General features: G+C 35.8%; 1 protein-coding gene across 2 annotated transcripts; it reads left to right on the forward strand.

Moving 5' to 3' along the window:
* Positions 1 to 6,107: 6,107 nt before the first annotated feature.
* LOC131153253 (serine/threonine-protein phosphatase 2A 65 kDa regulatory subunit A beta isoform) lies at positions 6,108 to 43,438 on the forward strand. Of its 2 annotated transcripts, none has more exons than XM_058105441.1 (13): positions 6,108 to 6,270; positions 7,461 to 7,875; positions 15,195 to 15,441; positions 17,733 to 17,845; positions 21,224 to 21,303; positions 21,607 to 21,748; positions 21,891 to 21,971; positions 22,158 to 22,262; positions 40,746 to 40,928; positions 42,171 to 42,263; positions 42,575 to 42,714; positions 42,810 to 42,876; positions 43,022 to 43,438. In XM_058105441.1, the coding sequence occupies exons 2-13, from the start codon at positions 7,483 to 7,485 to the stop codon at positions 43,139 to 43,141; spliced, it is 1,764 nt and encodes a 587-aa protein (XP_057961424.1). In that variant the 5' UTR covers positions 6,108 to 6,270; positions 7,461 to 7,482; the 3' UTR covers positions 43,142 to 43,438. The 2 variants fall into 2 exon arrangements, with proteins under 2 accessions (XP_057961424.1, XP_057961423.1); XM_058105440.1 differs by having other exon boundaries at positions 6,114 to 6,270; positions 7,464 to 7,875.
* Positions 43,439 to 72,089: the final 28,651 nt, after the last annotated feature.

Below are 72,089 nucleotides of genomic sequence, written 5' to 3' on the forward strand. Positions count from 1 at the left end.
GACGGTACCCACACACTATCTGAGATATGTGGTTGTACTCTATCTGTATATAGCAACAGTACCGTGCTCTGTATTCTATATCTGTATTGTATCTGTCTGTAATCTTTCCACAGGGATCTGATAATATATACATATATACATATATACTCTTTTACTGTTTTCATCATGTTTCCAAAATTACCATAACGCTATCTTTCTGTACTGTAAATACTGTAATCTCTATATACTGTATCTGTAGCATTTTGATGCTACTTCTGTATATCTGTCTGTATACTTTGTCTATATACTCTGTCTGTATACTCTGTATGTTATGGTAATAAGAAACATGACATACTATAACTATGTATATACTGTTCTGTACAAAGCTGTGATATATATACTGATCTGAATAAAATTGTATATATATATATATTTGTTCCATGAAACTATTCGTATAAAAGCTGTATATGCATGTAAATTTCTTTGTATAATCTCTGTGAATATATAATGGGAAAAACTATATAAACTGTATATACTGTCTATATCTGTGTATTCAGTATAGTATGATATATTATAAAAGCTATATAAATTTCTTCATCTCATGAAAATCTACTCAGGCCATACAAGCATTTAAACTCATATTCTGTAAATACTGTATAATAAATTGGTATAAACATATGTCTATGAAATCTTTGATAGCATTATGAAAACTCCTAGCATAACATATTTCCCTTACCTTAACTTTGAAAAGCCCTTATAAAATTCTGGTTCTATACGCGCATGGTTCCTAACTCAACATCCTGAAAACAAAATTCCTCAGAACAAAATATTAGTATTTTCTTACCTACAACATTTTCTTATAACTAAGGGAAAGACAAATACTAAATAAAATGCTTTACCCTGAGATTGGGACGAAATCCAACCCAACTTTTCCAATGATCAACTCCGGCAGACTTGCAAAGAACTTTGCCAGGAGCGTTGTGGTAGCTTTAGATCTTCGATCCGGCGCAAAACGGGCCCAAAAACGAAGAGATAAGGAGAAAGGGACGTAGAGAGAGAAAGGGGAGAGTTTCTGGCAATATTTTCATCAAAAATCCAGGTTAAACACTATTTATATTGTGACCTTCCTCGACGAGACACGTCATCTCGTCGACGAATCTTTCAGTAATTTCGTTGACGAAGCCTACTGCCTCCTTCTGTTTTTGTTTTCATTTCCCTCTCTCTTAAATATTTAAATATCTTTATTTTTCGAGTCGTTAAAAGTTTGGTAGACCGAGGGAGTTTGTACTTGAGTAGTACGGTTGACCGAACATGCAACTTAAGTGTATTTCGGTTCTTTTTAAGCATGCAAACACCCTATTCAAATGACCATTCATGTATATGCACATGTGAGTGTCCTAGGGTCATTTTTAGGTCTTTTGAAGGCTCCGAAAAAATTCAGTGTCGATTGACCGGTTCCCTAAGGTCCATCTATGGTCTTGAGCTTATCCATCCTGCCATGCAGGTAAGACATTAATTATTGTTACATACCATTTTCCCTAATTACTATTATAGACCCAAATTGAATAATAATAAATTACAATACAAAAAGATCTTTAGGGTCTTTGTCTTCTTTAGGCCAATGTGCGTGCACCATATGATACTTTCGATCGGTTCTGCACACAAACTCATCAACCATTAAATATCAAAGTATTTGTCACAATCAAAACGGGATATGACCTATAAGGTCAATAGAAACCTCACCTTGCCCCCACTTGGACTTGCCCATTTCTCTTCCCCAATAGGTCCTTTTATAGACATCCAATGGAATGGAGGGAAATGCATATTTGAATTTGAATTTTGAAAATTCAAATTCATAAATAGTTTCCAATAATTACTAACCACCAATTGTTAATGTCCAAGGTTGACATGTGGCATTATTACGGTATGTCATAAGCCCAAATTCCCTAACCAATCATTTGAAGATAACTTAAAATTTTAAATTTCATGAAAGAGCTAATTGACCGCTTAAGAGAGTCGGTCGACCACCTATGGATAATGCCAAACAAAGGAAATGGAGGGAAGGCTAATCGACCTCCCAAAGTGGCCGAGTCGATCGCCTAGTAAAAAATTTTGTTTTTTGTTTTTTTTTTCTTACTTTTCTTTGTATTTTGGTATTTTTTTTGTTTGATAAAAAATTAGTATCGACACACACGACCTGAGAAGCAAACCTCCCCTGAGTAGGTCAATAAGCAGATATAAGAAGTAGTCCTCCTATAAGCAAGTTAGCCATGTGTAGATCACATGGAGGAGCATACCTGATCTAAGTAGGTTGGGCACATGACATGCACATGGAGAAGAAAACCTACTCGAGGTAGGATTGTTAAATGTAACCTAAAACAAAGTGAAGACCACACACCAATTTATGACCATAGCAGTTATTCAACACACACCAAATCATCATACATGGGCAATTACTAATCCACTTGTAACCACCCATGCCATTGGTGGAAGATCCGCATTCAATGGAGAAAAAGCGACATCAGGAAGTGGGGCTATAAGAACGAGTGGAACATCTTTATAAAGGGTAAGTACAAATAAGCTTTCTCTCTCTCTCTCTCTCTCTCTCCCCCGCCCCTAATCATTTTAATCCATTGACTTAAGTATCAGAGAGATTCCTAGAAGCCATTGGAACCTTCTAAAGTGCTATAATTTGTCTTGTAGATCCACAAGCATTCATCACTATCAACCTTACTGATTCTTGGAAAGGCGAATCCCTATTTAGCACCATAACCATCATTGAGTAATATTAGATATTGGAAAAGAATCGAAACTTGTAATTTGTATAATCATTTTATGTTATTAACCAAATATAGTAGTTACATTCCAAAAATAATTCGATTCCTGTCATAATTCCATCTCTCTCAATTCTTTCTCCATTTCAATTTTATTTTACAAATCAAACGAGAGGTAGGGTTTATTTGGCATCGTTATTATTTTTTATTTTCTGTTTTTTCTTTTTCTATAGTGAAAAAATAGATTATAAAAACGAGTTTGTTTTTGTTGTCAGTTTTCTATTTCTTTTATTGGTTTTCAACTATTCGCCAAAAAATTGAAAACCAGATTTTATGGTTTTAGTTGTTTTGGCGACCTATTGTTTGAAATTTTAATATCCAAAAATAGTTTTTTTTATAAAATTATTCATTTTATGAATGTTTAAATTAAAATCAAAATTAAATGATCATATGAATTTAAATATAATTAAAAGAAAAATATACACAAATTTCAAAATATAATAATAAAGCCAATTACAAAATACTTTTACTATTTTTTAATTGTCATGTTCAATAAAATTTTTATTGTAAAGAAAAATTTGAAAGTAGAAAAATTAAGTAAAATAATTATAATAAATATTATTTTTATTATAATAAATTTTTAATGTGTATTTGTAGACTTTGGTGTACTCCCGAGAGGGGGGTGAATTGGAATTTTAAAATTTATCTCTTAGGTTAAATGAGATAGCCGTGTAACACAATCTAGGGTCTTTCTAATCATACACCAATTGTGTAGATAATGATATGCGGAAATTAAATCATGCGCAACATTCACAATATAACATACATGTGCAGTAAATATAAAGTGCGAAAATATAAACAGACACGTGATATGTTTATCTGGGTTTGGCCAAAACTGCCTACGTTCCCACCTCTAGCTTGCAAGCTCGAGGATTCCACTAATGCACACTTAATGGGTGGAACGACACCAGTTACAATTAGGTCAATTCACAGGACTGACCTCAACCTATACCTTACCAGGATGGTGCACCTAACTTTCCTAAATGGATCTAAGCCAATTCAGAACTATTCAATAGGGTTAGTCTTTCTTTTTAGGTTTGTGCTTGGAATACAACAAATTTGTATAAAATTTTGCGTACACGTAAAATGCTTCTAACACTAAGCACATATGTACCAATAAGTTCAATATCACAAATCAATGCACATCAATATTATTGGAATTATTAGCTCAGTGCCAAATGTGTCCAACTACACTCTTACTAATGTCAATAGGCAATCAAAGCAATGAGTGTATTTTTCAAACAATCTTTGAAACAATCAATCATAATATCTCAATCACACGTAGGGTTTCAAAGATATCCAACAAATGAAATCAAACAATCTCTAAAAACATTTTCTTAAAATACTAGCACAAGAGATGTTTGAAAATAAGCTTAGGAAAAATATTTTTGCACACACAGAAAATCTAAGCTTTAGGTGTCTTGCAATGTGAGTGCAAAGACCCACAAGCTACAAAGTTTCTCACACACTAGATTTATTAAGTTAAACCGATGGAAAACTTTAGCCCAACTCTCAATCCAAAAATCACACAACAAAGAATATAATGAGAGTTTCAACCCAATGGAAGTGGAGTATAATTCCTCAAGGTACTCTCACAAGGTTTGAGTTTGCAAAAGGGAAGTAGTATGAGAGTGTATAGGCTTTGTGCTTGAAAAATAGGCTTGGAAAAAATCAAAGGATTTTTTGCTTAATTAATGTGCTAATCACCCACTAATTAAGCAAATGAGCTCATATATATAGACACAGGGGAAAATATAGCCGTTGGGGACACAAGGGGTATTTTTGAAAAAGATTAATCATGTTTAAAAAAAAATAATCTAGTTTAACTACGCTAAAAAATTCGCCAACCTGAGAGGTTCAGTCGACCGTGGAAAAATTGAATTGTAAGTATGGTCGACCATCTTGAGGGTTTCAAAAGCGATTTTCCAAATCTGCGCAGTTCGGTCGACTAGGTCAATTTGAACTACAAGGTTCGGTCGATCGGGCGGTTGGGGCTTCTTTTGAGGATGCTCGGTCGACTAGAGCGTTGGAGTTCATTTTCTGGTCGGTCGACCGAAGAGTCAATTGTTGATCCCAGGGAGGTTCGGTCGACCAGGGCTTGCCTATATGTTTCTAGTCGGTCGACTGAGCGGTCAACATGTTGACCCGGTTGGGGTTTAGTCGACTGAGTATCTCAGTATAATTGAGTTCGGTCAACCGAACATGCCATCCTTAGGTATTTCGGGTCTTTTTTCTCTATTCATATGATGATTAGTGTTAAGATTATAGGGCATATTTTTATGAAGTATAGGGAGTCCTAAGGTCAGTATAGGTCTTTTTTAGGATACCGAAAAAATTCAGCATCGGTCGACCTTCGTCTAAGGTCATTTGATTTTCAAGTGATGTGTAGGGACCTAGAAATGTTCTAAGATCTTTAAGCTTGTAGTTCCTACATGCATGATATGCATTAAATATTACATACCTTTTTCTCCTAATTACTATTACAGACCCGAATTGAATAATAATGAAATACAATAAAAATGATTATTAGGATCTTCATGCTTTACTTCATATGCCATCAGTGTATCTGTTAATATAAACCTGCACATGAACTTGATAGCCGTCAATTACCAGTATTTGTCATTATCGAAATCGGGTGTGACCCATAGGGTCAACAATATTATTTGTAATTTTATTACTTTAATCATATTTTTTAATACTCTGATTTAAAATGAGAATGAGCATTTTTAATTAAGTTTTCAATTTGTATTAATTTTATAAATGTTAACCAAACAGATTGTTAGTTTATGGAAGAAATTTATGTTTTCATCCTTTAAAAAATTCACTCCCAAATGATGTATTAAATATTTGTCATTTTACATTGTTCTAATTAATAACTATACATTATACCATGATGTGAAGCCGAACTGTGTACGTCGCCAATCGAATCCAAAAATAAAGTAATAGCCCTCATGAGCATAGTGCAATGGTAAAGTAGGAGGGTTCATACGAAGTATTGGAGATTCGATTCCTAGTGGAAACAAAGTCATGGTGTGCTCTGTCGCCCTTTTGGGTGTCCCATTCACACGTCGTAAAGGGGGGTCCATAGGGAGGAAAACCGCATCCCAAATGTCCGGCCCAAGTATGTATAAGGTGCTACCACATCTGATTTACCTGGATAATGAATCGGGGGGAAGGCCGCTACCCCTGAGGTTTGGTATTGCATCGAGGGTCCAGAGGGTTTGTTGGTGGCTGAAATTCCCACGGCATAAAATAAAAAATAAAAAAAAATAAATTTACCATGTTGGGCTCGTTGTTCATCCCAAAGCATGCCCACGGACACCCACTTTCTATCGAATTTGGTATCAACACAGATTACTTCCACTTTTATTTTTCTCTCCCGCTCCTCTCTCTCTCTCTCTCTCTCTCTCTCTGAGGCCTTCGAACCGTAGGCAGCCGGCGGGAAGGCACCTGCACGGTAAGACGCCCCTCACCACATCTCTCTCTCTCTCTCTGCACCTTGCACTGAATTAATTCGAACGATGTGGTCTTTTTCATGTGCTTTTCAAGAATTCATTGGAATGATGCTGAATTAATGCTTCGATTGGTTTTTTAGGAATTGCAGGAGAAAAACGTAATGTGAAGTTTGATCTAAATCTTTTAAGCATTTGAGACTGTTTGGCTCGATTGAAATTTTTTTTCCTCGTTCCTTTTTCATTTTATTGAAATTGATAACGAGGGAGAAAATGTGATTTAAACTGGTATTTTTTTTCTTTTTCTTTTCTTTGTGATCATAAAAGGGCAAATCTCAGGGTTTTAGGCTCGCGGATTGAGTTTCAGTCGCCTGATTTGTTTTTCTCGACATAACTGTCGGTTTATGGATTTGAAATCTGAGAGAATTTTTTTTTTCTTTTTCTTTTTCTAGATCTCTGAGTTTCGATGTACCCTAGGTCTGCAATTACGTTCTGTTTGGTTGCAAGAAATTATAGAAAGGATATGGAACCGTTGAATCTAAGTTAGCTTGAAGTTGACGTAGCTATATTAGGATTCTCACGTTTATTTTCCTTTCTTCCCGAGTTCTTAAAAACTCTACTAGTGTGTGAGAATTGAACGCGCACCTAGTTGTGGAGATAATTTTATATTTTAACATTCCTGTGTGAATATTATTAATTTTGCAGCAGTCTTATTTACTGATGCAAGATCTTGTCCTGCGGTTTTTCATCCAATTAAATTTATCTTTATTGTTAGATCCAAGCCACATAATCTGCTGATTTTTAGGCATGCATTTTTTTTAAAAATAATATATTGTAATTGTAGTTAGTTATGTATTTGATTTGTTCTCTTAATTTTTGTTTTTATGATATTCAGTTGATGTTGTAATTTCCATATCCTTAGGCTCCCTAGAGATAGAATTTGTAAATCTTCTTGAAATATCTGTCCCTTAGGTGACACCTGAGCGGCTTCTCCATGGGACTGTGATTAGAGGCCCTAGGTTAGAACCTTGGGATGGGTGGGGAGGAATTTCGGTAGGGGTATTGTTTATCCTTTTTGTGTAGCTCAAACCTGATGGTCTTCTTATTGGACCAAAGAAATATATATATATATTGTTTAAATTTCTGCAGGCTACAAGTTCCCATTGTTATAGTTACTCAACAGTGTGTGTTACAGCAGGGAAAACTTCAGCTGTTTGATGGCTATGGTTGACGAGCCACTGTATCCAATTGCCGTGCTGATAGATGAGCTGAAAAATGATGACATACAGCTGCGGCTGAACTCAATTCGTAGGTTATCAACCATTGCACGTGCTTTGGGTGAGGAGCGAACCAGAAAGGAGTTGATCCCATTTCTCAGCGAAAACAATGATGATGATGATGAGGTGCTTCTTGCAATGGCTGAAGAATTGGGGGTATTTATCCCATATGTTGGTGGAGTGGAGCATGCCTATGTTTTGTTGCCACCTTTGGAGACCCTTTGCACAGTTGAGGAAACCTGTGTAAGGGACAAAGCTGTGGAGTCTTTGTGCCGAATCGGATCTCAGATGAGAGAAGGTGATTTGGTTGATTGGTTTGTACCTCTGGTGAAGGTTAGACAGTTAGTTTCACTATTTTATTTTTTCAAATCTTTATTGGTGTAGTTTACTCGTGTTATTTGGTACCTCTGGTAGTTTTTCTCACGTTTTTTTTTATAGGGAGCTAGAAGACATCCAAAAAACTCTACCTCCTTGATGATATGAGCTCCCAAATTCTTTTTTTGTAGCCTATATTGAGCTTTTAAGCTTTGTTTGATGTCACTTAATGGTGTTAACAGTAAAGCACTGAATGAGGAAAAATATACTAAATTTCTTAGGTACTCTTTGTATGTCCTGTTGGCTGTAAAATTGGAGGTAAAAGTAGTGTTTGATAATGTTAGAAAACAAGTACTGAATTTGCTAATATTATTTTCTTAATAATAACATACTATAATATAATTCTAATATGTAATATAGCAATAAAATGTGGTTTTAATGTAATAAACTAATAATTTTATTATAATAAGATATAAGTATAATGTTATATCACAATTTTCTTTTGTGTGATGTTTATATTAGACCATAATACTATAATGTACAATATTATAACAAAAGATTGTGATACAAATATAAGTATAAATATAAATTAAAACAATATTAATATAATAGAAAACAATATTGTGATATAATATTGTACTTATGTACTCATATCATATTATAATATAATATTTCAATAGTAATATATATTATATTGCTACATCAAATATAAATATAAGAGTTTGAAAATTATTCTAATTCTAATAAGTTACAACAACTTAATATGGTGTTATTATGATATGATTTTACATTTTGGTATATTATTTGTTTTATAATATCATATAATTATATGTTTGATTTGTAGAAATGGAATGCAATTGAATTTATCACTTGATTTTTGCATCATTTTCATTCAAATTTTTATACCATTCCATTCTGCAAACCAGAGATGCTGTAAGTAGATATTGTTCAATCTCTTGTAAGAGCTCTTGTGCACTTCACAACTACTGTTGAGAAACCTTTCATTTACGATGTTTTTGATAAGAACATGGAACTTTAACTAGTTTTTCTATGAGAAACCAAGCACTAATTATTATTATTATTTTTGATAATAAAAGAAGAGATTTCATTAATAGATTAAGAATTTATACAAATGAGAATAGGACATCCCCCAATAAAATCTGGAACAAAGCATAAGGAAAATTTAAGTTTAACAAAATAAAGAAAAGAGAACAAATTGAAAGAAGAGATTTCATTAATAGCATAAGAATTAATATGAAGGAGACTAAGACATCTCCCAATAAAATTTGGAACAAACCAGAAGAAAAATCTAAGAATAACAAAAGAAAGAAAAGAGAACAAATAAACCTTGACTCCAAAACTAACCAGCATATTGCTCCAATCTCTTGGAACTTTCAAGAAGCCCACACCATTGAAATACCCAAACCCATTGCACCACAAAGATGCCAAATAATGAATCTGTTCCCAAACCCAGCAACCAATTCAACTTCTTCCCCAAAAAGATGCATGCATTACGCTCCAACCATATCCCCAAAGCACTGCAAGAATACCACATTTCAATAACGCTGCCTTATCCTTCCTCCTACCAAAACCCACAAATGAAATATCCAAAAATCCCTCCACCAATTCTCAAAAAACACCAAATAACTTGTTCCATATTATCCATGCAAAAACACAATGCCTAAAAAGGTGAGGTGCAGTCTCTGAATATTATAGCAATGCACACAAACATCTGGAGAAAGAGCCTTCAATGGTCTCCAGATCTGCAACAAGTTATTAGTATTGATTCTATTAAGCACAATCAACCAAATAAAAGCCTTAATTTTGGGGGTGCTTAGTAAAGAGGAAAAAACGAATTCGAATGGGTCAAGAACTCAAAAAGTAATTTACATGAATAACCCCCTAAATGATCTAAGGACTAAAAGCAAACATTTCTCCCTGAAGAAAGAGTACAATTATTTAATAAAGTCCAGGACAACTCAACCGACTCACTATCATTAAGAGGTCTCCCAAAGTGAAAATCCCAAGAAGCCAAAGGACTATTTGAGTCACTAGAAAAGAAAGAAATAATGATATTCTACTTTGAGCTCAAATAGAAGAGACGAGGAAAAAGTGTGGATATGATACCATTCCCCAACCAAGGGTCTTTCCAGAAATGAAGCTGAGATCCCCTACCCACCATAAATTTAGTGTGAGGAATGAGTAAGGGATAAATATGAGAGATAGAACTCATAGACTCTTTGAAGAATATTGAAAATGATAGAACTCATAGACTCTTTGAAGAATATTGAAAACTAGTATTGGTATCCCATGCATTCTCGCTCAACCCAAAATTGCTTCTAATGACTCCATGCCAAAGGGAAGAATCCTCTAGAGGAAAATGCCGCAGCCATTTAGCTAAGAGAGTGATGTTTTTAGACACCACCTTTCTAAGACCCAACCCCCCTTCAAATTTAGATCTACACACCACTTCCCAATTCACTAAATGATGCCTATGATCCCAGAATCCAGACGACAGAAAATATCTAGTGATCCTCTCAATCTTGCTAGCTATTTCCACAAGAATCTTAAAAATAAAAAAATAATATCGTAGGATATTGAACAGATAATACTGAATAAGAGTGATCTAATCCTAAGAGAGAAAAGGCCCCCTTTGCAACCATCTAAATGCCTCATCACCCTTTCCCCTACAAGGTTCCAAAAGTTCACAAATCTAGGGGATTACCCCTGGAAGGAACCCCTAAATAAGTCAAAGGTCAATCCAATAAACCACGATCCCATTAGACAACTAGTCCTTGGCATGCTGATATGACACGCTAGTAATTGCTAGACCACTTTTCCCCATATTAATCTTAAGCCCATAAACCCTCTAAAAGACATAGAGAAAACCTGAAATACTCCTAAAAGAAGAGCTATGATCATCTAGAAAGAAAATGGTGTCATCAACAAACTGAGGGTGAGAGATCACCACTCCCTTTCTCCCCTTTGCCAATCCTTTCCAGCCCCCCATCCACTGCCCTATCCACCATCCTACTTGAAACATCAGCTATTAAGACAAATAAAAAGGGGGACAGTGGGTCACCTTGTCTAGTACCCTCTGAGGTATTAAACCAAGACTTAGCTTCACCATTCACTATTACTGAGTAATACATGTTAGACAAACAACCCCTCATAACCCATCTTTCACCAAAACTCTTTTCTCATAAAAATTTTGCCTGGGAAGCTCCAACTAACTCTATCATAGGCTTTTGAAATCCAATTTAAAAATGAAGCCCCATCCTACAAACATCCTCAACCATCTCATTAGTCACCAAAATAACATCTACTATTTGTCTACCCCCATGAATGCACTATGAGCACTAGAAATGGTCTTATCAAGCGTTGCACTTAGTCTATTTAGCTAATACTTTAGTAATAATCTTGTACACACTATAAACTAGACTAATAGGTCTGAAGTCCTTTATCATAATAGATCTACACTTCTTAGGCACCAAAGCAATAAATGTGGAATTAATACTATTGCTCACAATCCCATTCCCATAAAATTCAAAATCAAATCTCACTTAATCACATCCCAACAATCTTGTAAGAAAGCCATATTAAATCTCCCTAAATCTCCCAACAATGCCATTCCAATAAAATCAAAAAAGACTCTAATCAAATCTCCCTTAATCACATCCCAAAAATCTTGAAAGAAATCTATATTAAATTTTTCAGGACCCGATGCCTTATCCCTCTCCATCCGAAAAATGAAACCCTCACTTCCTCCTCATTAAAAGGCTCCTCCAACTAACTCTTCCCATCTCTAGAAATGGGATTCCACTCCAACCCCTAAACAATTGATCGGCAAACATCCTCTTCAGAATGCATGTTAGGATAGAAATTGGTGATCTGATAGGCGACCTGACTAGGATCAGTAATAATCCTTCCTTTGCCCACATCCAACCCCCTAATACAATTCATTCTCATTTTCCCATTATTAAGTCTACGGAAGAAACTAGAGTTACATTCACCATCTTTGACCATTTGAAACTTGATCTTCTGCCTCCGGCTCTTCATTTCCTTAAAGATCACCTTTCCCAACTCATTCATAAAAGAATCCTCTTCACCTCTCCACATAGTGAGAGGTTGCCATCCTCTTCCTTTGTATCCAAAGATTGCAACTCACCTAGAATGTTGAATTTTCTAATTCTAACATCACCAAACACCTTCCTATTCCAAAATTTAAAAGTCTCCTTCAAACGCTTTAGTTTCCTCATAAATCTAAACCTTTCCCAACCCCTCTCCATGTCCATTTCCAAAGATATTCTCACCAACTGCTTAAAAGTCACATGACCTAACCACATATTTTCAAACTTGATTGGAGCAGGACCCAAGGAAACCTTACTTGATTCAAACATGATAGGGAAATGATTAGAAGTAGGCCTTGGGAGAATAGTTTGGGAGAGATTAGAGAATTTGTCCTCGCATTCACTACAAAACAAGAATCTATCAAGTCTACTAGTAACTGCCCTAGCCTCTCAGATAGATCAAGTATATGTAGTGTTCCCAAATAGATCCTTGTAAACCGTGCTCCCTAATAAGCGAGCCAAAATGTTGCATGCTAGCTTTTAATCTACTCCCCCTTTTTGTCACCCAAAAAAGTTGCCACCTTAAAATCACCACCCATGATCCACCTAGGGGAACAATAGCCGTGCCAAGACTTACTTTATCAAGCTCTTCTTCCTAATATCCCCTGGACCTCTCACATTCCAACTAAAATCCTCATACTTTAACATGTTTACCACCCTTCCCAACCTCATTAGCACCCCCATAATTTGATAGCTGATGCCAGCCTTTTTTCCTTTTTTTTTTTTTAAATTATTATTTTTAAACTCTTTTTGCACTTTCTAGGGCATAAAACCAACTTCGCCTCATTACCTATGGGATCTACTAATTTCAAACGCAGGTCATCAAGGAGTTTTTGCAATTCTTTACAGCCCACCCCACCCCTAACCCCCCCCCCCCCCCCCAAAAAAAAAACCATCCCTTAAAAAAAAATAAAAAGGCTAAGCCCCAAGCCATCACTCTTAAAAGATTCCTTCCTTTGGCATAAAGTATTGGAAGAAAGAAAATATTGAATAGGAAAGGGAAGAATATCTTCACTAGATTTAGAGGAGCTCGGATCCTCCATTGGAGAATCTGCCTTTACAGAGTTTACCCTCCCACCAACAGAAAATTGAACAGCCAAGTTGTCAACTGGGATGGAATGATGCTCAGAGACAAAACATGAAGACCCCTCACAAATTAAGGCTTTCCTCTGATCAGAACTGTGATTAAAAGAATCTTTACCTCGTGCAATTGCAGAGTTTGAGTGTAGACAATCTCTCTCCTGCTGCTGTGTATTGTTCGCTGGAGTTACATTTAGGCCCATAATTTCTACTCTTCTTTGGAGTTCCTGTCAAAAGGATGCAGCAAACCAACCTCTTCTAGAAGTTCAAAATCAGGTCTCAACTGATCTGCCAGCAATCCCTTCTCAGAATATTTGCACATGCTACTCAAATCGTCCTCCTACTCAAAGGTGAAGCATCCTCGATTTTCAAGTATGAATCATCCTCAATTTTCTTTTCTTGCGTAACCCTCTGCTTCTCCCTCAAAACTGACTGTAGGGGAGAGGAATGATTATTAAATGAACGATTAACTACATCTACTCCATTGCCATGAGTTTCTGCGATTCTCAGTACTTCCCCAAGATCAGCAATTGGGTTTGGCCGAAAGTCACTTCCTGTAAATGTGTTATCCTCCTTACCAGGCAATGATGATTCATTCAGCCCATCTTCCTTCAATTTCAACGTTTCCAAACACTGCGCTTCTCCTATCTTATTGATTTGAGATATTTGCCCCTCAGTTCAATCCTTCTCACTTTTTTTTTAAAGAGCAATCTGTCTACTGTCTGCAATAATGCCCAACACCTTCAGCCCTGATGGGCTTGATCCTTCAGCTACATTAGAAATAGGAGGCTTACTCTTAAATACCCATTTCAAATTAGATTTCTTTAACCCATTTGGAATTGGGTCCACAAGCTATATGCCCATGTTTGCCCAAGCCTGTTGGCCTAACTGATATTTTAAAATTTGAAGTCACCCCCTTTTTTGCCTGTGTATTGCGAGAGTCCTGGAGCTGGTTTAGGAAAGAATCCTCTCCAATCCCTGTGATTTCAGATGCCGCTCCTCTTGGCAAGTAGTGTCCCTGTTGCCATGGCATATTCGCGGAAAAGAGATGCCATTTGAGAGCCTATGCATGCCTTATACCTGTTCACCGCTGACCTTTGTATTTTCAAAGAGGCACCATTGTGGCATCGACATCCACGAAGCTGGTCATCCCTGTCTTCTTCTTGGCCATCGACAAGTCCAACATATTAGAGCGGAAGGCTTGTCACCTTGAAACTTGCATGCTTTCAAGGATTTGCACATTCTGGCTCCTTCATCCTTGGTTCGCTTTCTTCAAACACTGAAATCTTCTCCTCCCATTCGGCAATATCTTCAAACTAATGTCGCCTCCTGCTACTCTGAGATATCAACAATCCCCGAACCCACCTCAGTACCTCGATTACCTTTAACCCCCAACTTCTTTCAAACCCAAGAAATTCATCCTTCTTTAGCAGGATGAAAGATGTGTGCCTCCCTGCAAATTCCGAAATGTGAAAAGATGCTAAGTTAGTTCATGTTGATCACATTTCCACCTTAAAAGTAGACTGAACACCTATGGCACTCTGTAGGACCAAAGTCTGGGTTCGAACAATGGGAGAAGAACCAACATGGACAAAGAAAAATTGAAACAAAGCAAAAAAAAAAAAAAAAAAAAAAATGGAGATGGGGGAGAAAGACTAGAAACTCAATGAAAAAGTTCTAGCGGGCTACCAGGAACAACCTGCATCCCAGCTGTTATGGGCAGTTGTCACTGTTTTGCCTTCCATCTCTCTTATCCATGGATGCCATTATTTCCTCTTTCCTCCATCCAAAACACGAATTATTTCATGCAACTTCTTAGTACAAGCAATAAGTAATATATATACTTATTTCTTGTAGTGCCAACCAGCGATTTTAGACACATTATGTATCCCTCACTTTAATGGACATTTTTGAAATAAAATTTGGCTTAAATTTTGAAGTTGTATATTAGATTCGTGAAAGTTGAATGGTTGTGTTCCCCTTACTGAGGTCCTCTACATCCATTATGTGTTGCAGATGCACCATTTGTAACACTTATTTGCTCTGTTCATTATTTTTTTTGTCTGTTAGGCTGTTTTAGTTAATGTATAATTTTCTTTTACATGTTGTAATGTTTTTTACCTTCAGAGACTGGCAGCTGGTGAATGGTTTACAGCTCGAGTTTCTGCTTGTGGATTATTTCATATTGCTTATCCTAGTGCCCCTGAGATGCTAAAGACAGAGTTGCGCTCAATATACAGCCAATTGTGTCAAGATGACATGCCGATGGTGAGGAGGTCTGCTGCAACAAACCTGGGGAAGTTTGCTGCTACTGTTGAATCTGCTCATCTGAAAACTGACATCATGACAATGTTTGAGGATCTTACGCAAGATGGTAATTGGATTTCTTGTATGTGTTTGATAGGGGAAAACTAATCAATCGTTTGTGACTGGTTCTCATTTGACTTGACTGAATGGTTTTAAATAGTGGATGTGATTGTTAGATAATGGGTTTTTTGGGGCTGTTATGCATTGTTCTAGCAGTGGGAATAAAATTCAATACTGAAGATGGCATTATGCACCCCTGTTTTGGGGGCATTATGGGACGGTTACCATCCTTACACACTATAGGATTGTTATAATGCAAAATTATATTTTAATTTTTTTTCCTCTCATTTTCTCTATTTTTTCCTTTTGTGAATTTATCCTGATTAGCCATGTGAAGAAGAGGGAGGGGAGAAAATTATAACGGGGATGACAATGATACTTTTTTTTTTTCTTTTTTACAAAGAAAGATTAATAAATAACTTGATATTGACAAATTTTTGTTAAAAGAATTTATTTTATTTTGTTAAGATTAGTAAATTGGTATTCTTCTCTATGTTGTTCAACTTCAACCTTATTTTCTTTTCTAGTTTTTGTCTTGTTCAAGTTCTTAATAATTTATGAGGGAGGCCCTTGGATGAGCGATAAGGTTGCTCCTTTGTGACTGGTTGGTCATGGGTTCGAGTCCAAGGAAACAACAGGGGTAAGGTTGTGTATACTGTGATGACCCTCTCCCTACCCTTGCAAAATTGGGGAGCCTTGTGGCTTGGGGACGCCCTAGGTTATATGAACTTCTTGGGCTAAATTTATCATATTTGACTTTCATTTATACACATGATGACTTAGACATGAATGCTTAGATAAAAAATGTTGTTGTAAGTTTATTTTTTCATATAATTTCAAAATCCCTTGTAATAATCTTTTTGTTTCAATAAAAAAATAAAATAAAATTAATTAAGAGAGAAAATTTCACTTTGCTCCTAAATTTCTCATTTGAATTCCGAAGAAATTTTGTTCTATAGTTAAAATTTGGACAAGTTTCACTAAAATTTCAAATGATTCGTGGAAATTTTGACAAAAATTATGTAAAATGGAAATCAACTACCATTTTCATTTCGAGGGTGACAGAAATCAGAAATTTTGATGGAAATTTTGACAATTTTGTGGATGTTTAAGATCATGGTTTCATGTGCTGGATATATTAATGGGGAATGCTGTATATAGTACAAGAAGCCTATTTTTTATTTTTTCATTAATTTATTTATCATAGACATGTTTAATGAGTGATCCATTAATATTTTTATGCTCATAAAATAACAGAAAGTTTAAAATAATATAATTTTTTGTTGATAGTGTGGTAAAGCCAATATGAGTAAGTTTTATTGTATATTCCATGTGTTGGATATATTAATAATGTATACCATACATCATATAACAAGCCTAGTATATTTTTTCATTAATTTATTTATCATTTACATGTTTAATCAGTGATCTATTTATCTTAATGGTCATAAAATAATGAAAAGTAAAAAATTTGCTGAAAAAAGTAATAATAATTGAAAGTGCAAAATAAATATAATTTTTTGTGGATGGTGTTGAAAAACTATTTTTAGTAATATTAAATTGCTAAAGCATTGATATATACATTGTTGGCCCACAAGCAAACAGCTCAAGCTTTTAGTATTCGGTGAAGTGGTAATCTAACATGGTATCAGAGTTGGTTACAAGGAGGTCTTGGATTCTAATCTTGTTGCTCGTGTTTATTGTATTCTGTGTAGTGGGTGGTTATTGTCATGTGTTTATGTCTCCATGTGCTATCAGGCTGCTTGTGTAGGGGAGTGTTAAAGCTTGATATATATTTTTGGCTCACAACCTAACAGCTTAAGATTTTAGGTAAAGAGATAATCTAACAAGTTGAATTAAAGGATCCAAAATGCGTTAAAAATATTATTAAGAAAGGTTAGGAGCTTGAAGCTTGCAAAAAATCTACCAATGTAGACACGGATATGTCCTTGAAAAAATTCATGGCCATTATACTTGGTCCCTGTGATGTAACAACTGCTACTCCCGCTTCCCACTGCACCTGCTACCGTTATGTTACACTAACTGCTAGTATTTAAACCATGTTCCACTTTTAGAATTTCTGTGTCTATATTACATTTTGTTTCGCATTGACCCTACTATGTTTTTTGTTTAAAAAGATGAGATGAACTTTTGACAATAATGTTGCCTCCTTCATATAGTTCTGTGGTAAAATCATTAGCCAATAGTGTTTAAAATCTTTCAAAATGATGGTTTCCATTCTACCACTGCCATTATATTTTTATGTTAATTTTTCCTTCTGAATATTTTTCATTTTAGATCAAGATTCTGTTCGCTTATTGGCTGTTGAGGGATGTGCTGCCCTTGGCAAGCTGTTGGAGGCCCAGGATTGTGTTGCTCATATTCTTCCTGTCATTGTCAGTTTCTCCCAGGTACGCTTGCCATAGAGCTTATTTCTTCTCTTATAATTTTTTCCTTTTCTTCTGGCGTTGTATTTACTTATCCATTGTTTCTCACTTCTTAATTTTGTTGGCTTTGCAAGGCATGATTAAGAACTAATTAGTTTTAGATATTGATATCCAATTTTAGGTTTTCTTTTGTTGGGCCTGCACTCCATAGTCTTGTAGCCACATTTCTGCATGATTTTTTTTTTTGAATTTTGACCGTCATAATTGGATCATTCCATAGTAGAGATCAATGTTTTAAAGGCTTAAAATGCAAGAGCTTGAATTTTTTTTAAATAAAAAAGAAGAAGTTTTAGTTTTTTTTTTCTTGGGTTTTCTCCTTTTCAGTTTTTATTATTATTTTTTGTTTAAAATTTTTGTTTTTATTTTTATTTAAAATTTTTTGTGTATGTTTGAGGGCCTGTGAATTCTGTTCCTTCTTATCTTTGTACCCTTATCTTTCTCTTGTAATGATGGGTTTTTTCTTTCTTTCTAATATCTAGTGAAAAGTTTAATTGAGGCTCAACTCAAGAGGAGGCGTGCCCGAAATGCTTTGAAGTTGTAGTATTCAGTACAAAATTCTATAGAGGCAAACTCATTATATAGTGAGGCTTGCACATTTGAACTAAAGGTGTTCTCTGTGTCTTTTTGGTTCTGATTATGTGAATTTTAAGTAAGAGTTGGTTAGAAAAACCTATCTATATATTTATATGAAAGAAATGCCGTAATCTGAGTTGATCTTTAGATTATTGAAACTAAACCCTTTCTGCAACAAATAGGAGCTGGATTTTTTAATCATTTAGACAATTTGGACTTTGTAATGTTATTTTTATTTCTTGGAATGACCTACTTAATGAATTTAAGTTAGCATCTCAGACCTGGGCCAACAAGTACTTAACAATTTTTGAAAATAATAAATATATTTGTAATTTTCTTAATCTTTTCAATTCAGTTGCTTGTTTTTATAGAAACAAATAAAATTTCCAAAGGGCTTACGCCTTGTCTAATAATAGTTAAAACACATTTCCTTATGTGTTCACCTTTCAAAATATTGGTAGATATGGTTGATGGCCATGATGTAGAGTAGTTGATGATTCTTGGATTATTTCCTATGTATTCCATGGGAGGTTAGGGTTGCATCACAGAGTCATAAAGGAAACTGCTGGAAATTTCTATATACTTATTCTCCTTTAAATTAAACGTGTGCATGGATATTTATAGACTATTAGCACGCGTGCATTCTAATAGGATTGCAACTTATTAGTCACTAGACTAGAATATGAAGATCACAAGAGTTCACACATATAATTTAAAATTTATTTTTTAAAAACCTTTTAATCAATAAACTTTCTTTTGTCTTGAAGTTTTAGCAGTTTGTATCAGGCATGTTTGTCATTTTATTTATTTAATTTTTCTACGGTTAATATGATTTTGCTTTTTATTTTAAAAACACTTATTTTTAAGATAATAGTTGTATATGTGCATTTAACTAAAGTTGCTAATGCTGAAAGAGTGAGCAAGGCCAAACAAATGTGGGATGAAGTGGTTGTAATGAACGTAATCTTCCATTATTTATTGAAAACAAATTTTTTTTGGGATAGTGAAAAAGGCAAAAGATTATAAATTGAGGGTGAGAAATCTTCTAGACAATCAGAAGAAAAATTATGAATAAAAATGAAGAGAATCAGATGCAACAAGAAGAGATGTGTATCAGACTAATATGGCCCAATCAGTTGTGCTGAATTTCAGAGAAAACAACATTGCCAAAACACCCTGTACAGAAAATCCACATTGAAATGAAGAAAGCTATCTCATCTTGAATCAAATCAATAGATGAAGTACGCTCTTGAAAATATGGCTCCTTGATTGAGTAGAATTGCAACAAGCAAGGTTCATGTGGTCAATCCTAAGTAGTTGAGACCAATGTTTATTTGAGGTTGAGTAAACTTGTCTAGACTGGTGGACCTGTACTTTGTTGAGTTGATGGGTGGGGCCATGGATGGTGGTTTTGAATTTTGAACTCTGTGGTGTAGAACAGATAAGAAAAGAAGAGGTGGAGAAGTGGAGGAAGGAGGAGAAGAAAGGGTAGCAAGAGAAGGAGATTCAGAGAAGTCAAGGCCTTGAAGGTTGTATGTAAAAAGAAAGGAGAGGGAAAACAGAGGGGAATTTTTGAATTCAATCGATTTGTAAACTACTCAACGTCAACACATATAACGTCGAAGTACATATATACTTATGATTAACTAAAATACTTAATTCCACATTAAAACCCTAATGGACAAAAATACAAATCAAAAGGGTTTTTTATCATCCAATACATGAATTTAATCTTCCTAATACTACTAAAATTAGTGTGTTGAATACGCCGCCAAAGTAGTAGTTCAAGGTCCTCCACCACACTCCCTTGGCTGGAAGAAATTCGAGTTTTACAACTTGGGAGCACCCTCATGAACATCATCCTGAGAAATATATGTTGCACCATAAGCAAGGTGAACTCATTGCTGAATTAAATATCAATGAAAGAGCCCTAAAGAGAATCTTCAAATTTGTCATCCAAAACAATCTCGACTATTTGTGGTTGAGAAAGTTGAGGCTGAGAGACTGCAGAATCTGCATGAGAAAATGAGGCAGGAGGCTCATCAGGGCTTCAGTTGGGCAAGGTGTCATGTCTTTTGCATCGAATATAGGGGTTATGTTTATATGATCGGGCAAATCTCACAAGTATGCATTAGGCTCTAGTTTCTTAAGGATGGAGAATTGGAAATGGCATGGGTATGGAAAGAATTTCTTGTTTAGCATTCAAGTTTATGCAACCGTGACACCATCATCAACATTGAATTCTGTAGCCCTATGATGCACACCAGCAAAGTGATGTTTGTATAGAAGGGCAGCTGTTGAAATTCTGGTAATGTACAGTATTGCAATGACACTGCATTTTGTGTCATTTAGTGCCTGAACAAAGAGATATAGATGGAAATAATGACTTGCTGGAGAGAAGCCTCTGGAAGCTACTGGTGTGTGTGTGTGTGTGTGAGCGAGAGAGAGAGAGAGAGAGAGAGAGAGAGAGAGAGAGAGAGAGAGAGAGAGAATTATGGTGACAGCTCCTCGTGTATACAGTATAATTCCACATGTTGGGAGCAAGAAACATGTGTTTCTAGACATCTTTCATGTGGTCACCTTTTAAATAAATACAAGCCAACTTGTTCCTGAATGCATTTATTTTTTCTACTGACTGCTTAATCATTCGTAATTATGTTTATAAGTGCCTGTAACTTAATATTTTCTTTGTGATATTTGTATTCATTATTTGCCTACTTTAAAAGTTTCTATTTCTTAATATTTGTGTTACCATTTATTTTTGAGCAGGATAAATCTTGGCGTGTTCGTTATATGGTTGCAAATCAATTATATGAACTTTGTGAAGCTGTTGGACCTGAGCCAACCAGGTATAATTTTTTTATGTGAAACTGCCAGTGTTTATGTAAATATGCATTTTTTTGGGTGTTATTTTCAGTGTCTTTCCTTTCAATTTGCTGTGCATTGTTTAAGCATCATAAGCAATCATCAGAGAATATTTCTACTTTTACCTTATATCATTTCTCCAACATTTTTTCCGCTCTTAGATTGACCTGAATGTCTGTTTTTGTTTGTTTATGGTTCATTTCCATGTCTTTTGGTATACCGTTGATCATTCATCTTTGTTATCTCTTTGAATTGTTCAAGTGATGGTAATTGTACCATTGTTTAAGGACTGATCTGGTACCTGCATATGTTCGGTTACTCCGCGATAATGAGGCTGAAGTGCGTATAGCAGCTGCTGGTAAAGTAACAAAGTTTTGCCGGATTTTAAATCCAGAGCTTGCAGTTCAGCATATTCTTCCCTGTGTTAAGGTGTACAGCTCTATGAAAAATTAACACCCTCTCCTTCTCTATTCCTATCATGTTGGACAATCTATTCTAGTACTTCATCTTAGTATTTCTCTTGATTCATGGACTTACTATGCACATTTTAATTTGGCTATGACATTTTTAGGAATTGTCATCAGATTCTTCCCAGCATGTTCGTTCTGCTTTGGCCTCAGTCATAATGGGAATGGCTCCTGTTTTAGGAAAGGTATAAATATTGTTATGGAATTCTTTGCAGCTATTCTGATTATTCATGCATATTAGGCACAAGATTTTCAGAAGATTTGAAGTAGTTGTTTTACATGTGCAGCTAATCTTCCAAATTTTTGTTCTTGCTATGTTTGCCTGATCTGTGTTGCATTTTTATCAAACTTCTTTCTGGTGGTTCATGCAGGATGCTACAATTGAACAGCTTCTTCCAATTTTCCTTTCCCTTCTGAAGGATGAATTTCCTGACGTAAGACTAAATATTATTAGCAAGCTTGATCAAGTGAATCAGGTTTGTTACAATGGCAACAATTCTGCTGCTTCTTTCCAAATTTTCTATTTATTTTCTGAAAGATGAATTTCCTGACATACAACTAAATATTATTAGCAAGCTTGATGTGAGTCAAGTCACAATGGAAAAAATTCAGCTGCTTCTTTCCAATTTTTCATTTATTTTCTGAAAGATGAATTTCCTGATGTGTGCCTAAATATTATTAGCAACTTGATCAAGTGAAGCTGGTCTTTTTCACTTACATTCAGGGCATTTCACTCCTCTGTCTCTGTCTGTCTCTCTCTTTCTCTCTCTCTCTCTCTCTCTCTCACACACACACACACACACACACACACCCGATCTTTTCATTTTGATTCATTTTTCTTTCAAAACATGCATTTTTTTTTTTTAACGAAGTGAAAACAGTAAAGTGGTACTCTCTGAGTGAGAGGCAGAAAGAGTGCGTATCATGCAAAGCTAGGTGGAAGGGTTGCTTACATCTTCTTGGGAAAGCTTTGAAGCACTGGATTATTTCTTGCCATGAGGAAGAACATGGTAAATATTGACCAATCTAGGAAATTCGTAATTAATGGCGAAACCTTCCAGAATATTGATATGCGTTTTCATTAAATTCAACATTATCAATCCTTACCACTTATATTTTTCGTTTTTTTTTTTTTGTATTTTTCTGTTTTGTTTTTTGGTTTTGTATTGTTTTTTATTCAGTTTTTGTTTTTTGTTTTTTGTTTTCTATTTATTATTATTTTTTGAGGGTGAGGTTTGGTTTGACATTACGTTGAAACTTCTAAGAATTTAAAAGGCCTCTCATAAAAAAAGTGGTTATTGTTGTAGGATCATATGATATTCGTGTGAAGTTCAAAGAGCGGCGAAGCAGGCGAAATTGTAGTTTGAAGTATTGAAAAACAGTTGAAAAAATAGTTTTTAAATTAAGGCTCTTATGTCATGAGCCAAGCTTGTTGAGGACCTTGTTTTTGCATATGGCCACTTGTCTAGTGTCAAACCACCTTGCATCCATCATTTAAGTAGTAGTGCAACTTTTATGTTTTGGTGTCATTATGTAAATGTATAAAATTTTTTCCGGAGAAAAGTAATGTCTCTTTCATGCAAGCTTGGGAATCACATATTCACTAGCATTGTATTTTGTGTTTAGCCTACTTGCCTCCTTTGTTGGACATGTGTTTCCTATAAATGTGTAATGAAACGAACCACGTTGCTTTGCTCTGTACCATGTGATTCACTTTTCTTCATCATGCTTATTGATGTTTGTTTACTTTGTATTTGATTCTTGTGAACGTGTCCAGTGATGGATCCATAGTTAACTTTCAGTTGACTAGTTTAAACTTGTGTGTGCACAACTCTTACACTTAGATAAATGCTTGGCTTACGATGGTATTAGACTTTAGAGACACTTTGGGGTTATGACCATTTTGGTGGATCCTACATCGATATTCGGATTCCACACAAAGGTCGGACCTATTTTGATGATTGTGTGAGAGGTCAAATGGGGGAGTGTTATAGTCCCACATTGCGCATGTACGAGTTGGCAATATGAAAAAGATGGTATAGGTTTCAACATTGTGAGGCTCAGGTCAAAGTAGACAATACTTCATTGGACCAGGGCAGTTATGCCAAGGCAGGCTAGATTCCTCTTCATGAACCATGACTACACTTGCATGGTTCAAGTCATATCAAGAGAAAGGGAATGATGAAAAGTTTTTCTTTGCCATGCAACTCTAGAAGGGCACTTGAAGGGGTGAACCAACTTACCTCTCCTTTGTGGTTGATGAAGAAGTGGGACAAGATTGTTGCATCTAGGACATGTTGAAGGAGTTCCTAGTTTTGATGTTAGATAAGATACCAAACACCTTGCTTGCATAACAATGTGTCGATCAAGAAATTGAGTTGTTATCTAGGGTGAAAATTGCTCCTAAGAGCCATACTAGATGGCTCCATGTAAGTTTGATGAACTATGGAAGCGAATTGACGAACTGTTGAAAGCTGGTCGATAAGACTTTCCCCCCAACACCCTACTCTATTTTGACAATCCCTCGAGGCATTCTTCCATGGGTCATTTGAAGATGAATCTCTACCTTCTGAATTTTGTGCCTAGCCTTTGGCTTCTTTCTTGACCAATTGAAAGCCTTAGGCCTGACGTCTTCTTGTCCGCCCTTTACTTTGCTTCAACACTAGAACGAGCATGCACACTGTTTTTTGACTTTCAATAGTGATGAGATTTCAACCCACTAACCTAGAGCACTAGATTTCAATCCACCAACCTAGAGCACTAGTTGGAGCATAGGTGTTATTTTTAGAAGAAACATGATGTACGTTCGCTATTGCATGTGGACTATTGTGTGCTCAACAAAAAATGTGCCCAATGATTACCTATCCTACTAATTGGATGCCTTCAGTCATGCCAAGTTGTAGGCTTGACCTATAATTAGGTTACTATCAAGTGCAAATAACATAATGTGATGTGCACAAAAATACTTGCGTGAGTCTCTACCAGGCTCATGAGTTCTTGGTAATGCCTTCTGGGTTAATTAATGCTCTAGCTACTTTGTGCACTTTGATGAACCAAGTGTTCCATGACCTTTGAGTACCTTGACAAGTTTATAAGTGGTATATCTTGATGTTATTGTTGTTTACGACTCTACCCTATAAAGGCTCTAAGAGCATTTGCGGAAGGTGTGGCATGGGCTAAAGGAGAATAACATATGTGGGAAAGAGAAATGCTTTTTTTCTTTGGAGCGTATCAAGTTCCTTGGCTGCATGATTAAACAAAAGGTCAAATTCTGTTGGACATGGACAAGGTGAGGGCTAATCTTTGATTGAAGGTCCTTTCAAGTTACAACTATAAAGAACTTCATTCCTTTCTTAGTCTTGCCAACTACCATAGGAAGTCTGTGGAGGGGTACTCAAGGAGAGTTGCCCTATTGACAAAATTACTTAAGAGGGGTTATGGCATAGACGAGTGTTGGGGGAACCTTTGATGATTTAAAACCAAAATAAAGAATCCTTTCTTTTCTTTTCTTGATATCATGAAGCCCTTTGGGCATGTATCAGACTTTACCCTAGGTGGTTTCCCATTGCATGAGGGCCATCCTGTTGCCTACGAGAGTTGAAAGCTTAGTGAAAGCGAATACAAGTCGACATTCAAGAGAATGAACTTTTAGCAGTTACCCATTTTCCCTACGTTTGTAGGTGCACAAGCTACTTGGGTCAAATTTCATTATGAAAGATAAATAATTCAGCGTAGCAACTGTTTCTACATTGCCCAAGTTGTCCGTTTAGTAGGCTCGTCAGCAAAATTCTTTGTTGAGTTTCTTGTTTGAATACTAAGTAATCAGGCTATGGATGCTTTAATTTGAAAGGCCAAGTTTGAAACCATTTAGAAGGCAACACACTTGATAGCTAGTGAGATTGCCATGGCAATGTGTGAGTGCATCAAGGAGAACCTTATCAAAGATTGAATGGCCCAAACCATCATGAAGGTTGTGGTGAATGGGAAATCTCGTTAGTTTTGGGTGGATGACGGCTTCTTATGGGTACACGGAATAGACTTTATGTTCCCCAGGTTAGTGATCTTAGGAAGGTACTCTTGCTAGAGTGATATGATACCTTGTGGGATACCTTGTGGGTTGGGCACCTATGATGGTGATGAACTTTGGCATTATTGAAGCATGGATATTGTTTGTTGCACATGTGAGGCGATGTTGCGTGTACTCGTGGGACATATTGAAGATGCAATATTGCAAGGTGTCTCTAAGACCACAAGAGTGTGCCTCGATTTCATATCTAACGTTTTCCAGAATTGAGGGCATCGGTTCTATGCTCGTGATTGTGGATTGGTTTTCAAATTATGACACTTGATGCCCAGCACCATAGCATTGCTTTGGTAAAGGATATTGCATAATTGTTATTTAAACATATTGTGATTTGTGAATTATTGTGTTGTTCCCCCATGACATAATTAGTGATTGACAGATCCAGACACTAGATTCGCAGAGATTTTCCCCAAAATAATATTATTTTAATCAAAATTATTTAAAAAATAGTACAATGTGAACTTTATTGTCAGAAATGATGTGGTTTTAAATCTTGTGAGATCAATTTGTGATATTTTAATGAAATCTTGCAAGATGATCCCGCGAGTTTTACATGGTCATAATGTAGGTGGTGGACAGGTAAATTTCGCATGATGGACATGCGAGTTTTAATTTCTAGCTGAATTTCGTATGACGTGTACGAGGGTTTTAGTTCCCAGTTGAATTCCCAAACCACCTCTGGCATGTCCAACTCCAGTCCCACTGCCAGTGGCAGAAACCTGTTCATCCATGCATCATAATTCGCCTTCATTGTGGAGAACACCTTTTTGATTTTCCCTTTTTCGAATACATTGTGGTAATATTTGTTGTTCAAGAACCTAAAATTACCCACATTTGTAACTCTAATCAATAAAATCCAAATCATGGTGTTTCTTTTCTCTATTTGCATACTGAGTAAAAATTTTAAAATCAAAATTATCAAACCCATTTCATTCAATTCATTTTTCCCTTTTCTTTTTTCCTTTTTCCGAACCACCAAGTGTAGAACACCACATTTGTAATCAAGCAATTTATGGGGTTTCTCGTATTTGGCTGGCTGCTCAGGGAAAAATAAAATAAAATTAAAAAACTATTGAATCACTTTGTTTGATTTTCCCCTTTCCTTTTCCCAAACCACCCAATGTCTTGGAAATCTAAACTAGAAAAATGAAAAAAATGGCTTCAATAAAGAGTAAAAAGAAGAAGAATGGGTTAAATCGTTATTGACAATTTTGGTCTACTTGGGAGAAGTGCTGATGAGGATAAGTGATGCAGGGGCAGCATCAAGGTTCTGCAACCATGCGAGAGTTCAGAAGAAATAGATCAGAGGATGGAAAGGGGAAGGGAGGAGAGAGGAGAAACAAGGGGGAACCTATGTTGAATTCCAATTCACATTCATCAATAACTGCCTACATCATGGCTTTCACACACTATTTATAAGAAAGCCTCTATAAACATGAAATTACACACATACCCCTAAAACTACATTGCATTACAAACATACCCATAGAATACACAACTACTAGAAAAAAGTCCCCAAATTAAATAATCCTAATAGAAGCAAACTACACGCACATACTTAAACAACTAAGTAAGCACATTTGGATTTTGGACCCAATAAACCGTTCACCTTATTCGTTGACATAGGCCTCCTAATTGGGTCAAAATGATCCATCCAAATAGTCGATTCTTACATCAATACCCTCCTTTCGAAAGGAACTCGACTTCGTTGAGTTGGGGAAAGTACCAAGGAATCCACCATGAATAGAGTCATCTTGTTTCATAAGAAAGGAACCAGCAATATGCTTCAACTTGGTGAGTGGAAGAATTCGTGACGACATCAAATTATACTTCTTTTTGTCAATGGAGAGGGAATAAGAATTCTCATATCCATCATGCTTCACCTTCCTATCAAATAACCATGGTCGGTCCAAAAGGATATGACAGATTTTGAGAGGAAAGATATCACATTGCACTGTCTTCATAATGGAGCCAATCTTGAAGGTAAGTAGTGATAATGGACATTCAAGTTGGTATTATTCACCTAAACAATTTTGTATGGTTCGGGTTGAGGCTCAGCTTCCAAATTTAACTTCTTCACAGCTTCTTCAGAAACTACATTTGTGCAACTACCAGGATCAATAACCAAAGTACAAAGCTGTTTTGGCATATCACTTGAGTTTGAAAGATGTTGGTTCACCTCCAATCCTCTGTCTCTTTAACCTTTTGGGAAGAGAGCATATGTCGAAGCACTAAACAAGTTTTCAAATTGCCATCATCATCTAAGTCACTTGGATCTTTTGTTTAGGCCTAAACTACTTATCATCATCCTCTTCTTCTTCTTTTCTTCAACAGCCATGATTTGGTTAGGACATTGTGCAGCTCGATATTCAAAACCTTGACATTTAAAGCCTTTGAGCAATGGTTGGCTCTTAGAAGTTGTTCTGGAATGTTTTAAGAGTCTTCAAAGAGGTATTACTTTGAACAACTTTACCCAATTGCTCAACTGACTTCTCTCATACAACTCCACTAGTAATCTTCTCAAACTGAAGGGCTGATGTAGCTCTAGGAGGATTGCATTGCATGTCCTCAATTTGAGTGAGACTCGTGCTACATTCCCAACTATAATGAGACAACATGCAGCAAGTTTGGAGGCAATAGTTGGCTTCAACACTTTTCTGTACAAAGCTATTATAACCTCCTCTTTCCATTCTATATCAACACAAGTAGCCGAAAGATAGAATCTACTAGTGTACTCCATAGCTGTGTTTTCTTGCTTCAAATCAAAGAGCTGGAGATGAACACACTGCTGATAATTGGGAGGCACAAATTGCTCTTGCATGGTTTGCTTCATCTCGTTCTATGTTGTAATCTCACAAAATCTCCTTTTGTTTAATCCACCAAATTTGAGCAGTTTCCTTCAATTTTGATTCAGCAGAGTACAACTTTCTAGCCTCATTCATGTCATACCATTGGAAATAGTACTTCAAAGAATACACCCAATCATCAAATTCATCAGGAGAACCATCACCATTAAAATCTGAGACTTCTAGTTTAATTCCCTTAAATTTTGGCCTTCACACAACTCAAAAGCATGAGGGACAGCAGCTATTCCACCATCTTGTTTGGTAGAAATTCCATGAACCTTTTACCTAAGGTTGAAACTTCAGTTGTTAGCCTATTCAAAGCACCAGTAGTAGTCTCCAAAGCATTTTCCATATTTTGTACCCTATCGGATAACAACTCCACTTTTGCAGACAATTCAACATTGGTCACCATGATGCAATTATATGAAGCAAATCACAAACTTCAATTTCAATTATTTAAGAACAATCTTCAAGTCACCTTTAATTTAGAGTATCACGCAGAAATGAAACAAATTCACTAGCAAAATTCACAAATACAGCAAAAAAAACCCTGATTTTTGATGCTAGCAGCGGCAATTTCAGTGTATCATGCCAAAATTATCATGTTTGCTTGCAATATGTTGTGTCCACAACAAAATATCTCTTTGTAGGTCAAAATATCATGGAGAAAATCTAAAATCTCATGGCTGAACAATTTTTCATGAGACTGGAAATTGCAGAAAACTGTGGAAGTTTCCCAGTTGCAGCTCGTCGCCCTTGGGGCGCATGTGCCACCGGTGAGGCACCTTCGGAGATGAAACTTGGGTTGAGGGGAGATCAGGGGATAAGGATTTTATTGATGGTGGTTGTGTGATGTGAGAAGCACAGGAGATCAGGGTTTTCAAAGTGCCGATAGCTGGAGAACTTTTGGTCAGTGCGTGGAGTGTCTTCCAGTGGTTGGACGACGATGAAAATTGAATGAGAAGGGTTTTGGGGTTTTTTTTTTTCAATGGGATGGGTGGCGTTGCAGGAAGGGGTGTGGAAGGTGGTGTTTGAAGAAATGGGGACATGATTGGAATTTTCTGAAAAGTTCAGAACTGCAGAGTTGTTTTTCATTTTTTTTTTAACTGGAATTTTTCATAACATAAATGAGATACCAGGGGGGAACTCACGTTCAATTTCAATACAAAATTACTTCAAACAAGCCCCCAACATAAATAATCCCAATACATGCAAACTACTCACACATACTTAAACAACTAAGGGGCCGTTTGGTATCACTATCAAAATTTACAGAAACAAAAACTAGAAACGAAAACAAAAAATCAGAAATGGTAACTAAAAGCTAGAAACTAGCAACTTGTTTGGGGTAAAAATAAAACTAAAATAAATTTTAAAACTTAGATAAAAATGCTTATTTTCATATTTAAATAATACTATTAAAATATGATTAAAATAATAAAATTGCAAAATAATACACATTAAAAAAATATTATAATAAAAATCTAAAATACTATAATTAGTGTACTTAATTGTTATACTTTCAAAACTTACCGCACCTTACAAATTTTATTGGACATGAAAATTGGAAAATAGTAAAGATATTTTGTAATTGAGTTTATTATTATTTTTTAAAATTTTTTTATATTTTTATTTCAATTATACTTAAATTCATATGATGATTTTATTTTAATTTTAATTTTAATTTAAAGTGTATAAAGTGAATGATTTAATCCAAATGAACTATTTCTGGATGTTAAAATTTTTGACAACAGGTTGCCAAAACAATTGAAAGTCATAAAATCTGGTTTAGTATTTTCACGAACAGTAGAAAATCGACAACAGAAAATGAAAACTGACAACATAAACAAATGCATTTTTATATTTTGTTTCTTTAGTGTGTAGAAATATAAACAAAAAACAGAAAACAACAACATACCAAACAAGCCTTAACTAAGTAAGCACATTTGGGTTTCAGACCCAATAAATTGTTCACCCTATTCTTTGACATAGGTCTTGTAATTGGGTTGAAATGATCCATCCAAATAGCCTGTTGTGCAAAAGCATGCGGTGCAGTGCAACAATTGTAGTGAATAATACGAAAACACACACAAATAATGAAAGTAAGAAAAAATCCACAAGGATTTAACGTGGTTCGGCAAAATTCCTACATCTACAGGAGCAAGCGGCGGCTGAAAATTCACTATCATAAAAAAACAGGGTTACATCATTGTATTTATGCTAACCCTAGACGTACAGAGTGATTAGAAAATTCCCAAAATACCCCTATACTATTCCACGGAGGATTTGCCCCCCACCCCCAACCTATTAACCGTCCCAATTCAAATTTCAAAACTGATTTCGAACAAAACCGTCGACAATTTTTCTTCACTGGAAGAAACCGTCGAAACACCTATGAAAATCGTTGACAGTTTTTTTTCAGACCAGTTTCCTTATTTTCTTTAGCCTGCTTTCTCTGCACGTGTTCCACTCGATATGAGCCACATATTACAACAATCTCTACCTTGACGAATATTCACCCCTTAAGAGAAAAGAAAACATAACCCGGAGCTCCACTTGGGACAATAGGTTGGGACGCCTCCCATCTAGCATCTGAAGATGTTAATCAAGGCCAAGTAGTGCTTGAACCTATCTGTGATAACAGGCTTTGTCAACATGTTAGCTACATTCTCAGAAGTGTGATCTTTCTCAAGCAATAGTTTACCAGAAGAAACCAATCCCCTGATCTTGTGAAATCTCACATCTATGTACTTAGTTCTTGCATGATACACCTGATTCTTTGCCAAATAAATGACACTCTGACTATCACAATGCAGCTGAACCCCACCTTGTTGAATACCTAGCTCCTTGATCAACCCTGTAAGCCACAAAGCTTCCTTGGCAACCTCAGCCACTGCCATATATTCTGACTCAGTAGTAGATAGTGCAACTAGAGACCGAACCATGGACCTCCAACAAATAGCCCACCCCCCCCCCCCCCCCCCCAAACGAGAGTAAATGCATACCCTGTGGTAGACCTCTTGTTATCCAAGTTTCCTGCATAGTCTGCATCCATATATCCCACAACTAAAGGATCACCCTGTGTTCTACCAAACATGATGCCATAGTTTGTAGTACCCCTTAAGTATCTGAAAATCCACTTAATTGCATCCCAATGCCGTCATCTTGGATTTGATAGAAGCTTGCTGACCACATTGACATCTTGTGTTGAATCCGGCATTGTACAAACCATATCATGTATCAGGCACCCCACTGCGCTAGCATATGGAACCTTTGACATGTCTTGAGCTTCATCATTTGTCTTCGTGCATTGGATGGTAGGCAATTTAAAATGATTGGCCAAAGGTGTACTCATTGGTTTTGCATTATTAATGCTGAACCTCTCCAACACCCTCTCAACATAGCTACGTTGAGATAACCACAATCTCCTGAAAACTCTGTCCCTGCGAATCTCCATCCCAAGAATCTTCTTGGCCGCACCTAAATCCTTGATGTCAAATTCTTTTGCTCAACAAAGTTTTTAACTTATTAGCCTCACTCATAGTTTTCGTAGCAATCAACATATCATCCACATAAAGTAAGAGAAAAATAAATGAATCATCGTCAAGGCTCTTCACATAAATACAACAATCATACTCACATCTCCTGTAGCCAGTCCGGTTCAAATCGCTTGTACCACTGTCTTGGAGACTGCTTCAGCTTGTAAAGTGATTTCCTCAATTTACAGACCAAGTGATTTTGTCCTGGCTGACTAAACCCTTGTGGCTATACCATGTAAATCAGCTCCTTTGAATCACCATGAAGAAATGCTGTCTTTACATCCATCTGCTCCAAATGCATATCAAAATGCGCTACCAATCCCAACACTGCCTTGATGGAAGTGTGTCTGACCATAGGGGAGAAGATCTCATCATAGTCAATCTTTTTTCTTTGTAAGTAACCCTTTGCTACTAGACGAGCCTTGAATTTTTCTCCTTTTTCTGATATTGCTTCTTTTTTCCTATACACCCATTTACATCCTATCGCTCTCTTCCCCTCTGGAAGCTCCACCAACTCCCATGTTTGGTTCTTATGCAGAGACTTCATTCCCTCCACCATAGCACTTATCCATCTACTTTTCTCATGACTGTGCACCACCTCTTGAAAAGTAGTAGGATCCCCACTATTAGTAATGAGTGCATAAGAAACCAAATCATCAAAACCATACTTGGTGGGTGGTTTGATAGTTTGTCTGAGCCTCTTTATAACTATATAGTGATGCTGCTAATCTCTTGAGCTAGAACTCCCTACATTCTGAACATTGTCTTCTCTACCTTGAGTCTCTAGCTCCACCTGCACCACATGCTCATTGCTGTTGCAATTTTTTGGAACCTGTTTCTCTTTTTCCTGAGTATGCCGCAACATGATTTTCTCATAAAAAATCAAATCTCTACTGATCACCACCTTATTTGCCGTCGAATCCCAGAGCTTGAAACCTTTAACCCCTTCCGATACCTCAGAAAGATACACTGTCTAGATTTCACATCAAGTTTCGATCTCTTTTCACTAGAAACATGCACGTAGGCTAGACATCCAAACACTCTCAAACTGGTGTAGTCTATTGTACTGCCTGTCTACACCTCCTCTAATGCTTTCCTTTCTAGTGCGACCCTTGGTGACTTGTTGATCAAGAAACATGTTCACTACCTCTATCCAGAAATTCTTTGCAAGTCCTGCATTCAACTTGAGACACCGAGTTCTTTCAACTATTGTTCTATTTATCCTATCCGCCACATCATTCTGTTGTGGTGTCTTGCACATTGTGAAGTGTCTCTTAATGCCATGCTGCTCACACAACTCCATGAACTTTAAATTTGTGTACTCAAATACCATTGTTGGACTTGAGGTATCTGATCTTCCTCCCTGTCTAGTTCTCTACTTCAGCTTTTCACAACTTGAACTTGGCAAATGTTTCTGACTTGTGCTGCATGAAGTACACCTAGACCTTTTGTGAGTAGTCATCAATAAAACTCACGAAATACGTATGTCTTCCCCGTGATGCTACCCTTACTGGCCCCGAAACATCTATATGAACATAGTCAAGAATTCCCTCCGTTTTGTGTGTGGCTGTCTTGAACTGCACCCTATTTTGTTTCCCAAGAACACAATACACAATACCTAGAGAAATAAAGCTTGTATGTTTTGACACCCTTTAATAGATTTCTCTTATGAAGCTCCATCATCCCACACTCACTCATATGACCTAACCGCATATGCCATAAGACTGTACTATCTGACTCAGACTCTGCAGTTGTAGTTGCAGCTCCACCTACAACTGTGGTACCTAGCAGTATATAGATGTTTCTTGCTAATTTCTGCCCCTTCATCACTGTTAAGACATCTTTACCCACCTTCATTACTCCACTTGCAAACTTGTAATTAAACCATTACAATCTAAAGTGCCCAATGGAATCGGATTCTTCCTTAAATCCAATATATGGCTAACATCACACAACGTTCTAACAACACCATCAAACATTTTAATGCTGCTATTCCCTATTCCAACAACTTTGCATGATGCATCATTACCCATCAGAACAGAACCAGAATTTACTAACCTGTAGGTGTTGAACCAATTTTTATTGGGTGACATGTGATAGGAGCATGCCGAATCTGGGATCCAAGAATCTGTGAGATAATCTAAACTGGATGAAACAGAAAACATATCTTCGTCACCGCTCTCTGAGCTTTATTCTTCCACTACATTCGCAGACTTGATGGACCCTTTTATTCTCTGTATTCCTCTTCTTTCTCTCTGGACAATCTTGTTTTATGTGCCCCTTTTTCCCGAACTTAAAACACCGTATGTCTTTCCTCTTCTTGGTGTTGGACCAAGATTTATTGTTACTCGGTCTGCTCCGAAACTTGCTTCTCCCACGTTCTTGGTTACCCCTTACCACAAGCCCTTCACCTTGTAAATTCTCATCGCTTGCTTTCTTCCTTTAATGAAAACCTAAAAGAGCACTTATGATCTCGTCCAATTCGAGAGTTTCTTTTCCCCACATCAGAGTTGTAACCAAATTTTCATACGTAGGAGAAGCAGGTAGGGAATTTAGTAACATCAACGCCTTGTCTTCACCTTCGAACTTCACATCAACTCGCTTCAAATCACTGATGATCTGGTTGAACACATTGATGTGCTGGTCCAAATCTAAACCCTTTGACATCTTTAGACCATACAGTTTCTGCTTAACCGTCTTAGTTCAAATTTCAAAATTGAACGATTTTTCTTCACTGGAAGACATCAAATTGTCGACAGTTTTCTGCCTAATCTATTTCTAGAAGAAACCGTCGACGTAACCGTCAATGCTCCTATGAAAACCGTCGACAATTTTTCTTTAGACTAGTTTCCTTGTTTTCTTTAGGCCTGCTTTCTCTGCATATGTGTTCCACTCGATATGAGCCACATACTACAACATAGCCACTTCTTGTCCTACATCAATAAGCTTGGAGAAGAGCTTTGGGCAGCAAATAGAGGCCAAGATTTCGATAATGGCGTAGATAGAGTGACTGATATAAGCACAAAGATTGACTACAAGGGTGTCAAGAATGTCGAGGAAGTCGTCGACAAAGGGGTTGAGACTTGAGAGTGGTGTTGCATTGGAAATCGAAGTGGGCGGGGTTGATAGTGCAACCAAAACTCGTTTGAGAAACATTGTTTTGGAATTAAAACTCCATGTCCATCATGTGAGATTCTCTTGAGTTCTTTTTAAAAAAATCGCAGGTTGATCTCACGAGGCTTGAAGGCACCTAATTTCTAATTATAAAATTCGAATCATATTATTTTTAAATAATTTTGATTAAAGTAATATTATTTTGAAAAAAAAACTCTAGATTCGCATGAAACTTTTGGTCAAACACTTTAGAATCCTAGTATCATAGCTAGACATCTCCTTAAGCCACTACCCGCAGACCGATAAACAAAGGCAGAGACTTAATGGTCAAAGGCAGACTGATGGACTAAGGCAGAGACTTAATGGGCTACTCATAGAGTACTTGCACCATTTTATCAACACAAGAATTGGGTGCAGCCAATCAACTTGGCTTTTTTATCTTTCATTGCCCATAAGAGCTCCACCACAGTATCACCTTTGAGCTTGTTACACACTAGCATCCATTGTTGTCCAAAGATGAAAGGATCCCAAAGCCTACATATTCACTAAAAAATAGAGAATGAAGAAAAATGGGTTAAGGGGAGAAGATCATTGCACTTTGAAATTTCCCAAATCTACCTTGAGGAAGCCACCAAGAGAATGAAGAAAAATGGGTTAAGGGGAGAAGATCATTGCACTTTGAAATGGGAAACTTGGAGCCTTCCAAGTTCCTTCAAGAACACTCAAGTCTTTATGGCCAAAATAGGAGACAACTATGCAAAATATGAAAGAGCAGTCCTCATTTTGGCCAAAGTCAGGAGGCATTCTTATAGAATTGACTTTTTGGCTTGGATGAAAGTGCAATGATTGTTTCATGAAAGCTGCCCAAGCCATTTTATGCTGACAATGAAGATCTTGCTCACAGCTGATCAAGTAGAGCACCAGTGAAGATTAAGCAACTTGGCAGAAAACTGGTTGAAGAGATCCTTGGAGATGGAGAGTTTGCATCATCAAGGTGTGAAGGCGTCAAAGGCAGGAGTTCTTAGTTAACGTTAAGGGTGTTTAGGATAAAGAAATGCATCCAATCATATAAGGATGTTAAAGTGGGGGAGTCCAAAGCCTTGTTCTTGCCACTGCCTGCTTCTCTTTTGCCCATTCACCTTGCATCCGTCACGTAGAGTGTAGTTCTGTTTTGGGGTCATTATGTAAATATGTAAAAGTTCTGGAGAGGAAAGTATGTCTGCTCCCGCTAGTTTCGGAAATAAAAAGGTTTTTTTAGTAAAGAGTGAGTGTTCATCAATCTCGTACAACTCACTAATATTGTACTATGTTTAGCTCACTTGTCTCATTCGCTACACACATCACCTATGAATGTGTAATGAAATGAACCACATTGCTTTGCTTTTCACCATGTCATTCTTTTTGTTCTTCATGCTTGCTTCCTGCTTACTCTTTGCTTTGTAATTGATGCTTGCGATTGTGTTCATTTGATGGATCTGTGATCAACTTTCAGCTTAACTAGTTCAAGCATGTGTGTCACAACTAGTGCCACATGGTCCTCACATTAGGGAAAGTCCCTAGTTCATGACATCATGAACTGCTAGGTGGTTGAATGTGATTCTAGTTGATGGCCCCAATTATTAGAACTCAGGTGATGGTGGATTGGCAATGAGTAATGTCCTCTTAGCTACTGAAAAAAGAGAGGTCATAATCATAAAATGATAATTTTTGTAAGTTCCTAATTGAATACAGAAAAATTTTTATGGATGCAGACTTGTAATCATACCATCGCAAGTGTTTTGCATCTTTCCGAAAATATGTTCATGTCTGTGTTGCCTTTTCTTTTAAATGAAAAAGGTTAGGTTCTGTTGAGTTGTGGAAAGCATTTTTATTTTCTATATTTAGCTTTCTGAAAAATTACAAAAATGCCACCTCGTTTTCCAGTTTTCTAAAATTGTTCTCCACCTTTCTTATACAAATTTTAGAAAAGTGGAAGATGAGGTGGCGATTTTGTAATTCTTTAGACAATTGGAAATGAAATATAAAATTGTTTTGCACAACTAGACCGGCTCTTAAGGCCCATTCAGTTGTGGAAAATAGTTTTCATTTTTTGTTTTAGTTTTCTAAAGAATTACAAAAAAGTTAGCTACTTTTTAACTTTTTCTATTTTTTTTTTTTAAATGAACAATAATAAATAAGTTTTGACACCATTTGCTTGTGGAAATAATTCTAGTTGTCATTTCTAATTTTTCAAATGATCAGGAAATGCCACTTTGTTTTCCAAATTTCTAAATTTATATAGAAAACTTGGAAACATCTTATTATTTTCTTGATTTCTAACTCTTACTTTCTGTATGGGAGTATGGAATTTGGATCTTAGACTTAAATTTGACTGGTTTATATATTGAATTTCTTCCTAGTCCACCAAACTCCAAGTTCAAGTGCCAAAATCCATGATTCCAAATACTATCTTAATAGAAATTTGTTTTGCACAACTAAACAAACTCTTTGTTTTGTATTTCATTTAGAATCTTAGAAAACTAAAAAATAACTTGACATTTTTATAATTTTTTTGTAAAAATAAAAAAAAGGAAAGTATAAGATGTTTTCCATAACTAAATGGGCCTTACCATTTCCAGACAAATTACCCTGCTTTTTTTTTTTTCTATGCAGAACTGATATGATAGCACATCTTCATATTCGACAGATTAGCTGCCATTGAAATGTCATATTATCTCTCTACATATGTTCCATGTAGATGTTTTGTAGATGGGACATGAGCGGACAAGGACATTGAGACAGAAAAATACAAATAACCATGAACATGACATGGCATATAATCAAATGGTAAAATTTTTTTGTAATTATATAAATATAAATGCATACAAATATATCATTATAACTAAATGTGAACTGAGTTGGGAATGTAAGAAAAGGGGCTTCCTCGGGCTACAAGGCTCCCTGCTTTGCGAGGGTAGTGGAGTGTTGTCACAGCATTTGCAGCCTTACCTCTGCTTTTATTCAGAGAGGCTGTAATGATAAAGAATTAGGAATGTAATGGTAATAGTAAAATCAACCTTATACGCTGACTTTAGAAGTGGAAGTGCAAACTCAACTCACAAGCGGCAGCTTTCTTTGAATAGAAGTGCAAGCATTGTGCTGAAGCCCTGCTGGAGGGTGGAGAAGTGTCCTAAAGAAGCAGTCTTCCCACTAAGGGGAACATTTAGTAAAATTAAGCATTAAGTGCTGAATGCTGGATGCAGTTCTCAATCTGTGAATGATTAGAACTATCTCTGAATTTGAATGTTTAATTTTTGTTAGTTTTCGGTAACTAATCGCTAAATATAAGGAATATTGGATTGGGGAGATAAGGAGAAGTATGTCACAGACTCGCAGAGTATTGTAGAATTTAGATTTTTATTAGGTAAAAAATGTCCAATAGAGCTTTTGAATAAACCTCTTATTGGATCAACAATGCCAAGATCTCTCATTTCGTCAGGGTTAATTTAGCACCAATTAAGAGATTTACCAAAATTTCAGACACTTGACCTCAAGCAAGAGGCAGTTAAATGCAATCAAATGGGCCTTCTTTTAACATATGCTTTTTGTTTTCTCAACTAATTTTTTTTTAAATTTAATTTAGTTATATTATTATTATTATTTAGGGTGGCAAAATGGGTCAAAACCTGACGACCCGTGACCCACTCATTTGAAATGGGTTCAGGTTTATGCAAAGTCAACCCATTTATAAACGGGTCAACCTCATGACCCACCCGTTTATAAACGGGTCAATCCGGGTTTGGGTCGAGTCATCACGGAGGGTGACCCGTTTATTTGCCTATATATGCACATTTAAATAAGAAACCCTAATTTCTTACCCACACCCACTGCCCTCTTTTCTGCCCAGCACGCCGCTTGCACCCCATGCCAAGATTTCATCTTCGATCTTCCTCTTCCAGGCAGCCTAGGCACCGCAGCACTGCAGCACTAGCACACCTTCGCTGCACGCCATTGCTGTCTCTCAAGAGTCAAGCCTCGCAGACGGCAGATCCTCTCGCCTCTCACCTCTCGCCTTTGTGGACCCTTTCCTCTACAGATCCTCTCGCCAGTCGCCTCAGTTTGTCGCACTCTTAGTCTCTCACTCTTAGCCTCAGTCTCCCTTTTACAATCTCACCCTCCGTCTCCCCCTCCCTCTCACGATCTCACCCTCAGTCTCTCCCTCCCTCTCACTCTCAATCTCCTTCTTGAGCCTCGGCTCTCACTCTCAAACCTCAGTCTCCCTCTCTCGGTTCTCTCAGTTTGTGCATATATATATATATATATATATATATATATATATATATTACATTTTACATTTTTTTTCTAAGATTTAATAAATAAAATAAGGAGTACTGTTCTTTAAAAAATAAATTTAAACAAATTAAAATATATAATTTTTTTTTTTTTAAATGCGTAACCTGTGACCCGCTTGTTTATTAAACAGGCTGGTTAGGGTTTACATGGTTGTAACCTGTTTAACCTCGACTCGTTTACGACCCGACCTGTTTACGACCCGCCCGGACCCAGCCCGTGAACCCGTTTTGCCACCCCTATTAAAGGGACCTCTGATGCTTTGTGTATTTGTAAAGTTACCCCATTTGTGTTGAAGTCGCACCCATGTTGCTGATGTGTCCATGTTGTGTTGTACAAATGTCAACAGTGGTGGATGGGAGGGTATGGGGGTGGCAATCTTCCCCTGGCTTTTAGAAATCAGATGTAGGACCCTACTTAAGATATATATTTGTATATATATACACATACACTAGCAAAATATTGACACCCTCTCCACCCACTCAAATAATAATTATAATAAAAATAGTATTTTTATGTTGCCCCTCTTAGAAATTCTTACTCGGGCTATAATTTTTTGTATATCCATCTAGTGGCTTGACTTGCCCTCCTAAGAAAATTTTCTGGCTCCGCATTTGCATATTGAAGCCCAAAATTTTTATATTTTTGTTTTTATTTTGACACAAATGGATGCATATCATGCATTTGTTGAGGAGGTGCCTGTGCGCAGCACATGTGAAATGCACTTGACTCCATTTAAGCGACGTGTTGGTGGTGCTTAGCACATGCCTGTTCATAATTTGTAGATTGGGGAAACAGTTTTAACAGCACACGTCTCTACCCTTATTTATCTGCTTTTCCTTTGATGATTTTCTATGATTTGATTTCCTGCGTAATAGTATATGAAAGCGCCAGGGGAAAATGAAACAGCATTTGCCAGTTGCAGCAAAAAATATTTTGTTACTACCTGTTTTGGGAATTATGTGGCTTCATATATGAATGACCTTGTAGCCTTAATATGAATGCATTTTTCGTTCATAGAAATGTTGAAACGAGCTATTCATGCAGGTAATTGGAATTGATCTGCTGTCCCAATCCCTATTGCCAGCCATTGTTGAGCTTGCGGAGGATAGACATTGGAGGGTTCGACTTGCAATAATAGAATATATTCCTTTGTTGGCGAGTCAGTTGGGTGTAGGGTTTTTTGATGACAAGCTTGGTGCTCTCTGCATGCAATGGTTACAGGATAAGGTATGCATTTTCACATTTTGTATTATTTGTATACAACTAGAAATACTTGAGACACTTATTTTATGCTTTAACTTCTTTTGTATTTTTAATTCACAATTTTGTATGTGGCAAAATATGCATCCACCAGCATTATTTGTTCTCAAGGGGGAGTGAGGGTGGTGGTTCTGGGTATTGTTATAGCACCTCTAATCTATTTCACTATTCTGTAATGGTGGCGATAAGTAACTTAAATGATTCTTGTTGAGCATATGAATATTTGAAGAAGCATTCCTTGTTGCAAAGAGGGGGTATATTAGGATACTTTTTCTGGATGAATATCTGGTTAGAGCTCAAAGACAGCTTTTTTGTTACTCGCAGTCAAGTAAAATTCAAAAAACTTGATGCTAATTTAGTTGTGGAAAACAGTTTTCATCTCTATTTTAGTTTTCCAAAAAATTACAAAAACGTTAGTAAATTTTTTATTTTTAGAACATTTGTATGAAATAATGAACAATAATAAACAGTTTTCACACTATTTTCTTAAAAATAGTTTTGTTTTTCATTTTTATTTTTTCAAATAATTACAAGCTTGTTTTCTGATTTTTCAAATTTACATATAAAAGTTGAAAAACATCTTTTCTTTATTTCTATAGATTTCTAACTATGTGTATGAGAACATAAAATTTAGATCTTGGACTTTAATTTATTTGGATTATATATAGAGTTTCTTCTAAATCCACACAAATCCAAATTCAAGCTTCAAATCCATGATTTCAAATAGGATCTTATATAAATTTTGGAAAATTGGAAAATAACTTGTCTTTTTTACGATTATTTTAAAATCTAGACATAAAAAATAAAAAATTGTTTTGCATATTTATTTATTTTCTATCTTTTCATTATGCTAAAATTTTTATAACTCTTTGAAAAACTAAAAATTGGAAAATGGGAAATGTTTTCCTAACTAAACAGGCCCTTGGTTCCTCTCTCTCTCTCTCTCTCTCTCTCTCTCTCTATATATATATATATATATATATATATATGTTAGTTTATAAATTATTGAAAAATATTTACCTATTTTATTGTGACCTAGTTACTTTTAGATTTGGATGGTCTTAACTGACTCTTGACATAAATTTTAGGCTGTTGTGTATTTTACCAGTAATTACGTAGTCCAAGAGATACAAGTATTATTGAGAAATTTTATTGTTTTGATCTGATATTGGGATTACTTATCTGGCCAATTATCCTCTGCAATTGTAGGTTTACTCAATTCGAGATGCTGCTGCAAATAACTTAAAGCGCCTTGCTGAAGAATTTGGTCCAGAGTGGGCAATGCAGCATATAGTTCCTCAGGTCAGACTTTCTTTTAGTTGCTATCATTTGCTGCAGAAAGGGTAGCAGAGTTTAGAAGATTGAGTTTTTATTTTTTTTGATATGCTCTGAAACTAAAATTTATATGTTTTAACTTAATGAATTGAAAAAAATAAAAATTATGGGATTAGCATATGAAAATTTAACACATATAATGCTCTGTTTTTGGGGGAATAAAAATGTCGCCTTAATGGTTGTGCAATCATGATTGTGAATTTGCTCAGGACCTTCCAGTTAAAATTGATGTTTTTTCCTTCCGAGTTATGAATTAGTGAAGATTGTCACTTGATCAGGTCTTGGAGATGATTAACAATACCCATTATTTGTATCGGATGACCATTTTACGTGCAATTTCTTTACTTGCTCCTGTCATGGGCTCAGAAATCACATGTTCGAAACTGCTGCCAGTCGTCATTAATGCCTCAAAGGACAGGTAATTGAACTTCCTCAATCTTTGCAAACTATAGATGGTTGGTATTCTAGGTTTTGGTGTTTTAGTACTGCTGGCCTTATTTCCACCATTTGCAGGGTGCCCAACATCAAATTCAATGTAGCTAAGGTGTTGCAGTCCCTCATTACCATTGTAGATCAATCTGTAAGTAAATAACACAGCTCTCTCTCTCTCTCTCTAAAAATGAGCATGTTCTTTTCAATTTGATAATTTTCTACCCAAAAATGGTTTTGCAAGCATCTAATCCATTTTTAAATTTTTGCTATGTTTCTGTTTTGGATTTATTCAGGTGGTGGAGAAGACGATCCGACCATGTTTAGTTGATCTTGCCGAGGATCCAGATGTTGATGTCCGTTTTTTCTCCAACCAAGCACTTCAGGCGATCGATCATATCATGATGTCAAGCTAGATTAACATTTTTCACATATTTTGGCTACACCAGTAAATCTTGATTCTAGAGTGAGGTCTTTTTGGAGACCGCGTCGCCCTTGATTAATTTCTCATCTACTGGTTATTTGTATCCCTTGCTGCATTCGAAGCTCTGTGAGTGGCATGAGTGGTAGTATTTTCTGAATAGCATGTTGGGCTGTACCAATTGAAGTAATGCTGTATTTTTTGAGAAATATCCTGAAATTTACTGTTCGAAATTTTGAGATCACATTTTCTGTAGAGATTTTTAATTTCTTTTAGAAAAGGTTTTCCATTATGTGGTTGATTGTTTGGAAACATTGTTTCATACATTTAATATTTTTTGAAAGTGGAAGAGTACGATTTGACATCTGCAAACCAAAGGTGTTATAGAAAGAAATTGAATTGAGTTAATTTTTAAGGCTTCTTTATGTGATGAAAAGCATTTAAAATTTAGTTTCACGCAATATATAATGGCTAAAATTAGGCTTCACTTTTGGCATATGATACAAAGTAAAAAAAAACATTTAACATGAATTTCGAGCTTTAGATTTGAATTTGGATTCGATAGATTTGAAAAAAAAATTAATATAATTTAATATTATATTTTATTTAAATTCAAAAAAATTTAAATTTAAATTTAAATTTAAATTTAAACTAAAAACCTCTTCTAAAGTGTAAGGTTATTATATATTGGAATGCAAGTAATAAAATGAAAGAGAAGGAATCTAGGGTATTTTAGCTTGAGTTTGAATGTAGGCATGGGGTAGACCTAGAGGTGCATACAATAGTAAAGAGTTGGGAGTGTGGGATTATGCTTTGACTGATAGGGTTTATGCTAATTGAATGGATGTGTGATAAGTAATTGCATATGAAATTATCAATGAATTTAAACATTAGTAGTTAGTGGAGAGAAGGATATTTATCGGATAAAATCTAAAATCCACCAACTGACGCATTTAGAGGTGAATAAGAAAAATTTAAACTATATTCGACTCATTTATGTGCGGATAAGTTATTAGTTAGTTTAAATAAGTCAGATTCAGTTCACACTAATAGATCTTTTGTCCATTTTTCTAGGTCTAATAGATTTCCTATTCATACAAGTTTTGTAAAAAAATTAATATAATTCCAAATTATATGCTTCCAAACACTATTTTAGGGTATATTATACTTAAAAATAGAATTAAGAATTGTATAATATATTAGCGTTAGGGTAGTACATGGGTGGGCTTGATACACATGATGAGCACCAATTTGATCCAAAAGCTTAAACCTATTGGCTCTTAGGCCCAACCATGTATATAAGTACACATCTTCCACTCTATTTTTCTAATATGAGACACACAAGTGAAATTTTCAATAATCTCCCATCACTTATGACTTCCAACCGCTCCCCTTTGAAGGAAAATAGTCTCTCTTGTGGGAGTAAGTCCAATTTTCCAACAGTTGCTCAAGTAGACCTTACTCTCGTGCCTTACATGCTTTGGATTATATTTCACGTGTCTCTAAACCAATCCTACCTCCAACATCTTGCCTCTATTCGGATCCATCTACTAGACTTAGTTGATCCATATTAGCCTCGGTCACATACTTGCTCCTTCAATTGTTAGCACATTAGGAGAATTAACTTCACACCTTGATTTTGCGATGTCAGTTACCCAAAGTTACGAATTGTTGACTCTGATACTACTTGTTAGTGTTGGAGGAGTCCATGGGTAGTCTTGATATACATGGATGAGTACCAACTTGACCCAAAAGTGTAAGCTTGTAGAGTCTTGGGTCCAATCATGTATATAAGCACCTATCTTCTACTCTATTTTTTCAATGTGGGATAAACTCACAAGTGAAATTCTCAACAATCTCCCCTTACTTGTGAGTTCCAATTGCTCCCTGTTTGAACAAAAAATCGTCTTCCTTATGAGAGTAAGTTGAATTTGCCAATAGTTGCTCAAGTGGGCCTTATCCCCGCACCTTACGTGCCTTAGATTGCCTTTCACATGCCTCCAAATCAATCCTATCTCTTATGTATTGATTCTATTCAAACCCATCTTCCAGGCCTAGATGATCCTTATTGGCCTAGGACACACTTGGTTTTCCAACTATTTGCACATTAGGAGAATTAACTTTACACCTCGACTTTATGATGTTGCTCACAAAGTGTTAAGAACCATCAATTCTAATACCACTTGTTAGCGTCAGAGGAGTCCATGGGTGGGTTTGATACATATGGGTGAGCACAAGCTTGGTTCAAAAACTTAAACCTATTGGGTTTTGACCCTAACCATGTATTTAAGCACCCATCTTCCACTATATATATATATATTTTAATATGGGACAAATTCACAAGTGAAATTTTCAATAATCTCTCCCTCACTTGTGAGTTCCAACTACTCCCCCTTGAACGAAAACCATCTCTCTCATAGGAGTAAGCCCAATTCTTAGTCTTGGTCACACACTTGATCCTCTAACTATTAGCATGTTAGGAAAATTAGTTTCACACCTTAACTTTACAATGTCGCTCGCATAGAATTATGAACCGTTGGCTTTGATACCACTTGCTAGAGTGCTGGGAGAGTCCATGAGTGGACTTGACATGAGTGGGCATCAACTTGATCCAAATATTAAGCCTATTGGGTCTTGGGTCAAACCATGTATATAAGCACCTATCTTCCACCTTATTTTTCCAATGTGGGATAAACTCACAAGTGGAATTCTCAACAATCTCCTCACCACTTGTGAGTTTCAACTGCTCGCCCTTTGAACGGAAATCATCTCCATGGAAGCAAGCCCAAATCACCAACAGTTGCTCAAGTGGGCCTTACTCCCGTGGCTTACGTTCCTTAGATTGCATTTCACATGCCTCCAAACCATCCTACTGTTAGAAAGTCAAGAGAAATAACTTCACAACCCAACTTTACGTTGTCACTTGCCTAGTGTTACGAACCATAAGCTCAAATACAACTTGCTAGCATCGGGGGCGTCCATGGGTGGGCCTAATACACATGGTGAGCACCAACTTGACCTAAAAGCTTAAACCTATTGGGCCTTGGGCTCAATCATGTATATACGTACCATTCATCCACTCTATTTTTTCAATGTGGGACAAACTTACAAGTGGAATTCTCAACATAATATAATCATGTGAGAAAAAAATATAATGAAATTTTAAATGAGGAAAAGGAATATATCAAATGATAAATTTAATTGTATTTTGTCCTACTTCAATTTATTTTTATGTTTCAAAAATCCAAGCATTCAATAATTAGAATTAAGGTCTTAAGATTAAGGATCTATACGATGAATCAAACCTATGGACTGTATTTAGTTTCATTAAAAATATTATAATTTTGTTAAGGTAAGAATAGAATACTAGATCCAATGAAGGATAAAGAGAAGCTTCCCAATACTAGGGAGAATTATATGGAGTTTTTTTATCGAACTATTAAAGAATAAAAAATAAAAAACACAATTATAGGGTAGATGGGACCATATTTATGGAAATGTGTGTAGGGAAATTTTTTTTAAAATGTGCTGGAATTGACTTTCCAAAAGTCAGTTCCTGTTTGACCCCCTGCCCCCTTGCTTCTTGCCCCTTGCACTCCCTTCCTAAGGAGGAAAAAAATAAAATAAAAAAAGGCTAAAAGTCACATCCAACTCTCCAAAATTCAATTTTGCCACGTGTCCTTCCCACTCCCCTTGCACTCCCTTCCCAAGGCCCCTATATGATGTGGAAAGTGCAAAAATAAAAGTTGAAAGCCAGAACCAACTTTCCAAAAGTGAGTTCTGACGTGCATAATAAATTTGCATGGCATCAGCTCCCTGCCCCTTACACACTCCCTTCTTTGCCCCCCCCCCCCGGTGCCCTATATTCCTTTATGGAAGCAAAGAAAAAAAAAAATCTAAAAGTTAGACTGACTTTCCAAAAGTCAGTTCTAACATGCATAATAAATTTGCGCGGCTTTTTGTCACGTGTTGGCTCCGCTGCTCCCTACGCACTCCCTTCCTTGCCCCCCTATGTGCCCTGCCCCCCCTTGCGTCCCGTTGCCTCTTCACATGCCACCTCTCCCCACCCCACCCCAGTATCCTATTTATTTTTCTTCCCTCTCCTTCTCCCTTCTACTTGTCATTCATTCCTTCTCCTTTCTTCTTCCTTTTCCTTCTTCTTCTTTTCTCCTCTAGCCTCCCTCAACACCTTCAATAGTTAAGTGAGAGTGTTTACTGATTTACTCTTATAATTGCTTTCTTTCAAGGGTCAGTGACTATTCTATTAGTGAACATTTTCACTGATTTGGAGTTTTTGCTTTGATTTTGTACATTCATTTCATTTGATATTAAGATATGTTCATGATTTTGATGTATTTATATTAATATATTTTTGTGAGATAATGTTTAATATATATGAAATAAGATTTGTTTGACATTATTGTGATTTAATCATAATATTTATTATTGTGATGCACTTAATGTCTTAATTTTGTCACACACAACCGGTCCCAAGCCTGGGTAAAGGAGGAGGGTTGTGTTAACTAGCTGATAGCCAATGTAAAATTTGTCAGATAACTATGATATGAGTCCTTACCGAATATTTGCTGGGGCATCCTCTACGAGCGATGCATTGCACTTGTATCACTTGGGTGTAGCGAAAATTGGGCAAGGGTGGGCTAGACCGTCGCTCGAGTACGATGTCAAATATGCGAGGCATCATTCTGGATATGGGCAGGTAAAGACGTTAGTTCAGGAAATTAGGATTATATTAACAACTTGGAATATAGGGACACTTACAGGTAAAAGCATGAAAATTGTGGATACAATGATCAGAAGAAGAATTAATATAACTTGCCTTCGACAAACTAAGTGGGTAGGGGGAAAAGCTAAAGAAATTGATAAATCAAGATTTAAACTTTGGTACACTGGAAAAGAAAAACATAAGAATGGAGTAGGAATTATTATAGACAAAAACTTAAAAGATAGCGTTGTTGATGTAAATAGAGTAGGGGATAGAATTATAAAAATCAAGATGGTATTAGGACAAGAGATAATAAATATCATTAGTGCTTATGCTCCTAAAGTCAGCTTAGCAGGAAATCTTAAGAGACAATTTTGGGAAGATATGGATAGTATTATACAAGGCATACCAGGGACTCAGAAAATATTTATAGGAGGAGAACTGAATGGACACATTGGAAGGGATACTAAAAATTATGATAGGATACATAGAGGATATAGATATGGAGACAAAAATGAGCATGAGGAGATAATCTTAGACTTCGCTATGTCATATGGTTTTAGTATAATGAATACTTGCTTTAAGAAGAGAGAAGAACATTTAATAACCTTTAAAAGTGGAACAATAAAAGTCAAATAGATATATATATTTTTTTAACTAGGAGGGTAGATCGTTTATCATGCAAGGATTGTAAAGTTATTTCAGGTGAAAGCCTAACCACACAACATAGAGTCTTAGTGTTAGATATATGTATTAAAAAATGAAAGAAAAATGAAAAAATAAACCACTGTAAGAGAACTAGGTGGTGGAACCTAAAAAGAGAAAATATAATAAAATTTAAAGATAAAATAATCAAAGATGGGGATTACTGGATTGGTCTATAGAGGATGGGATAGATACAAATACTCTTTGGAGTAGATTAGCTAGCTCTAATAAAAAGATAGCAAAAGAGATTTTAAGTAAATCAAGGGGAAGATTCTCGAATAGCAAAGAAAGTTAGTGGTGGGATAAAGATGTACAAAAAGCCATAAAGACAAAAAGAAATTAGTATGAAACATGACAAAAATGTAGAAATATAGATAACTTTGAAAAGTATAAGGAGGCAAGAAAAGATGTAAAAAAGGTTATTAGTGAAGCCAAATGCTATTCATTTAATATTTTGTATGATAGATTAGATACAAAAGAAGGAAAAGAGATATATTTAAACTTGCTAAAGTTAGAGAAAGGAAGAGTAAGGACTTAGGAAATATATAATGTATAAAAAGTGAGGACGATATTGTCTTCGTTAAGGACGAAGACACTAAAAAAAGATGGTGAAGTTACTTTAGTAAGTTGTTTAATGAAAACCTAATAGAAGACTTAAACTTAGAATTGTCAAATAAGAAACATACTAAAAATATGAGATTTATTCACAAAATTAAAGCTAACGAAGTTAAGTTTGCACTAAAAAAGTTGAAAAATGGGAAATTTGTGGGATCGGATAACATCCCAATTGAAGTTTGGAAATGCTTAGGTGATAACAGAATTATATGGTTAACTAATTTATTATATACAATTATTAAAACTAAGAAAATGATAGATGAATGGAGGAAAAGCATTTTGATACCTATATACAAAAATAAAGGAGATATTCAAAATTGTAATAAGTATCGTGGAATTAAACTTATGAGTCATACAATGAAACTATGGGAAAAGGGTGGTTGAACAAAGATTAAGGTCATAAATGAAGGTCTCAAAAAATCAATTTTGTTTTATGCTTGGGAGATCTACCACAGAAGCTATATATATTTTAAGAAGATTAATGGAAAAGTTTAGGGAAAAGAAGAGGGATTTGCATATGATATTTATTGACCTTGAGAAAGCATATGATAGGATACCTAGGGAAGTTCTATAGTGAGTTTTAGAAAAAAAAGGAGTGTTTATAGTAGGTATACTGATGTCATTAAGGATATGTACAATGGAGTAATGACCAGTGTAAGAACTATAGATGGAGAAACTAAAAAATTTCTAATCACCATTGGTAGGTTCGCTAAGGCTTGGGTCCTTAACTACCAAAAATAACATTTATAAAACCTTACTATCTCAAGTTTAGTAGAAAGTGGGTAAGTCAAGCATTGATCCACGGAGACTTGAAGCGCAGTTATTAAACCATTCCAATTTAATTTACTGAAGCCTTGTTATAAAAAAAGAAGTGAAAGAAGGTATTTTGCAATGGTGATTATCTAACAACTACTGGAAAGCATGTAACTAAAAGAAAATAAATCTAAACTATTGGAAAACAAGTAAATTTCTAAGTTACCTTACTCCTATAAAGTGATACTGTGGTCCGAATTAGACGTTGGATGCCATGCTTCTAACTATGCTCATCCAGATTTCCATAGAAGTACTAACTTGAGTGGGCAAAAGTGGGAGAGGGGCGATTGAGGGCACAGGGTAGCAAGGGTGCACCAACCGTCCGAAGTAAGGTCGGGAATCGGAGCATACCCTGTATCAACGATAACGAACACCTCTGCTGTTCCTTAGCCAACTATTTTCCTGTGACTGATTCATAGCAGCGCTTATCCTTATCTACAATCTTTCATCAAACACACAGAAAGTAAATGGAAAGCAGTAAATTGAAAGCAATAAATGAAAGCATGAGTAAAAAGATCATCCTTTTATCATTCAAAACATCTGTTACTAATGCTAGAAGTACAAAAAAAGATCCTAATATACACGACTGTTGTATGAATGTCGTTGGTTGTAATTGGCCATTGGACACTCTATACATGAACCAAAACTACTATATTCCTACTCTAACTTGGCTCTCAATGACTTCCTAGATTTGTCACTAACCTAAGAGAGGCCAAAGAGAAACCTAGAGCTTGTGTTCGTAGCGAATACTTATAGGCTCTAGGGTTTACAAGGTTTGTTTTACAAATTAGGAAAGTTTGCAGCAAATCTCGCACAAAAGATCGTCATTGTTGACCAAGTTGCTCCTATGGCATTCTTATGTGCGCCTTAGTCAGATCTCGCGAGAAGTTAGGGATTCGAATCTTCAATGTCTTCGACTTCGTCGCGCCTCAAGGTCTTGATGGTTGAGTCGATGGTTGAGACTTGCAGTATCTCGATCTTCAGGAAATCTCAGTATCTTGACGTAGTCGCCTTAGAAGGTCTCTTGGTTGAACACTTCGTCGAGACTTGTAGCATTCTGATCTTAGTCTGAACCTTAGAGTTTGCAGTGGAAGACTAAGTCGCCCCTGTGGTTTGCTGGTCTCGCCACATGGTCGAGCGTCATCTTCATGCCTATTCATGATCTCTTCTAGAGCTTGGTTGAACGTCTGAATTTTGAATCCTCCAAATCCTCCTTGGCTTCTTGTAATGCCTAACTCCATGGTTTTAACCTGTTTTTCCTGAAAAGACAAACAAACCTTGCATAACTCTAAACAATGATAACTCTGGATAAATGCATAATAAAATAAGGATAAACAAAGGTAAATGAAGGTCTAAAATCATATATTTTAGGAACTCATCACAACCCCCAACTTACACTTTGCTAGTCCTTGAGCAAAGCAAAATCTAAGAAAACTACCAAATCCTACCTACATCCTCTTTTGTGGGAAATACGATTGCATTTACCGTATGCAATAAGGCGTTAAACTCCTAGGTTGATCCTAGTGGACGAGTTCTAGTCTCATGAGGGTTTCCAAGGCAATACCCACAAATACCGATTTAAAATATGGAAACGCATGCAACACACTCATACCATTTTACATACAAAGATATAACTTTATTACATACAAATTCCTTCTTACACAAATCCATTATACACACACTCCACAACATTTTAATCATGCAAAACTCAACATAACACAACCATTTCAAGATGCTACTTTTTAACCCATGATTATAATTCAAAGTTAATATTAGCATGTAAATCCAAGTATGAATAGGCCACTTCATAGGGCATGTGTAAAGGATATGATTTGTCTCACTCATAATGCTTGGAGGCACCTACAGAATTGTCATCTTAACTCAGCCTCACTGATTTATTTCCTCAAAATTCACTCAAGAAAATGGGTTCACTCCCATATGTGAGGAAGAGTGTCATGATCAAACATCCCACATATTTGAAGAACTAACGTTAGAAGTGTGGAGTGGACTAGTCTTACAGGAAAGGGATCCAACCCTTATTGAGGTGTTGGGTCCTTCACTTCTTACTCACTCGCTACATTTAATCGAGACCACCCTAGAGGAACTTATTCCCATACTTGCGTGAATTCAGCAAATGCATTGGTCGGAAGATCCTTCATACATGTAGATTCGTAGTGTGTGTCCTCAGCTTGACCTTTTTATCTTTTCTCAGAGTAGGTGTATATTTTTGTTTTCATTTTTCTCTGCTCAGGTTTCTCTTTCTTTTTCATTTTTATTTTTTACATGGTTAGCTAAGACAATCATCACATTCTTATCTTGTCTTCATGTTTCCAATAGGAATGTAGCTCGAGCAGGAATCCTTGGAAAAAGTCAGTCTCTAAGGGTGACTTGACCTTTATGTCTTGAGTAAGCTACAAGACCTAAGTTAATATCTCCCCACTTGATGTCACCTCTAGGCTAGCAAATACAAGAGCAAAGACTAGTTATCAAAGGAAATCCAGAAAAAGAAGGAAAGTTAAGTTATTAAAACTCAAAGTTTGACGTACAAAACTTGAGCAATGAATGAATGGCTTAACAGTACCTCACAAGGTGTCATAGTCGCCACGGTTGTTCTCTCAATGCTCTCAAAGAATCCTAAGTGTTACAAATCACGTGTAAGTGTGTTTTTAGCCCCGTGAAGTACCATGTAAATACTAGAGTTTACATTGCTGTATTAACCCGAACAAACCACTAGTCAACAATCTAGAGTAATATCAAGTTGTTGGCCATGTTATGTGATTTTTACACAACTAATTTACTACATTGTTAGTGAGCATAATGAAATCATATAACTAAAAAGCCTTTACATGTAACACTAGGTTATATAGGTGTATGTAGAAGGTATAAAATATGTTAGCATGGTTTAGTGGAATTTGTTTTCAAAAATTTTAATTGTGTCATTTTGTGCATGAATGTGCCATGCAGTGTGCCACCCCCTACACCCAACTTAGAACTTTAGTATCCTTACTAAAGTGTGGAAAGAAAGATAGAATCTGGGCAAGGGATAAGACCGTGCATGGTGTCAGTAATAACCTAGAGTGTTCTAGAAAAATATAATGTTCAAACGAGTCATGCATGCAAATTTACACTGTAGCACAAAGGACACAAATTGGCCAAATGCACCATGAAAGTTGTTATTAAGATTCCAGTCCATACAATGTAGAAAAGCATATTACAAGTATTGAGATTGCTATAGAAACATGGTGAACCAGAATAAGAAAAAGAAAGAAAACAACCCTATGCCACAGAGACACAATACAAGTCCTAGTAGTAAATGACACAACAATGTTGATTTTAGATAGACTCAAAGTCAGAATTCGAATTAGATAAAAAATTAGTGGCTGGGCTAATGCTGCGTCACGAGTAGGTGTCGTTTCCCATAGGTACTGAAGCCGACAGGGAGAGAGTGGAGGTTGAGTCCGCTGTGGCTGTAGAGCCTGGAGTGGCCTTGCCTGAACAGACATGGTACTTGGAAGGAGGGAATGATATGATCGAAAGGGGTATGGCCATGGTTGTGGGTCAGGCCTGGGAGCACGAAGCGCTGTGGTTGGAGGATCGGAGACCTCTAATGGTGGAATATACGACATGGTAGGCTGGAATAATTAGAATGGCAAGGGGTGGGGAAACCAGACCTCAAGAAAACCGATGGAGGTCTAATCCATGATGGTGTTACTAAGCGCAACGAGCCCCCTACTCGTGGGCCCGACCCTCGTTGTGGTATTTGCTGCAGACGTCTATGAGGTGCCTATACTACATGTACAACCTCCTCCTATGACTCTGAACCCTACTAGTCACGTGATGAAGACCCTTGCCGTGGCAAGGTTCGAAGTCGTTGCCACTTGGCAGCTGGCTAAGATGATGCATGGGAGGATACTGAAGATGAATTAGAAGGATAAGACATTTCAAGGGAGTGCAATGTGACCACGGCTTGCTCTAGTAGCAAGTGTGAGAAGAGGGCGACTATGCTCACCCAAACTGTAATGAGAAGGTGGGAGATGAAGAGTTGGGGTCAAGCAAATTTTAAACAACTTCTCATTGTTTCTCGACCAGGGCGCACCAAGCTTAGTGCTGGTCGTGGACTTGGTCGACCCTCTCAGTATTTTCCAATCTCAAAACAGTGCAGGGGTTCGACCAGGTCGGCCATACACGTGATGGTCACTTCACTTTGTCGCACCCCTAACTTATCCTAAAACCTACTCTAAAGACTCTGAACCCTAGTTAGCCTACTCTAACTACCCTAAGGACTCAAAAAGAAAAGAAAAACTATCGGGTTACCTCACGAAAGTATAAAGTTTATCGTCTTCAGCCAGACACTTTGAAGCTTAACTTTATTTCAGCTTAGGTCCCAGTTAATATTGGTTTCTCCCTTCTCTTCCTCACACCCAAAATTGTATACCCCCACCTTATTTTCAAAATTGGGGTCCAAATCATGTTCTGTTATAAATTGCTCAAAAGGGTCCTCAAATTTGGCAATGGTAAGGTTTTCAAGCTGAAGTGTACTATCCTAAGGGTATTTCCATAACATTGAAGGAGTTGCTTCCCTAACAATTTTATCAATCGCGTCTTCTTCGACAGCTTAGACAACGTTAAGTGGATGTTGGGAGACATTAAATATGTTCAGCTTACGTTACTTATGGCCCTATGAGATATCCATAATCCCCGTCCTACATTGAATGCAGGTGTTAGTCATGGCTAGGAATGGTCATCCCAAAAGGACAGGGATTGGGTTTGTGAAGGGTTCCATATCTAGAATAATGAAGTCAATCGGGTAATGGAATTCTCCAATTGTGACTATGACATCCTCTACTACACCCCTAGGTTTCTTAAGGGATCAATTCGCTAAACTCAAAGTGACCTATGTGGGTTGTAGCTTTCCAATGTTAAGTTGCTGATAGGCTAAGTATGGGAGGATGTTCACACTTGCCCCTAGATCTAAAAGAGCCCCTTCAATGGCATAATCACCAATTACACAAGAGACAGTGGTGGAGCCGGGGTCTTTTAGTTTAGGAGGGAGGTGACTTTGTGTCATGGAACTCCAATGCTCAGTCAACTGTGCTTGTCCATTCATAGCTGCCTTTGATTCTTTTTTGCAACCTATATAGCTTCCTAATGATTTGTGCATATCTAGGCGTTTTATTCATTGCATACAAGAGGGGTTGGTTGGCTTGAAATCGTCGAAATGCGTCCAAAATGGACTTGGTGGCGGTCTCTGCATTAGATGAGTAGGGCACAGGAAGATATGAAGGGCATGGGGCTGGAGAGACATGAAAGGGCCTATGAGGGGCATAATGTGGCTTGGTCCCTCCAACCATGGGTAAGGAAGCAGGGTGGTCATGTTTTAGGCTGGAAGAAGGTGGGAGATAAGGATCAGTTATTGGTGCCACCTTCTTCTCGTATTCTTTCTATTATTTGCTCAATTGCTTCTCGGTTTCATTATATGTTACCCTATAACTTATCACCTGAGCCTGGTCAGGATAAGCTGTTGGAATAGCATCAAGTTCACACTCTACCCCATATTGCCCATTTGGATTTATTATGGGCTGACTTGGTAACTTACCTTCATCTCTCCTACTTAGAGTAGCAACTAGCTGTCCCATGGCGGTTTCTAGCTTTGTGATAGATTGGGAATGAGAGTGAAGGAGTTGCCGATCCACTTGAGTCTCCTGAAATGAATCACATTTGGGTTGAGGTGGAGGTTGATGCTGCCGCAATAATGACGATTTAGGGGTGGAGTTAGGGTGACTTTGGAAATTTTGATATGGTCATGGTGGCAGAGTATTTAGAGCTTGTGGAGGTCTTTCAGATTGAAAACCTGGAGCTTGTGGCCTCCATGAGAAGTTAGGATGTTGTTTCCACCTAATTACATGCTTAAATTGTGTAATTAGGTGTTTTAATTCATACATTAAGAATTATATTTTTAATTAAATGTATAATTATTCTCAATAATTTAACATTGTGTCCTTTTTATAATATTTAGGTTTTATTGAGTAATTTATGATTTTTTGGTATTTTTTTATGGTAGGGCAATTATTGGAAGTTAAAAACAATACTATTTTGTATTCTAAGCATAACTTTCTCGTCCGAGTTCCAATTGAGACGATTCAAAATTCAGGGGAAAGCTGAGGAAAAGCTCTATGACCTTTGTGTTTCAAGCTTTGAGAGATACATGCTCTAAAATGGTTAAAATCAGGCATGTTCATTTGGAAACAAAAAGAAGAAAAAAAGAAGAAACAAGAAAAGAAAAGAAAATAAAAAAAGAGAAAATATATATATATATATATATATATATATATATTGATTTGACACAGCCATGCAGCCGGGTGTGGGTCTCTTGTGCGCTGGGTAGGTCTTAAAAGGGGCTTTAAATTGTTTTTTTTTTTTTAGCCGACCTCACTCCCCAACCTCTCTTCTTTTCTCCTTTCTCTTCCTCTGCTTCCTTTCGCACCTCTTCCTTGCTCTCCCTCTTCCTTTCTCTCCTCTCTTCTCTTCTCCTTCACTCTAGCTCTCTTCCCTTTCAACTCTTCCCTTCTCCAATCATTCTCTTGAACCCTCTCTTGCTATCTCTCCCTTAGCCTCCTCTCTCAACTCTCCCTCTTAACTCTATCGTGGCTGCTGCAACCAGGGAACCCTTGAACCTCCTGATGAACCCACCCTCAAGCTCCTACTGTTGCTGTAATCTCCAACCCAAAGCTCCTCCTGCACTGCTCTGCTGCCCAGCCAAGGCTTGAAGACTCCACGACCAGCTTACTCCCACTCTCTCTTTCTCGTTCTTTTTCTTCTTTTTTTTTCTTTCTTCTCTATTTTTTAGTTTTTTTTTCTTGCTTTTAAATAGTTGAATACTTGTTATTTTTTTTTTCTTTAGTGGAATTTTAATTAAAGTTTTAAGTTTTTGAATCTTGTTGGGTTATTATTATTAGAGTAGATTTATTATTAGTGTTAGTTTTTGTTTGGGCTATTTTTTTCGTTAAAGTTCGATTTAATCTCTAAAAAAAAAAGAAAAAATATATTTTCTTTAGGAATTAAATTTTTGTCTTCCTTAGAATTTAACTTTTGTTAGGTTTTTATTATTTTAATTTTAGTTTAATTAAACTACATTTTTATTGTGTTTCCCGTTTATAGCTTAATTGTTAAAGAGTTAGTTTTGGTTTGCGTAATTGGTTACATTGAAATTTAATTTTTGTTTGAGTTGCGTTCGATTGAGGTTTTTTAGAGTTGCATGCTTGAATTGCGTAGTAAAGTTTTGATCTTTAAGTTTTTGTCCATAATTTTAAGCATAGGATTTTCATTTTCATTGTTAAATTATTCATAATTTAAATTGCACGTTGTTTTAATTCGTCAAAAAAATCTCAAACATCTTAGAAAACTCGAATCTAAACTATGTTTAGTAAACCTTTTTGTTTCTTATTTTCAGTTGGAATTACGTAAAATTTGGAATTAAATTGCATTCCCCAAGGAGACGATCTGACCTTTGGACTAAGTATTACACGACTGAACTCCTATACTTAGGATAACTTCGAACTGCTCATTTTTCGAGTGAGTCAAGTTTTTGGCTCTGTTGTCAGGGAATGTTAGTTTTAGTTTCAAGCTAGTGTTTTTCCCGTTATTTTAATTTTTCTCATAAAAAAAGAAAGAAAAAAAAAGAAAAGAAAAAAATTTGAGTTTTAAAGAAAATATGGTTGCACTTGCATCACACATGGTTATGGATTTTTTGTAGACCACACAAACCACACAACCATCTTACATCATATTGCCTGAGAATGCACAAAACTTTAATATTAAGTCTGGAATGATACATGTGATACCTCAATTTTATGGGATGGAGTGTGAAAATTTGTATCAGCATTTAACTGATTTTGAGCTTGTATGTGTTACATTCATAGATGGGGCTGCTACTAATCAGGAAATTAGATTGCGTTTATTTCCTTTTTAATTGAAAGACAAGGCTAAGACATGGTTTAATTCTCTTAGGCCTAATTCTATATCTAGTTGGGTTGATATGCAAAACGAATTTCTATATAAATTTTTTCCCTTACAGAGAACTCAATTTTTACAGGAACGGATCAGTCGATTTGTGCAAGGAGTTGATTAGAAGTTTCATGAAAGTTGGAAGAGATTTAGAGATCTGGTTAACATGTGTCCCCACCATGGATTTGAATCATGGCGCCTGGTCAACTATTTCTACACTGTGTTGACTCCTGAATATAAACAGTTTTTCATACTATGTGCTCAGGATATTTCTTTGACAATGAGCCTGATGAGGCATTGGATTTTTTAGATCATTTAGCTGACTATGCTCAACAGTGGAATACTAGGATTGACAGAAGACCAATTGCAGCTTAACTATTAAGAGCAGTAGATGGTGGAGAGTGGTATGAACTGAAAGATGATTTTTATGTTGAGGCATGTATGACTGGACTCACTAGAAGAGTTGAGGCTATGGAGATGGAAAAGGAGAATAGTATAAAGCAACTTTGGAATTAACCTTCCTAGTCCTATGCACCCCCTTATCAGTCGTCATGTCATCAGGCTACCTTTCAGCATCAGTATCAGCCACAACAGATCTCTCAGAGCTATGCATCTTCAGGATTTCAATCCAATGTAGCACTTGCTCCACCGGAGAAGTCTCTTGAGGATGCCTTTCAGCAGTTCATGCAGATTCAAGTCACAACTAAAAATCATTATACTTAGACTATAAATGAATTGCGGGATGCCATTAATGAGATGAGCATGTAGTTGAATATATTAGAAAAAGGGGAATTTCCGGTAGAACCTTAGCCTAATTCTCAAGAATACTAGCACCAACAGTAATAAATACATAATGTTTCTCTTGACACAGCGGAGACTGTTATTACTTCAAGAAGTGGAAAAGAAGTTCCCCAACCTGAGATACTCATTAAAAGACCAACAGTTGTCCCAACACTTGAAGTTACAACTGAGATAGATGAGGTCAAAGAAAAATCAGAGGAAGCAAGCCCAGAATTGAAGAAGTCAGTTAATGTGGAAATCGAGACCAATAAGGAGTACCAACCTACGGTACCTTACCCTCAGAGATTGATAGTCGTGGAACCATCATTCCCTACTGGATTAGATGTCAAGGAGAGCAATACTGAAGCGAATCCCCGTGGTGGTAAGGTGATGGGTACACCTGATAAAAAGGGTGAGCAGATTGGTGAGAGTTTAATTTTCAAAGAACCAAGTAAAAATTTTAATGTTGATGCTTCTAAAGAACCAAAGATAACTACTCCGACAACTCTGCCTCAAAGACCGATTCTTAAAGAAGTGAAATTCCTAGAAAATATAATGAATAAAGATCCTTTCTTGTTAAAACAAGGAAGGTAGTTTGCACATATTTTGTTTGGAACCTTAGACCGTATTGATTTAATTGAGGATAACTTTTGTGCAGGTAACAAGACTGATTCATCATGGCGACTCAAATTTGGAGACTCGCCGGTTTAGTTTATAGACCTGCACCCATTAGATGAAATTCCTCTGGAGCCTTCGCCAGATAGACTCTGATGTTTTTCTTTCCCTTCTTTTAATTTTGTTTTACCTTACTTTATTTTTAGTTTATTTTCAGGCACATTTTTCTGCAGTTTTAGTTTTTATTTTCCATTACTTCTCCACCTAAGTATGCTCTACTTCTCCTGTGCACATTTTTCTATTTTCCCTATGCTTTCACATTGAGGACAATGTTCCACTTTAGTTGGGGGGAGTGAGAATTTATATGTGACATTGTGCACGTCCATTTGCTAAGTTTTCTATTAATAAAAAAGAAAGAAAGAAAGAGTATTGAAGATAGATGATTATGCCATGATTAACACTGACTTTCTTAACCAATTCTTGACTTGTTTGTTTAATTTACCAATCACACAAGAACTTAGTTCTTTTAATCCACAACACTATTGCTTAACCAAACAAGTAATCAATTATTCAACCAAACCGATCAATCAAGCACAATATTCAAACCAAACAATCATAAAACATTTAATCAAGATATACGCTGCAACTTAATAAAAATTCTCAGCTTGTATGCAGCCCTGTTGTTTATGCAATCCCTTTGATAATGAATTAGCTTTCTCAATCAACACAACATTCACATTCTTCCCCAAATTCAGAATTCAAATAAACTCTTAGTTAATTTATTTTTGGGTGTTTAACCAAATAACGTACTCCCTTATGGTTTCTGCAAAATATGGTTTAACCAACGTACTCCCTTTTGGTTTCCGTAATCCCAAATCAAAATTGAACCTTAAGTTTATTTAACTTCCAAATTACATAGTTTGTATGATTACCAATTAAACCATCCACGTAATTTAAATGTACTGAAAACAAAGAGTAAAGGAAAGAGAGAGTGAGACCGGGATTTTTACGAGGTTCGGCTTATACCCAGCCTATGTCCTTGCCTTTAACAAACCACCAAAGGATTCACTAGAACAGTTCCTTTACTGGGCGGAACAACACCTTTACACACTCCTTCAGTAGGCTAGAGTCCGCCTCTCCAAACGATGTACCCTCGTTCGGTCACTCCTTCAAATAGGATAGAGCCCGCCTCTCTAAGAAATATCCCCTTGCTTAGCCAACGATCCTTGGAATCGTCAATTTACAAAATACAAATCAAATAGATGTACAAAGAATTACTCCTCAAAAAGCTTATTAGTACAATTCAAAACTATATACTTCAATAAAATTCACAATATGAAATTCAGATTGAAGCTCTAGAAATTTTTCACCATATGATTATTTCAATGGATGAAAGAGTTGATAGTTGATGCACAATATCAGTGAGAAAATCAGCAAGACTTCAGTAAACTTCATGCTAGATGTGAACAATAGAGAGCTTTTAGAATTTCCGAATGGTTGAAAGAGTTTTTGAATGCTGAATTGAATTCTTGGTATTGAATCAAAGTAGCTTAGGTGTATTTATAGATGTAGATGTGTTTCTAACTTGTTCCCCAAGTTTACTTGGAGTAGGGTCCAAGTTTTAAATAAATTTGAGCCCGAAGCAATTTTAAAATTTCAAAATATAATAGTTAGTTTTTCAAATATACCGCGTGATAGATGATTGTTAGTACCCTGGCAGTCGGTTGTCAGTGTTTTCGACATTTAAATTGCACAATCAGAGAGGTGGCAGTCGCCTGTCACTAGCCAGTCAGGCGTCTGTCACTGAACAACTTGATTTTTTAAAACATACAGAGGGGTGGCAGATGACTTTAAAAACACTCACAGTCGTATCAATTTATCCTGGCAGCTGCCTGTCAACACCAGACAGTGGACTGTCATGCTTCTGCCACTTCTTAAAGCTTTTTTAATTATGGCAGATGACTGTCCAATGCAGTCAGTCGTCTGTTAACCAGTTGTTTCTTTGTTAAAAACATTTTTGAACTCTCTCTTTATTGATTAATTTATCTTTGAATATTAACTTGTTTAACGTTGAAAAATATGTTCCAAGACTTTAAAAATCAGGTCTCTAAGTCTCTTTGCCTAATGAGCTTCAAAATGAAAAATCCATACTTGAATCATACTTGAAGTAATTACAAAGCTTGTCCTAAAAACTGATTTAACTCCTTTTTGCTTTGAGTTCACTTTGTTGCTGATGTTTGATCTTTCAAACTTCTTTTGAGCTTTCATTATGGATCATCTTCTTTGATATAAGGCTTTCCATGGTCCTTGATCATTGTGAGCTTTCAAGATATGTCATCTGAGATCTAAGCTTCATTTGATCTGAATGAGCTTTATCTTTGAATCTATTTTTGAATCCATGCTTTAAGCCTTATATTAATCATCTTTTTTTGAAATATAAGCTTTCATGAATTCTTTAACCTTGCATTCATCATTGAGTCCTGAAAAGACATCACTAAACAAAGCATGTTAAGTTCTACTTGTTTGTTAGCATCAAAACAGGATGTTAAGCCTTGTAAGGCCAACATATTTCCCTCTGACTGATGAAAGTAGTAGAAAAGGAGATCCTAATAAAAACTAAGGTGTAGTCCCAAGAGGGTGGGTGAATTGGGTTTATAAAATTCTTTTAAGTATTTTTACAAATTCACGACCTTTTGTATACTTAGCAAACACACAACAATGTTTTGATTTTAAATGCTCAATTAAAACAACCACAATCAACACTCAATATCAACACAAGCCAAATACCTTTAACAATTACAATCAATCAACCAATCATTCAAACACACGATACTTAACCAATTGTAAGAGCTGCAGCACTTCCTTGATTCAACATTTGCAAAAACTTAGCTTAGAGTTTTAAATAAAGCCCTGTATGAATGAATATTGGTGCACTTATTTTAACCAAGATTTTTGCAAATAATTAATCAACATACTCCCTTTAAGGTTTCCGCAAAAGATTAATCAATGTACTTTTTTAAATTAAATTTTTTTCTCAATCTCAATTTTCAGCTACCTGCACTTAGAAACACAATTTATATATGCTGAAAATTTAAAGAGTAAAGGTTAAGAGTGAGACTGAGTTTTTTACGAGGTTAATCTTATACCCAGCCTACGTCCTCGCCTTAGGCAAGACCACCTAAGGATTCCACTAGAACGTTCCTTTGCGCGGGGGGGGGGGGGGGGAACAAACCGTTTACAATCCCTCCTTTAGGGTGGAGCCCCTTTTCCAAGCGATACCCCACGCTCGGTACAATGATCCAATAAACCTGAACCGTCAAAGAAATAAGGAAACAAGAAAAATTTATGTTGTACAAAAGATGCTCTCAGATAGAGCTGGTTAGTACAAATATAGCTCTACTAATATACTTCAAAAATAAATATCAAGGAGAAACTGAATTGAAGCTCAAGAATGTATCACCAGAATTCATCTCTTAATATGAATAAGGAACTCAGAGGTTTGAACTCAGAGAAGAGTGATCAAAGACTCAGTATATATAAAAAATTCTCTATATGAACGTGTAAGCAAAAGAGTTTTGAGAGAGAAAGAGCAATATGGCCTGAAAACAAAATTTTCAATTCTTGGTGTTGATTTAATTTGAGAAATAATGATTTATAGGGCCAAAAAGTGTTTAATTTATATTCTCCAAGTTACTTGGAGTGTTTCCCAAGTTTATACGAAGTTTGAGGCACAAGCAATATATATTTGAATTTTAAAAACTTTAAAAATTATAGCTATTAACAAGGGTCGGGCGCTTGAGGCTTCGGGGTCAATCGCCTGAGCCTTCTGAACATAATGTAAATTTTCTGATTAAAATAGGGTCAGGCACTTGGACCTACATTACCTGTTCAAAATTTGTTCAGGAAAATCTTCAGGTGTCTGATGTCAAAAGTTCAGTTGCCTGAACAGTTATAAAATCTGGTTTTTTTTTTTTTTTTAGTTTAGTTTCAAAACTCTTAGCCATCTTGTTTTGTTACGTTTAAAAAGCCTTTTTTAGGATTTTCAAAATAAGGTCTTTAGGTCCATATCAACCCTTAAGGAGCTTCAAAGCGCTTCAAAATAATATTTATAATGAAGTACTTACATAAGGCATCCTAAAGACTTAAAAACTCTCTAAGCTTCAAGTCTTCATATATCTTTGCTTTGAATCCTCTTAGACTTAAGCTTGACTCTTCTATAAGCTTCCATATGTTTTGAACATCTTGGTCCTATTGAGTTTTCTTTTGATCACTTTGTTGATGGAGTATGACTTTTATGGTACTTGTGATTTTGAACTTTCATTTCTTTGATCCTTTTAACCTTTGTCATACAAGGTTTCCTGAAGTATCATCACTTAGACAACAACTTGTTAAATTAACTTTTATTTGTTATCATCAAAAAAAGATTCGAAAGCCATGTTAGACCAACAATCTCCCCATTTTTGATGATGACAAATAAGGAGCAAAAATGAGAGAACCTTGATAAGGCTCCCCCTTACAATAAGCATGCCTTTTAATAAATATGAAAAAAATGATGATTTCAAATATGAGTAAGTTCAAAATTCAATAAGTCACAATCAAGTATGTCATGTCTTAATGCATTATAGCTCATGTCAACATATATGCTTATGGTCACATTCTTCTTATGTTCTCATTTTTCTCATTATGCTCATTTTTTCTTTTACTCCCCCATGTTATATCTTATGCCAAGATTATGTGTTTTACATATTTGCTATGTTCTCATTTTTCATGGTCTCATTTTTCATGGTTGCTCTCTAAGATACTCTCTTCTCATGTTTGCTCTCCAAATATCTCTCCCCATTTGACATCAATCAAAAAGAAATGAGGAGCATAGTCACAAAGAATCTAAGGATAGCACATAAAGAGCATAGTCATATAGTTATTAAAAAAATTACACAAGGTCATAAAAAAGGGAGTTACAAGCCAAACTTAAACAAAAAAAAAACAAACAAACAAACAAATCAACATAAGACAAAGCCAACACATAGATAGTACTTGATACAACACAAAGTGACAAATAGATCAATTGTCATTAGCAGCATCATCATCATCAGCTTTAGCTTCCTCTTCATCACCCTCCTCACTTCCTTCATCAGATGAAGCATCACTCTGAGGGGCAAAACTGGTATCCATGGGATCAACACTACAAGATGAGCTAGCCCTATACTACTCTATGTGAGTAAGGCATTGATCAAGTGAAGAGCAAGTAGTGTGGAATGAGGATACATTCTCCTGAAGGGATTGAAGTCCTGAACGCATATCTCTGCTAAACGTAGTGAATTCATGATGGAAGGGGATAAACCAAGAAGGAGTGTTAGCTGGAGGTCCTTGATCTTGTTCTGGAGGAGGAGAAGGTACAACTATTGGTCTTTGAGGTCGTCCTCCTTTCAAAAACCAACCCTGATCATGCTTTTCATATCCCATTTGCTTGAGGATTGTGGAAGTGAAAAGGTCATACCTAGTATGCTTGATGAACGATTTAGTAGGCGTAGTAATGTTGAGTTGAGCAAAGATAAGGTTTAGAATACCACCATACGGAAGAGTGACTCAAGTAGCTTCCAATTTAGCCCACATCCATTTTAAAATTAGGCTAGAGAGATCAAGTTTCTTCCCTCTTAGAAGACACCATAACACAAAATAATCTACGTAGGAAAGGTGATCATATGAACCAGCCTTTGGTAGGATGTTGTTTGTGATGATTTTCTGAAGTATTTGAGCTTGAATATTCAGTTGCTTGTACATTGGACGATGGCCAAAGTAAACAGGTTCCTCTACCATAATCAGTGGCAAAAATTCTTTGGGTGTGAAACCTTGCTCTAGAATTCATGTTTGAGCGAAAGCTAAACATTCAAATACACCCGGGGTAATATGCAAAATAGGAGCCAAGGTTTGTGGAGTTAAGACGATCTTCTTTCCTTTAACCTCAGTGGTTAGGACATTTTCTCCATGGATCATATTTGCATAAAATTTTTTTACTAAGTTGGGATACAATCTTTGGATTGATAAACTACAAAATTCTTCCAATCGATATTTCTAAACATAGGTAGGAATTCTGGAAATTTTGAATCAAAGAAGGTGGTATCTATGACCTTACCAAAAATTGGTTTCATAGCACGGAGATGAGAATGATATCGAAGCTTTAATTAAGGAGTGACAAGCCATTGTTCAATGTTATTATCATCTCTCCTGGAAGAAGATGCTCAATTTGTTGTAGTATTGGTGCGAGGCATCTTTGATTTTTGGAAGATGAAACAAATCAGCCAAGTGATACCCAAGAATCCATGGGAAAATATGTAGGAGAGTGATTGTGAGGCTTTGATTCGAGGGATTTTGAGTTAGGAGTCAAAGGAAATCAAGGGTAGGAGCCTCAGGTGAGTGGAGCAGGGTTCAGTAGCTTGGAGTCTGAAGAGTTAGGGTTTTCACACTTAAAAATATAGAAAACCCACGAGTTCAGGTGCCTAAAGATTTGGCTCAATTACTTGACAATTTATGAAATTAAATTCTCAGCAGGCAATAGCACCTCAGTCACCTGAGGGTCTGATGGCTCAGGCACCCAAGCCTCCAAAGTACATTGCTCAGTCGCTTGACCCCCCTAAATATTTTAAATTTCTCTTTTTACTTAACATGAAATCTTCCTAAATCACTTCCCTACTATGTAACAACCCAAGTTCTCTTCTAATTGATATAAATCTTTCTTTGGGAAGAGGTTTTGTGAAGATATCCGCTCATTGGTCATTTGTATTTATAAATTCAAGTAATATATCTTCTTTTTGAACGTGATCTCTTAGAAAATGGAGTCTTATGTCAATGTGTTTAGTTCTTGAGTGTGATATTGGATTTTTGGATATGTTTATTACACTTGTGTTATAACACTTAATTGGTATGGTTGAATATTCTAGATTATAGTCCTTTAATTGTTGTTTCATATACAAGGTTTGTGCACAGCAACTACCAGCTGCCACATACTCAGCTTTAGTGGTGGATAAGGCTATGGAGTTTTGTTTCTTAGAAAACCAAGATAGGGATAGTCCTAAAAAGTGACAAGTCTCGCTTGTACTTTTTCTATCAATCTTACAGCCTGCATGATCGGCATCTGAATAACTAATCATTTCGAATCCAGTGCCTTTAGGATACCAAAGTCCTAAATCAATTGTACCTATCAAGTACCTTAGGATTCTTTTCACAACTATTTGGTGAGATTCTTTAGGTGCTTATTGAAACCGTGCACACATGCATACACTAAACATTATATCTGGGCTATTAGCTATTAGGTATAACAAACTTCCTATTATATCTGTATAATATTTCTTATCTATTGGTTTCCCTTTTTCATCTATATTGAGGCTTATGGAAGTACTCGTAGGAGTTCCTATGGGCTTGCTACTTTCCATGTCAAATTTCTTAAGCATATCTTTTATATATTTGGATTGATTTATAAAATTTCCATTCTTTGCTTGATTGAGGAAGTAGTTCAATTCTCCCATCATGCTCATTTAAAATTCCTCTTGCATACATTTAGCAAATTTCTTACATAGATCATTATTAGTTGCACCAAATATGATATCATCTACATAGATTTGGATTATAAGCATGTCATCCTTCTTAGTTTTGATAAATAAGGTACTATCAACCTTTCCTCTAGAAAACCCCTTTTCTAGTAAGAATCCACTAAGTCTTTCATACCAAGCCCTAGGGGCTTGTTTCAAACCATATAAAGCCTTAGTTAACTTGTACACATAATCAGGTTTTTGAATGCCCTCAAAGCCTGGTGGTTGTGCTACATATACCTCTTCATTTATAAAATCATTTAAAAAGACACTTTTTACATCCATTTGATACAATTTGAATTCCTTATGAGATGTATAAGCTAAAAGCATTCTTATTGCTTCCATTCCAGTTACGGGAGCAAATGTCTCATCATAATCTATTCCTTCTTCTTGGTTGTATCCTTAAGCTACAAGTCTAACTTTATTTCTTACCACAATTCTATTTTCTTCATTTTTATTTCTAAATACCCACTTAGTTCCAATGATTGAATGGTTATCCGGTTTGGGAACTAATTTCCATACTTTATTTCTTTCAAATTGATTTAACACTTCTTGCATGACTATTATCCATGAATCATCACTTAGAGCTTCGTCAACATTCTTTGGTTCATCTTGAGATAAGAAAGCATAATGATTACATAGATTTTTCAAAGAAGATCTTATAGCTATTCCTCGTGATGGTTCTCCTATTATTTGACCTTTTGGATGATTTCTTACATATTTCCATTCTTTTGGTAATTCAATATTTTCAACAGCATCATTATTTGATTTTACTTCATTTTCTTCTTCTTTTGCTTCTTCTATGTCTAAGTCTTTTGATTTTTCAGTAGTTTGAACTTCTTCACCTTTTATTGATTTATTGAAAGGATTTTCTTCATCAAATGTTACATGAATTGATTCCAAGATTGTAAGAGTTCTTTTATTGTATATTCTAAAAGCTTTGCTCTTTAATGCATACCCTAAGAATATACCTTCTTCAGCTTTTGCATCAAATTTACCTAAATCATCTTTATCATTTAATACAAAACATTTGCATCCAAAAACATGAAAGTAAGAAATGTTAGGCCTTCTACCTTTCCAAAATTCGTAGGGAGTTTTATTTAAACTTGATCTTTTTGAAACTCTATTTATCACATAGCATGCGGTATTTACCGCTTCAACCCAAAAGTATTTTGGTAGATTATGTTCATTTAACATTGTTATTGTCATTTCTTGAAGAGTTCTATTCTTTCTTTCAACAACTCTTGTTTGTTGTGGAGTTCTAGGTGCTGAAAAATTATGATTAATTCCATATTCATTGCAAAATTTTTCAACTTCTTTGTTGTTGAATTCTCTTCCTTGATCCCTCCATATATTTGAAATACTATATCCTTTTTCATTTTGAAGTTTCTTACATAATTTTATTAACATGTTACAAGCTTCATCCTTGGAGGTTAAAAATAATACTCAAGTAAACCTAGAGTAATCATCAATTATGACAAAGGCATATTGCTTACCTCCTATGCTTTGAGTTCTAGTAGGACCAAATAAATCTAAATGAATAAGTTCTAAGAGTCTACTAGTAGAGATATGTTTCTCCTTTATAAAACTTATTTTAATTTGCTTTCCAAGTTGGCAAGCATAAAATTTTTTACCTTTTATGAATATTGTATTTGGTAAACCTTTGACTAACTTCTTTCTAGATAAGTTTGATAATAGATCCATGCTTGCATGTCCTAGTCTTCTATGCTAAATCCAACTAACTTCATTTATTGCAGCTAAGCATGTTATATCTTGAGAGATTAAGTTTTCGAGGTTTATACAATATACATTATTTACTCAATAAGATATGAATAGAATTTCATGTTTTCTTGGATTTTGAACTATGCACTTATCTTGCTTAAAGATTATGTCAAGCCCTTTGTCACTAAGTTGTCTTATGCTTAAAAGGTTATGCTTTAATCCATCAACTAACAAAATATCATCAATTGTAAGGGAGGATTCTTTACCTATTTTACCAATCCCGGCGATTTTACCTTTAGTGTTGTCACCAAAGGTCACATACCCTCCATCCTTTTGAACTAGGGTGGTGAACTTTGTTCTATCCCCGGTCATATGTCTTGAACACCTACTGTCCAAGTATCATTTTTCCTTTGATGGAGTGGTCCTAAAGCATATGTACAAGGAATGATTCACGGTGTTACTTTTGGAACCCAAACCTTCTTAATTTTTTTAAGTCATATCTATATTGTTTACGGACTCACTCAAAAAATGAACAACTCAAAAGCTAACCCCAAGTATATGAGTTCAATCGTGTAATAATTAGCCCAAGGGTTAGATCATCTTCTCAGGGAATGTAGTTTAATTCCAAAGTTAATGTAATCCCAAAGAAAATAAGAAACAAAAAGGTTACTGAACACAGTTCAAATTTGGTTTTTCTAGGATGTTTGAAATTTTCTTTTGATGAATTAAAAGAATGTACAATTTAAATTCGAAATCCTAACACACACAAAATTAAATTATAACGAGAAACAACCCTATATTTAATTAACCAGACAAGAATTAAATCCTACGTTGAACTTTGGACAAGGAAAACCTAAATACGATGACTTTCCTACATAGCTTAACCGTGCAATTAAAAAACTCAATCAAACACAAACTCGAACAAAACCAAATTGTACGCAATCAAAAACGAAAATTTAACTCTTTAACAATTAACGATAAATGGAAACACGATAAAAATTCAGACTTAAATTAAACTACACTTAATGTAAAGAGAACCTATCAAAAATTAAATTTTAAAGAAGACAACCAAATTAAATCCTAAAAAAAAAAATATTTTTTTTTTTGTAATTTATTCTTTTTTTTTTAAGAAACCAAACCGAACTTTAATCAAATAAAAATTAACTCAAGCAAAAATTAAATCTAATACTAATATTAATTAAGAGAGAAAGAAATTAAATAAACCTCAATAATAACACCCAAACAAGATTCAAAAATTAAAACTTTAAATAAAATTATACCAAAAAAATAACAATTATTCAAATCTTTAAAAGTAATGACAAAAAGAACTAAAGAAACAAAACAAAGAAAGAAAAAGAGAAGGAAAGAGAAAGAGAGAAAAAGAAGGTGCTGGCCATGTTTGGAGCAGTAGGAGAGGCTGTGTGGAGCAGCACACAGTAATGGGCAAAGCAGCAACAGCACCCATGGGCTTCTCGGTTTGTTGGGTATGGCAGCAGGAGCAACAGCTGAAAGCAGGGTCTTGGTTGGAGTTCTTGGGTTGCAGATACAAGAGAAAAGGAGTGAAGTAAGGGAGAGAGAAGAAAGGAGAGAGAGAAGTAAGAGAGAAGAGAGGAGAGAAGAGAGCTTTGGGTATGGCAGCAGGCCAAGAGAAAGAAAGGAAGGGAAGGGAGAGTGAGGTTGAAAAAGATGAGAGGAGAGGTCGGTTGGGAAGAGAGGTAAAAAAATGAAATATATAAGGCCCCCCAGGACCTACGCAGCGCACAAGGATGAAGGACCCGACCTCAAATCAAGGTAATTTAATTTTTTTCTTTTTTTCTTGTTTCTTCTTTTTTATTTTTTCTGTTTCCCAGCGAATAAGACCAATTTTGACCATTCTAAAGCTCATATCTTTCAAAACTTAAAACACAAAAGTTGTAGAGCACTTTCTTGGATTTCGACAGCATTTTGAATCGTTTCGATCAGGGCTCGAACAAGAATGTTACGCTCATATTACAAAGTAGTGTCGGTTTTAACTTCCAATAGTTGTCTTGCAATAAAAAAAACCAAAAAATTCATAAATTACTCAATAACACCCAAATATTATAAATAAAACATAATGTTAAAATATCGAGAATAATTAGGCATTTAATTAAAAATATAATTCTTAATGCATGAATTAAAACACCTAATTACGCAATTTAAGCGCGTAATCATTTACTTTCCATTCATTTTCGATTTTGACATACTTCTTTTTAAGTGGACAATTAAACTTTATGTGTCCCTTATTCCTACACAAGTAGCAAGTAGTGTGTTCATGAATATTTGTAGATGAGTATTTTGCTTCTTTTACAAAATATTTCATAAATAAGATTTTCTTCTTTTTGTTTTCAATTCCATTGCAACCAATTCCTTCTTTGTTACTAATCATCCTTTGTTATCCAACCATCTTTTCAAAATTCTCTTTTCCTCTAGTAAAATTATAAATGATCTTATCTTTATCTTCAATTTTACTTTTAAGATCACTTATTTCTAGGTCTTTCTTGCTTTCACCATTTACTTGTAGTTTTACTAACTCTTGAGACATGTTATTAATTTTCTTCATTAGATCATCAATATGAGATTCTTTTTCTTTTTCAACTATTTTAGAACTTTCTAATTGATTCTTAAGATTTTCATTTTGTTCTTTCAAGGCTATATTCCTTTTAGACACTTTAATGAACCTATTGTGTAAGGTGAATAATTCAGCTTGGATTTCCTTGTATGAAGGCATACTATCACATGAATCATTACAAGACTCTCCACTAGATTCTTCTGATGAACTATAGTAAGAGTTTACCTCAGCATTGTGTACCATAAAGCACATGTTGGCTACTTCTTGTTCACTTGATTCATTCTATGATTCATTTGAGCTTGTATCGTTCCATGTAACTTTTGTTGCCTTATTTTTCTTCTTCTTATCTTTCTTCAGCTGTGGACAATCAGGTTTAATTTGTCCGACCTTCTTGCAGTTATAACATGTAGGTGGTTCATTCTTAGTTTCCTTTGTGTTTGTTTCTCCTTTGCTAGGTTTTGATCCTTTAAACTTTCGAGGGAATTTCAAATTCTTTCTGAAGAATTTTCCAAGTCTTTTAGTGATAGAGGCTAGTTCTTCATCATCTAATTCATTGTCTTCATCTTCATCACTGTAACTTTATTTGCTAGCCTTAAGGGCTATTGATTTCTTATTTTTATTATTGTTTTCTGAATTTCTTTCATTCATTGCCATCTCATATTTAAGAAGGGATCCAATTAACTCATCAAAGGAGGTATTTTTCAGGTTTCTTCCTTCCGTGATTGTTGTGGCCTTAGGTTCCCATATTAGAGGAAGTCCTCTAAGGATTTTTTGAATGAATTTCATATGT

The sequence above is a fragment of the Malania oleifera genome, chromosome 4 (assembly GCF_029873635.1).
Source record: "Malania oleifera isolate guangnan ecotype guangnan chromosome 4, ASM2987363v1, whole genome shotgun sequence".
In the NCBI taxonomy this organism is placed as follows: domain Eukaryota; kingdom Viridiplantae; phylum Streptophyta; class Magnoliopsida; order Santalales; family Ximeniaceae; genus Malania; species Malania oleifera.

Coding starts and splice junctions, on each gene's coding strand:
- LOC131153253 (XM_058105441.1), top strand. CDS start 7,483: ATGGCTATGGTTGACGAGCCACTGTATCCAATTGCCGTGCTGATAGAT. Junction 7,876..15,194: donor GGTTTGTACCTCTGGTGAAG/GTTAGACAGTTA, acceptor TTTTACCTTCAG/AGACTGGCAGCTGGTGAATG. Junction 42,715..42,809: donor ATTAATGCCTCAAAGGACAG/GTAATTGAACTT, acceptor CACCATTTGCAG/GGTGCCCAACATCAAATTCA.